General features: G+C 44.7%; 2 protein-coding genes across 2 annotated transcripts; both read left to right on the top strand.

Moving 5' to 3' along the window:
* The first annotated feature begins 3,912 nt into the window (after window positions 1-3,912).
* On the top strand, window positions 3,913-30,670 carry LOC311140427 (inhibitor of Bruton tyrosine kinase-like). Its single transcript, XM_084175482.1, has 25 exons — window positions 3,913-4,328; window positions 4,566-4,662; window positions 4,846-4,970; window positions 8,891-9,001; window positions 9,354-9,524; window positions 10,002-10,119; window positions 10,262-10,442; window positions 12,943-13,066; window positions 13,320-13,497; window positions 13,752-13,905; window positions 14,110-14,751; window positions 17,190-17,276; window positions 17,469-17,551; window positions 17,815-17,852; window positions 18,105-18,201; window positions 18,527-18,628; window positions 19,260-19,377; window positions 19,590-19,650; window positions 19,936-20,063; window positions 20,276-20,388; window positions 20,524-20,806; window positions 20,884-21,138; window positions 21,397-21,591; window positions 29,008-29,140; window positions 29,376-30,670. Exons 1-25 carry the CDS (start codon window positions 3,999-4,001, stop codon window positions 29,499-29,501), a joined length of 4,050 nt encoding a protein of 1,349 aa, XP_084031608.1. The 5' UTR covers window positions 3,913-3,998; the 3' UTR covers window positions 29,502-30,670.
* Window positions 30,671-46,190: 15,520 nt separating this feature from the next.
* Window positions 46,191-49,908, top strand: LOC311140802 (terminal nucleotidyltransferase 5A-like). The gene is made up of 2 exons (XM_084176036.1): window positions 46,191-47,013; window positions 47,589-49,908. The coding sequence occupies exons 1-2, from the start codon at window positions 46,585-46,587 to the stop codon at window positions 48,366-48,368; spliced, it is 1,209 nt and encodes a 402-aa protein (XP_084032162.1). The 5' UTR covers window positions 46,191-46,584; the 3' UTR covers window positions 48,369-49,908.
* The last annotated feature ends 11,040 nt before the right edge of the window (window positions 49,909-60,948 follow it).

The following is a 60,948-nucleotide window of genomic DNA, read 5'->3' as shown; positions in this document are numbered from 1 at the left end:
CGATCTCGACAAACGATTTCTATATGGACCTCGCTTTGTGCATGGGGGTATTGTCATGCTGAAACAGGAAAGGGCCTTTCCCAAACTGTTGCCACAAAGATGGAAGCACAGAATCATCTAGAATGTAATTGTATGCTGTAGTGTTTAGATTTCCCTTCACTGGAACTAAGGGGCCTAACCATGAAAAACAGCCCCAGACCATTATTCCTCCTCCACCAAGCTTTACAGTTGGCACTATGCATTCGGGCAGGTAGTGTTCTCTTGGCATCCGCCAAACCCAGATTCGTCGGTCGGACTGACAGATGGTGAAGCGTGATTCATCACTCCAGAGTCCAATGCTCCAGAGTCCAATGACGGCAAGCTTTAAACCACTCCAGCTGACGCTTGGCATTGCACATGGTGATCTTAGGCTTGTGTGCGGCTGCTTGGCGATGGAAACCCATTTCATGAATCTCTTGACGAACAGTTATTGTGCTGACGTTGCTTCCAGAGGCAGTTTGGAAGTCGGTAGTTAGTATTGCAACCGAGGACAGATTATTTTTACGCACTACGTGCTTCAGCACTTGGCAGTCCCATTCTGTGAGCTTGTGTGTCCTACCACTTTGAGGCTGAGCCGTTGTTGCTACTAGACGTTTCCCCTTCACAATGACAGCACCTACAGTTGACCGGGGCAGCTCTAGCAGGGCAGAAATGTGATGAACTGACTTGTTGGAAAGCTGGCATCCTATGACGGTGCCACGTTCAAAGTCACTGAGCTCTTCAATAAGGCCATTCTACTGCCAATGTTTGTCTATGGAGATTGCATGGCTGTGTGCTCGATTTTATACACCTGTCAGCAACGGGTATGGCTGAAATAGCCAAATCCACTAATTTTAAGGGGTGTCCACATGTATTGTATCTAATTTTGCTCCAAAATGTGATTGTTTGTCTCTACGAAATTAAACCATCTAGTGATAGGTTTCAAACAAATACATGTCTGTCATTTAACAACCCCATGCCATGATTAGATGTTGAAAAACCACACCAATCTCCTTTCTACGTTCTTTAAGCAAAAAAATTCGTATTTACCAACATTTCTGAAAATGGATATATAGCATTTTGAATTGAAATTCTTCATAACTACACAGGCATAGGTATTGAAGAATAACCTAATGTAAAGTGTTACCAAAGTATTGTATCAAAGTCTTTCTGGTCTTTCCTCATTAGTCGTGGTTTCTAATGACTGGCCTCCTGATTTTAGCAGCATAATTGTTCTCCTAGGATAATGCAGGATAATGCAGCTATTGTAGCAAAAAAAAGTAAATGTGTGACTAGAGAAGGAAAGATTCATCAATATGTAATTATGTGTCAAGCCCTGGTGTGAACCCAACGTGTAACCCTATCTCCACCCTTGACCCCTTACCTATTCTTAACTGGAGCCCAGGTGACCATCATTTGAAACTAAGGGATGTGGAGGATAAATATTTTTTCCTTTTCAAGAACCTTCATGCATTTATTAATTGAAGTCATGATGTATTATTTACAAGCTGTAGGCAAACCTGGACCTACTCTGCCCCCCCCCCAACACATTGTGTTGATTAAACAATCAATACATTAATTTAATGAGTCTACTCCCAGCTCATAACTCAGAATAGGTATCACTTTTCGTTTCTTAAAATACAGCCTATTTCTCCAAGCAGTGACGTCAATCATCGAGAGGACTCATTTGACAGTGTGCCAATCATCTGTGACAGGCGGCGCTATCAGGGACCTACATATGTGGCTAGGAGATATATGTTCTCCTGTGCCTGCTGCACATATCGGTGTTCATATTTTTTATGCAGTCATTCAGTACCTGTGGCAAGTTTTCGATTTAAAGTGCTTAGTCGACTCCACATTGACAAATGCAACCAGACCACTGAGGTTTTGACCAGACTTTTCGTATGGTAATTTAAAGCGATTACACTAACACCGTCCAATTGAAAATGGTATTGCAAGAGCTCTCAACCAATCAGAAGTCTCCGTGTTGCCTAGCCTCCCTCCTTTTTGGTTACTTAGCTAACTGCGGAATAGCATCGGTTCTGCCAAAATATCCAGGTTTAATAAGAGCATTTAGCGATATATTTTTGAAACTATGACACAGTGTATGTGTACCGTTAGAGCAAGCTTCATGACCACTTTCGTCTTCATCTAGCGGCAGGTGAGAAAGTGAAATGTGATAGTGGCAATGTCTTTTCACTGCAACTCGCTAGCCTAGCTAATTTAACTAAGCTAGCGATGATGTGTCAGTAACATCATTCAGTCCTCGATGGCCACATCAGGTTAACAAGCCAACAATACACTGTCACCCGTGCCGTATGTAACACGTTTTATTTAGATTAAAGTATTTGAGATTGTCCGATATGTTAATGGTTTGTAGCTAATTTACAGCTAGCCAAGTTCAAATGCTAGCTAGCTAGCAATGTAGGTAACTAGCCAGGATTGAGAGAATGAACGCTTCATTCACTTGAAGGAAACTGTTAAATCATGGTGAAAAACGTTGGTGTACATGCATATAGCTAGTTGCAATACCACTGGATTGTATTGTAACTAGCAGCCCAGTGAGTGAAGAAATGTAGGCCTAATGTCTGGTCTCCTAAGAGACTTAACGTTAGGACAACTAACGTTAGCTTGCTAAGTATCAAGTAGGCTAGATGGAAGCAGACTGTATCGGCTCCTAAGTGTTGGCTACGTAGCTAATCAACATATGTCAGCTATATTCACTGCACTGTGGACATTTAATGCACACCATGCATTGGTCTGCAAAAGACCTGTCAGATGTATCATTATTTAAATACCTTTTAAATTATACTCTCTAACATGTTTTTCACTTTCACAACTCCAAGCTGTGCATGTTGTGAAAACAGTCAGTGGCAAACTGTTGCAGTTGCATGTTCCTGTTTTGATACCCTTATTTGTTTATTTTCGTTTTAATTTGACTTTTGTGCAGTATTTTTGGCCTGGAGTCAATAGACATAGCCTAGCTGGACTACTATTATAGGCATAGTAGGGTCAAGTCAATTGATCCTTGCTGGCTGTCCCTGCCTATCTGGGGTGCTGAACTGCACTTTGACCTCTCTGTTGACCTTTTAACATAGATTAAACGGTTAAAACCCAGCAAGCCATGTAGCCTAGTACAGTTAAAGAGCAAGATGGGTATGTTGGATTTTCCAGAGCATGCATTTTAATGGCACTTTGAATAGGCCTGTTCTGTCGAGTTGTGGACAGAAATGTAGTACATGCCAGGTTTATGTTGTGTAGCTATGAATCCAGTTGTTTTCTCTGCCTTGCATGTGCTTCCAGTGTTTTACAACTAATGACTGTCCACCCTTTCTTCCCCAGGTTCCCAATACAATTATGGAGTTTTGAGAAGGGTTTTGTGTGTTTTGGGGGGGAAAGGGGGCCTTTCCCCTCAATTTGGATGGACTATTTGAAGGGACTTTCTGGAGGGTTAAAGACCTTGTTGCCTTTTGTAAAATATTGTATTAACAAAAGTTGTAAAAGGAGAAAATATTTTTTGAAATATTTATAGTATATTTGTATTTTCTTTGGTATAAAAGTATATAATTTTTTATTTTATATACATTTATTTATTGAATTCCTGATGCCATTGTATGTTTCAAACACATTTGGTTGTGTTGAGCTTTGGGTCGACATGGTGGACTGAGATGACCTAAAACAAGGCCCTGGGGTTGCTAGGGTGCGGTGGAACCTCAACACAAGCACAATTCTAGCACCCCAAAACAATCTCCCACCTGTTCTTTTTCTATTTTCTTCCGAGAGCAGCTACTTACAAAATAATATAATTTCAAAGTCACACTGACTTGACCTAAAGCATTATTTTAGCGTTTGTTGTTGTACTGAAGGGCTGGTTTAACCAGTGTTTTTGTTTTAGAGTTGGGGGAGCTGGGTCTCCGTGACCGGGTAAGATTGCTGAATTAGAGCGGGGGGTTTACTGCAAGGTTTAGTGGTCACTCAGGATGAGTGGGAAGATGGCATCCCCAGACTGCACGCCAAAATGCCGCTCCATGCGGCATGCAGATGAGGTGGTGGCGGCGCTGACGCGGGGTTCAGAGGGGCGCCTGCGGGCCTTCCTCACCACCCACTGCCACAATGCAGCCACACTGAGGGACGCCTTCGGTCGCACGGCTCTGCACCTGGCCGCTTCGCTGGGTAAGAGGTCTCTGCTGGAATGGCTGCTGGAGAGCAAGAGAGCTGACCTCATGGTGAAGGACAAGGAGTCTGGCTGGACCGCCCTGCACCGCAGCGTCTTCTACGGACACATCCACTGCCTCATGTCACTGGTTAAGGTGAGTCTCCCTCTGTGTTTCAGGGATTCAGAACGAATGTTTAGATGACGGAGCCTCCTTTGGCCTCTACATAAATGATTGGTATGTGGAGGAAGACATTTATATGGCTTCCATTGGAAGTACTATTGTACTGTAGCTACTCTATTCTTGCCCGATACATCACTTGCCTACAGCTAGATGTAGGTATAGGGAAATAATATTGTCGCTCTAGACTAGAATGGTGCTTCTGTGTTGCAGCATGGCGGCATTCTCTCCACCCAGGATAAGGAGGGCCTCTCTGTCTTGGACATAACCATGAAGGACAGACCAGCACACGTGGTGTTTACAAAGACGGGTGAGGATCACTTACCATTTCATAGCCATCTCTCATTTAGACTATGCATGATAAAAAGTGGATGTTTCTTTAAAGCACATAGTCACGACAGTTGACAATTGTTGTTGCCTACATGGAGAAAATAGTGTTGAATTCTTGGCTGTGGCAAGCATTGTTTTGTAACTTTTGTTTTCTCTCTCCCAGACCCCACTGAGGTTTATACTTGGGGGAACAACACCAATTTCAGTCTGGGGCACGGGAACCAGGAGAGCAGGCATCACCCGGAGATTGTGGATCTGTTCGCCCGGACCGGGGTTTATGTCAAACAGGTAAACAAACCGACTACTGTAGAGATCCAATACATTTTCGGTCTTCGCTCTATTCTTTTCCTCTTAAGGGAAAGAGATGTTCTGCCTCTGTTTGCCAACAGCTGTTATATAGTCACATGAGTCATGATAGGGCTTCCCTACCTTAAACACCCTAGTCTCCTGGGGCCTCCTCCCTCCACACAGACTTGGCCTCAATATATGGCTCACCAGGGGGATCCATCACAACAATGCTTATGTAAAAACACGGTTGTCTCACCTGTGTCTCCTGGATAACAGGCATGTCACCTGGGTCCCCCCTCCCTGCAAAACAGACCCCCTCCTGGGATATTCCCCTCACAACAGGCTGCTCTCCCAGGAACAATGGGCATGAGTAGAAACTAGGAAACAAATGTGTTTGTATAAATTGCCATTGTTCTTATTGGGTGGTTGTGTACAGTATAAGGGGTAAAATGACAGCAATGGTAACTGGCTATTATGTAGCTCTCACATAACAATGCTAAAACCACATCAGGAGACCACTTTTGAGGTCTGGGAAACATCCAATGTAGTTACCTTTTAATTCAAGTGCACATGCACCTAGCACTGTTTGGTTAGTGTTTCTGTAGCACGTGATGGAGTTAGCACAACAAATGCCCACTGGATTGATGCAAATAATCATGAAATGATTCTACCAGGTAGGCATAGGTTACTTTTTAGTTAGTTAACATTTCATTGAGAAGGTATTTGGGAAAGCCTTTCCATCTACCAGAAGACAGTTATCATTTGCATCGCTATATTTTTTCCTGTTCCATATTTTTTTTGGTGTGGTGGCAACAATTTAGAGACAGTCCGCCGCTGCTAAAAGAATAAAGGGGAAACACTGACATCATTGTCCTCCTTTCACTATGGATTTGGGCGTTTTAGAAATGGAAATATCAGTCGTAGTCTTCTTTGAGTGAGCTGCTGAGTGAGAGAGTGAATGAATGAGAGGATTAGGAGAGGTGCACTAGGGTTGGGTTCTGTGTCTGGCTTTGTCTAGCCCAGCTCTGCATGGTTAAACCCACGTTGGCTTTATGTGCGGGCCACTCTACAGTTTCACTGATGGCCATGTGGAGGCTCTTAGTGTTATTACAGCTATTGTCCGTGTTTGGCCTGCGGGTTCTTTTATTTGGCCCCTAATTTTCGGAGCAACATTTTTTATTTTATTTATTTTCATTGTTGGACATAAGACACCAGGAAATCAGCTCCAAGTGATTTTAATTTAAGAAATCTGTTCCCAAGTATTCCCAAGCATAATAGAGAGACACATGCTCGTATACAAATGTAAGCACGGTTTGAAATGATTATGCTTTAGTCAAACATTATCTGTTTGGGCTTTTTGCGTACAATTTGCAGTCTACAAATTATTTGGAATTATGTTCCGGCCGCCCGAACATCTGCTCAACAAAGAAAATCGGCCGCGGCTGAATCTAGTTGATGATCCCTGGTATAGAGGGTGCTGAGAGGTCTGAGGAAGAAACCTTGTAAGATAACTTGGTCTTTTTTAGGTAATGTTGTAGAGATGTACAGTGCATTCGGAAAGTATTCAGACCCCTTGACTTTTTCCACATTTTGTCTAGTTACAGCCTTATTCTAAAATGGATTAAATAGTTGTTTCCCCCCTCATCAATCTACACACTACCCCATAATGACAAAGCAAAAACAGGTTTTTAGAAATTTTTGCCAATTTATTAAAAATTAAAAACTGAAGTCACATTAAGTATTCAGACCCTTTACTGCGATTACAGCTTCGAGTCTTCTTGGGTATGACGCTACAAGCTTGGCACACCTGTATTTGGGGAGTTTCTCCCATTCTTCTCTGCAGATCCTCTCAAGCTCTGTCAGGCTGGATGGGGAGTGTTTCTGCACAGCTATTTTCAGGTCTCTCTAGAGATGTTAGATCGGGTTCAAGTCGGGGCTCTGGCTGGGTCACTCAAGGACATTCAGAGACTTGTCCTGAAGCCACTCCTGCGTTGTCTTGGCTGTGTGCTTAGGGTCGTTGTCCTGTTGGAAGGCGAACCTTCGCCCCAATCTGAGGTCCTGAGCACTCTGGAGCAGGTTTTCATCAAGGATCTCTCTGTACCTTGCTCCGTTCATCTTTCCCTTGATCCTGACTAGCCTCCCAGTCCCTGCCGCTGAAAAACATCCCCACAGCATGATGCTACCACCACCATGCTTCACAGTAGGGATGGTGCCATGTTTCCTCCAGATGGTTTCATCAGACCAGATAATCTTGTTTCTCATGGTCTGAGTCTTTAGGTGCCTTTTGGCAAACTTCAAGCGGGCTGTCATGTGCCTTTTACTGAGGAGTGGCTTCCATCTGGCCACTCTACCGTAAAGGCCTGATTGGTGGAGTGCTGCAGAGATGGTTGTCCTTCTGGAAGGTTCTCCCATCTCCACAGACGAACTCTGGAGCTCTGTCAGTGACTATCGGGTTCTTGGTCACCTCCCTGACCAAGGCCCTTCTCCCCCGATTGCTCAGTTTGGCCAGGAGGCCAGCTCTAGGAAGAGTCTTGGTGGTTCCAAACTTCTTCCATTTAAGAATGATGGAGGCTACTGTTTCCTTGGGGTCCTTAAATGCTGCAATCATTTTTTGGTACCCTTCTCCAGATCTGTGCCTCGACACAATCCTGTCTCAGAGCTCTACGGACAATTCCTTCGACCTCATGGCTCGGTTTTTGCTCTGACATGCACTGTCAACTGTGGGACCTTATATAGACAGGTGTGTGCCTTTCCAAATCATGTCCAATCAATTGAATTTACCACAGGTGGACTCCAATCAACTTGTAGAAACATCTCAAAGATGATCAATGGAGACAGGATGCATCTGAGCTCAATTTAGAGTTTTATAGCAAAGGGTCTGAATACTTATGTAAATAAGGTATATCTGTTTTTTAATAAATTGGCAAACATTTCTAAACCTGTTTTCGCTTTGTCATTATGGGGTATTGTGTGTGGATTGAGTATTTTATTTTATTTGACCAATTTTAGAATAAGGCCGTAACGTAACAATGTGGAAAAAGTCAAGGGGTCTGAATACTTTCCGAATGCACTGTATGAGATAATGTTGTAAAGATGTAGACCCTAACTAGGGTTAGAATCAGTTAGAACTGTTTTCCAGCGGTTATTTAGACGCTGACAGGAAGGACCTTTTCACAGGGAGCTATGCTAGTGAATGCAATCCTATGACATCGTCAGCTCTAGTGCTCTGCTACAGCTCATAATGTCATAGGGTGGCATGCATTCCTAGTTTACTACAGATTTTGACAAGTATTTGGGTTAGATACATTATTGACACATCAGATGTAATATTGAAAGGTAATGACCAAACTTTAGAGTTTCATAATTGTCTTATGGCAGGTTGCTGTTTAGCTTCTATATTTTACACACATTTTCATGACCTGCACATTTTCATGACCTTTGCTCAGTGGGGAGCAGATCCCATTTCAAGACCTCTCAGCGACCTACTGGTACCCCTCACGTTGAGGCAAAGAGCCTTTGTCCTCAGTGCAACCTGCCCGCAGTCCAACAGGTGCTGGGTGTAAAATATTTATCCCAGAATGACATGCTTTAATTAAATGAGCCACGGCTGTGTGTATGTGTGTAGGGTTGTCTCGTTATCAATGTGATACTCGGGGAAACATCCCTTTCGCCCTTTTGAGTGCCGGAGGGGAGCGATGCATTAGTAATGATGTTTACTTTTCCACTTGTGCCCCGGCCTATAGTACCACCACTATTTGACTATTACTACGAGAGGGCTTTGGCCACGGAAATGGAAAGACACGCACAATCAACAATGTCATACATGCTGCTGTCTTTTTCTTTGAGAACTTGTAAAGAGAATTTGACAATGGAACAAAATTATCTCACTGAATAGACCTATGTGTTTCCTTTCCTCTCAGGTGGTGCTGTGTAAGTTCCACTCAGTGTTCCTGTCTCAGAAGGGACAGGTGTATACTTGTGGACATGGGCAGGGAGGTCGACTGGGACACGGGGACGAACAGACATATCTGGTGAGAATAATATACTGTATTGTATCTGACCTATGACCTACTCTGACTGTTTGTGGCCTGAGTGTACCTGGGGTTTATTTATCTCCTTCTCCCTCTATAACAATATCTTTTTTTTTACCTGTGTTAACCTGAGTTCAAATCATTTTTGAAATGTGTTTGAGCTTGTCTGGTACAATGGAACCAATGGAATAGTCCCAAAAGTGTGAACTTTAATATTGCTCCATTTGAAGGCACTCCAGGGCAGGCTCAAGCAAACGCTCAAACTATTTGATATATTAAAAAAACGATTTGAAGTGAAATAGGGCAGTGGATTTTGGGCTCATGTGCCTATTTGTCCCCTATCATCTGTCAGGTTCCTCGGATGGTGGAGGGGCTCCTGTCCCATCACTGCTCCCAGGTGGCTGCAGCCAAGGACCACACGGTGGTGCTGACCGAGGAGGGCTACGTCTATACCTTTGGCCTCAACACCTTCCACCAGCTGGGCCTGGCTCCCCCGCCCGCCTACAGCCACCTGCCCAAACAGGTAAGAGAGCACCTGGTCAGGCTTGGTGACCATATAGAGACATAGCTAGGCAGCTAGATAGGGAGTTTTCCCTAACAATGTGACTGGAGTAGGACAAGCTAAGGGAAAAACTCCTGGGGCCTCATTTAGCTGTATGTATGTATGTATGTATGTATGTATGTATGTATGTGTGTGTGTGTGTAAAATTTGTCTATTTGTTATTATGACAAATGCATAAACAAAACCAATGCAATATTACTTACCTCAGAAATTGTTTGTTTGCCTGTTCAATCAACTTAAACCTATGTAAATGCTGAAATCACAGTGACTAAGTGTTATATTAATGATTTATGCACATGCCACTCATGATTGATAAATGATTCCCCTGGCCCCCATCATAAGACAAACATGTACACAGAGCAGACACTTGAAAGTGTGGTATGCTGAATTAGTGTGGATTGGTTGTTGACTGAGTTGGTCTTGTCTAATGGGATGCAGGTATTCTCCAAGACCCTTAAAGGCAGGACTGTGATTGGTGTAGCAGCGGGGAGATTCCACACAGTGCTGTGGACCAGGGAGGCTGTCTACACAGTTGGACTGAACGGAGGGCAGCTGGGTAAGTCATGATGACTGGCACACCATAGCAAAACAGTGGTTTCCAATTACCTTGAAGCTAAGCCAAGGCAACTATAATGATATGCTCTACTATTCCCCTACCATGACTGTATATATGGTGATGGTTGACTTTTGACCTCTAGGCTACCTGTTGGACCCCAACGGGGAGAGGTGTGTGACTGCGCCTCGCCAGGTGTCCGCCCTCTACCACAAGGATGTCACCATCACCATGGCAGTGGCCAGTAATGGGGCAACGTTGGTGGTGACAGAGAAGGGAGATATCTACCTGCTGGCTGACTATCAGTGCAAGAAGTTGGCATCCAGGTGACTACACCGATAGTGGAGAAGTGACTACCTTGGTTGGGGTCAATTCCATTTCAATTCAGTCAACTCAGGAAGTAAACTGCAATTCCAATTTCTCATTGAGGAGAATTGTAATACAAATTTCAGTTTACTTCCTGAATTGACCGAATTCCAAATAACATTTTCTTTATGAGAGAGAGATGACATTAAGTCGATCTAATTAGCATAATACAATACAGTTTACATTTACATTACATTTTAAGCTAGAGATATCTGTTTTGCATTGGATGCATCTCAATCCACCGGATCCGCCTATGTAACACTTCCGCATTTGCTGTGAAAGGTGACAGAGCTAGAATAGTGTTTGTCAGACCATGAGACATCGTGAAAATTGGTCTTCTCAATAATCGTCTGTAGCGTCCGACCGGTTTGGCCTACAAACTATTATGACCCCTCTATGGAAAGATGACTCTCACGAACACGATGGTGTTTGCTCCACGACCCCTACAAGCGTCTTGGGACTCGTCTGAAGTCGGTACAGCCAATCTGCCAACTTCTCACGAACACGTACATGTCGGTTGTTTTGCTCTAATTTATGTAACTACTTGACCAAAGTTATGTGGAGACCTACTCGTCGAACATCTCATTCCAAAATCATGGGCATTAATATGGAGTTGGTCCCCCCCTTTGCTGCTGTAACAGCCTCCACTCTTCTGGGAAGGCTTTCCACTAGATGTTGGAACATTGCTTTGTGGACTTTCTTCCATTCAGCCTCGAGCTTTAGTGAGGTCGTGCACTGATGTTGGGTGATTAGGCCTGGCTCGCAGTCTGCATTCCAATTCATCCCAAAGGTGTTCGATGGGGTTGAGATCAGGGCTCTGTGCAGGCCAGTCAAGTGCTTTTACACACCGATCTTGATAAACCATTTCTGTATGGACCTCGCTTTGTGCATGGGGGCATTGTCATGCTGAAAGAGGAAAGGGCCTTCCACAAAGTTGGAAGCACAGAATCGTCTAGAATGTCATTGTATGCTGTAGCCTTCAGATTTCTCTTCACTGGAACTAAGGGGCCTAGCCCGAACCATGAAAAACAGTCCCAGACCATTATTCCTCCTACACCAAACTTTACAGTTGGCACTATGCATTCGGTCAGGTAGCGTTCTCCTGGCATCCACCAAACCCAGATCTGTCTGTCGGACTGCCACATGGTGAAGCGTGATTCATCACTCCAGAGAACACGTTTCCACTGCTTCAGAGTCCAATGGCGGCAAGCTTTACACCACTCCAGCCGACGCTTGGCATTGCGTCAGCTCTAGTGCTCTGCTACAGCTCATAATGTCATAGGGTGGCATGCATTCCTAGTTTACTACAGATTTTGACAAGTATTTGGGTTAGATACATTATTGACACATCAGATGTAATATTGAAAGGTAATGACCAAACTTTAGAGTTTCATAATTGTCTTATGGCAGGTTGCTGTTTAGCTTCTATATTTTACACACATTTTCATGACCTGCACATTTTCATGACCTTTGCTCAGTGGGGAGCAGATCCCATTTCAAGACCTCTCAGCGACCTACTGGTACCAAGGTGATCTTAGGCTTGTGTGCGGCTGATCGGCCATAGAAACCCATTTCATGAAGCTCCCAACGAACAGTTCTTGTGTTGACGTTGCTTCGAGGCAGTTTGGAACTCGGTAGTGAGGGTTGCAACCGAGGACAGACGATTTTTACGCACTACGCGCTTCAGCACTCGGCGGTCCCATTCTGTGAGCTTGTGTGTCCTACCACTTTGAGGCTGAGCCGTTGTTGCTACTAGACGTTTCCACTTCACAATAACAGCACTTACAGTTGACTGGGGCAGCACTAGCAGGGCAGAAATGTGACGAACTGACTTGTTGGAAAGGTGGCATCCTACGACGGTGCCACGTTGAAAGTCACTGAGTTCTTCAGTAAGGCCATTCTGCTGCCAATGTTTGTCAATGGAGATTTAAACACGTCAGCAACAGGTGTGTCTGAAATGGCCGAATCCACTAATTTGAAGGGGTGTCCACATACTTTTGTATATATAGTGTATATATGGAGACTGTTTAGTGACAAGAATAAGGGGTTAAATACATGTATCTCTCAGATATAGGATAGGCACTTCAGAACAAACTTTTTGGGGGGACTATCTGTTGTTTCATGTAGTGAATCTGTTATTCAATGTGTTTTGTATGGGCTAATAGCAGTAAGGCCCAAAATAATTGTTCATCATATATTTTTTTAATAAAACAAATATATACTTCAAGGGGTCTTAAAATTCCAAATCAAATAGCAAAATGATCCTTGGTATGACCTTCTTAAAACAATTCCATAAAGCTTAGTAGTTACCCCCTCCCCCAGCTTAGAAAGGGCTTAGACTCTTATGGGTTAACAGGAGAGAGAGCGAGAGATATGTGATGATCATGATCATTCTGCTCAGTCACTCGCTCTCCATCAACTCATAGTTTTTCTTTCCCATGCCCGATGCCTCTCTTTCAGGCAACTGAACATCAGGAAGGTCCTTGTGAGCGGAGGCAGCCTGGACCATCGTGTGGACCCCCAGGTCCTGAACGAGGGAGGGGGAGAGAAGGTGGCCATCCTGGCCCTGGATGAAGCTGGGAGGGTAAGGACCAGCTGGGTCGGATACATTGAAAAATACCAAATACTTAGTGTTGACTAGCTACAGTCCATTTGTTGGTGGATTCTTAATGTGCAAACGATTCACTCCATATGAAGTTTGGTTGATGATGAGATGTGTGTTGATCTGTATGATCTTTTGTGTTTATTCAATGTATTTGTTGTCGCCACACACTGACAATGTCTTTCTAATTGTCCCTCTGGATTATTAAAGTTGTATTGATTTCTCTCTCTATCAGGTGTTCTGCTGGCGTTCAGTAGGCGGTTCAGTGAGACAATGCAGGTGGGCGTACGGGCGCCAGGTGTTCATGTCGGACATCGCCCTGAGCAGGAACAACATGATGTTTGTCACACAGGAAGGGGAGGGCTTCAGCGGACAGTGGCACGGAGAGTACAGGAAGAGCGTGGAGAAGAAAGGTGAGATGAGAAAATTGTTTAATAATGATACCTCTGAGTACTACAAGTACTCTTTCACACTTTCCTCTTTTATATGTATGGTGGATGATTAACTTCATGAAGTATGGAAAAATAGTATACAAGACTTAGATTCAAAAGTACTCTTTTGCACTCTTGAACGTAAGTAATGTTGTTTACTATTTTAATCATTGGGAAGTAAGTTAGAATCACTGCATTGTCATTTGACTAAACCATTTCTCCCTTGTGTGCTTTAGATGGTAGTGTGGAGGTGTGTGGTCTCCCTGAGGGTGGAACTGTGTACGAGCGAATCCGCTTGGAGAAGCTCCCCTACGTCCACCGTGCGGTCAGCATCACCATGGACTCCAAGGGACGCAACTTTGGAGTGCTGCAGTCGGACCCCAAAACCAGGTACTGTTCCTCTCTGTGTGTTGTCGCACCTTTATAACATTTGAACTATGTCTTCATTAGGCCACACCGTAACAAGAAGTTTTGAAATGGACAAGAAGTGTTTGTTATTGGGTAAATTCAGATAGTACATCCCTGTTTAACAAATTGTTTTAGCATTTCGTACCTAGTGAACGTGACCCTGATCTCTCTCCTTCCCCCACCCAGCCTGTATGAGATTCCCAGCGTATCTCGCTCCTCCTTCTCCCAACACTTCCGGAACCTGCTGGAGGAAGCGGACGAGACGGATAGCATTCATGACGTGACCCTGCAGGCCGGAGACCGCACCTTCCCCGCCCACAAGTACCTCCTGTCCATGAGGTCCGAGTTCTTCAGGAAGCAGCTGGTGCCAGACTGGGAGGAGGGAGACGGGGAGGTGAGGAGGAGCGAGGACGCGGTGGGTTGTGACCTGCTGGTGCTGGAGAAGGTGAGCCCTGAGATGCTGGAGCACGCCCTGAAGTTCATCTACACCGATTTCTGTGAGCTGCTGGTGCAGGACCACCGGCCACGAGTCTTCGGCCAGAAACAGAATCAACATGGCCCAGACCCGGAGCAGGACCAGCTGATCAGCAGCCTGCAGGACCTGGGCTTCCATGAGGGCAACCTGAGGGGCTGCTCGGCCCTGGAGGTATACTGCTCGCTGACCCCCTCTGCCCGAGGGGACGGAGACAAGCCCAAAAGCAAGGGCACCAAGCCTGGGAAAAAAGGCAAGGGAGGCAAGGCCGGAGCTGGAGAGGGAGGAAGAGTCAACCCGGTCAAGACCTTACAGGGTGTGGCCAAGAAGCTGGGCATGGGCAGTCTGTCGGCACGGTGAGGACTGAGTTGGTTATTATTGTTGTCCCCCGCGATTAAATCGTGGAGGGGACTGTGGGTCTGTCTCCGTCCGTTAGTACGTACGTCACGTACGATTTTGACGAAACTTGGGTGAATGATGCTTCTTGCCATAGAGATCTGGCATTCACAAAATTACCCTGATTGGCCCAAGGGGTCGCTATAGTAATCAACTGTACGTACGTTTGTCACACGCAAAATCTCAGACACCATTGGCCTGATTTTGGGGGGTGTGGGGGTCTACTAAGCTAAGATATGGAATTGTTTTAAGATGGTTATACCATGGATCATTTAGCTATTTGATTTGGAATTTTAGGACCCCATTAGGTATAAAAAAAGATATACAGTACCAGTCAAAAGTTTGAACACACCTACTCATACAACGGTTTTTCTTTATTTTTACTATTTTCTACATTGTAGAATAATTGTGAAGACATCAAAACTATGAAGTAACTCATGGAATCATGTAGTAACCAAAAAAGTGTTAAACAAATCAAAATAGATTTTAGATTATTCAAAGTAGCCACCCTTTGCCTTGATGACAGCTCTGCACACACTTGGCATTCTCTCAACCAACTTCACCTGGAATGCTTTTCCAACAGTCTTGTAGGAGTTCCCACATATGCTGAGCACTTGTTGGCTGCTTTTCCTTCACTCTGCGGTCCAACTCATCCCAAACCATCTCAATTGGGTTGAAGTCGGGTGATTGTGGAGGCCAGGTCATCTGATGCAGCACTCCATCTCTCTCCTCCTTAATCAAATAGCCCTTACACAGCCTGGAGGTGTATTGGGTCATTGTCCTGTTGAAAAACAAATGATAGTCCCACAAAGGCAAACCAGATGGGATGGCGTATCGCTGGAGAATGCTATGGTAGCCATGCTGGTTAAGTGTGCCTTGAATTCTAAATAAATCACTGACAGTGTCTCCAGAAAACACCCCCACACCATCACACCTCCTTCTCCATGCTTCACGGTGGGAACTACACATGCAGAGATCATCCGTTCACCTACTCTGCGTCTCACAAAGACACGGCGGTTGGAACCAAAAATCTAAAATATGGACTCATCAGGCCAAAGGACACATTTCCACCGGTCAAATGTCCATTGCTCTTGTTTCTTTGCCCAAGCAAGTATCTTCTTCCTATTGGTGTCCTTTAGTAATGGTTTCTTCGCAGTAATTCGACCATGAAGGCCTGATTCACGCAGTCTCCTCTGAACAGTTGATGTTGAGATGTCTGTTACTTGAACTCTGTGAAGCATTTATTTGGCCTGCAATCTGAGGCTGGTAACTCTAATGAACTTATCCTCTGCAGCAGAGGTAACTCTGGGTCTTCCTTACCTGTGGCGGTCCTCATGAGAGCCAGTTTCATCATAGCGCTTGATGGTTTTTGGGACTGCACTTTCAAAGTTCTTGAAATGTTCCAGATTGACTGACCTTCATGTCGTAAAGTAACGATGGACTGTCATTTCTCTTTGCTTATTTTAGCTGTTCTTGCCATAATATGGACTTTTACCAAATAGGGCTATCTTCTGTATACCCCCCTACCTTGTCACAACACAACTGATTGGCTCAAATGCATTACAAAGGAAAGAAATTCCACAAATAAACTTTTAACAAGGCACACCTGTTAATTGAAATGCATTCCAGGTGACTACCTCATGAAACTGGTTGAGAGAATGCCAAGAGTGTGCAAATCAAGGCATTGAATTTGGCCTTTTGCTATTAGCCTTAGAAACGCATTGAATAACATATTCATAATGGCAAAACAGATAGTCAAAACATTTATCAAAAGGAAGTATGGTTTGAGAGGTCTCAAATGCATCTGAAATACAGTATATAGGAAAGCATAAAAAAAAAGGTTACGTGTGTTACCCTGGTCCCAAAAAATCCTATTCATATTCAGTCATTTTTTACGGGGTTACCTTGAGACGAGTCTCGTGAAACTTGGGGGCATCGTAGAGCAAAACATAGAACACGGTCGTGAGGGTCTCAGCTTTCGACGGTGGGGTCATATTAGTTTGTAGTTCAAACCATTTGGACTTTACAAAAGTTTTTTTGGATACCTGTTCGCAGTTGGGATGCTGGTGTTAGCGACTTGAGATGAGTCCTGTGAAGCTTGTGGATGTCGTAGAGCAAGACGGAGAACCCGTTCGTGTTCAAATAGTTTCTAGCCCAAATCGTTCGGACACTGCAGACGTTTCGTGAGATAAACACCGCTGTAGCTCTGCCACCTTCCACCGCAGATGCGGAAGGCCGACATCGGCGGATGCGTTGGATTGAGACACAGCCCATGCAAAAAACGTATTCACTTCGTCAGATTTTGATGGCAATGTTGTATTATGCTAATTAGATTTCAGCACGGGCATCGACCTTATGGGGGTTTGTTAAATACAGATTTACTATACATTTATTACAGTTTGGATGGAGTGAAGTATGAAAACGGGAAGATCAATGTAGTGCATAAGAAGATGGGCAACAAGCCACGATTCAACCAGAAAAAGTGGTGAGTAATTGCCATGTGGCAGATTACCTGAGACAATGTTGTGTTCATAGAAAGATAATTACTAGAACGGACATTCCCATTCAAGTCAATGTTCTGTGATTCTATTCAATTGTTGTGTCCTTGTCAGATGACATTCAGATATTCAGAGAGGAGATATTGTTCAGTCTAAGTTGTATTTGTGTCTCTCCCAAGCTCCTACCTCTGTGATGTCACTCTGAGGTCTGAGGATGGCAAGGAGTTCCCCTGTCACAAGTGTGTACTGTGTGCCAGACTCGGTGAGCTACAATGTGTCAACATATTGTTGCGTTTCTTGGAGTGTGAGGGGTGAACTGTGGGTTCAGGTTATTCAAGGTTGTAGACATCTGACACTACATTTGCCAGTCATTTGTTAAAGCTATGGGGCCAGTTTTCCATACACAGATTAAGCCTCGTGCTGGACTAAAAAGCATGCTCAATGGAGAATCTCAATTGTGTCTGGGAGATGATTTGAAAAGGATTCTTGAAAATTGATTGTAAACATGTCATGTATGTGTTTCAGAGTACTTCCACAGTATGCTGGGGAACCCCTGGATAGAGGTATGTCATGTTATGTTTTGCCATGTCTTTGATGGTATTTCATATTTGTCAATCCGTATTAGTTTATACAATTATAAAATGGCTGTTTTAGTTGCTGGCAATTGGAGGTCTTGCTCATTGTACACTAATATTGCCAGAAGTAACCATTGACTCTTTGGCTCTGAAAACGTTGTCTGGCATTGTTCTTGAGTAATACCTGTGCTGCTACTTGTGATCAGTGTTGGTAATGTAGTTGTTGTGTGCCACCCACAGGCCACTTCTTGTAGTGCACTGGAGATGCCCACCAGCTCAGAGATACTGCAGGTCATCCTAGAATATGTCTACACTGACGAGTGTCCCACTATCAAAGGTACACAGAACACACCAGATCATGCATATACAACCTGTACACACACACATACTCAGTGAAAAATGCTTAGGGACTATGGATGGGAATTAGCTCTTTTGCTAACTTGGGTACATATACAGTGATGTGAACACTGAAATGTTGATAAATGTGCGCTGTCCCTGTCAAATAAGTGCATTAAATAAATATTGAGTTAAAAATAATTATCATGTGGCTAACCATAATGATATTTATGAACCTCATCATGTTGACTCCGATCTTGATGCACAAGGTAGTTAGTTGAATGCTACATAGTGGAAGCTAAAAGTCTGTCTCTATCCTCTTCCAGAGACTCTGAATGTAGAGTTTGTCTGCAACGTGTTGGTGGTGGCCGATCAGCTTCTCATCACCCGACTGAAGGAGATGTGTGAAGTGGCCATTACTGAGAACCGTACGTCCTCTCATCTTCCTTCTGTCCTCTTAGCCCTCTCTTCCCTCATTTCCTCTCTTATTCCTCTGTCCTCTCCTCTCTCATGCCTGTGTGGTGGAAATTCAACACCAGGCACACCTGAAGTCAATATTAAATGAATCACTCTTTATTATCACGGCCGGAGAGGTTCACAAACTCAATCCAAGCTTGATGAAAACTCTGAAAAGGACGTTCCCTTTCAGTCTTTATATACTGCTACACAAACAAGTCATATATGCATGATTTACATTATTCATTATTAACATTGGTTCCTGCATGTGACTGACTGATACCTCACGAGGCTTCTTCTCTCAAAGCTGGGACCTTGAAACTGAGATACTCCTTTTAGTTCCCAGAGCAATGTTCTGGGCGTACTGCCAAATTGCTTATCAGTGATATTATGGTTTACTCCTGTGTGTGGTCAATCCGTCACTCGCATGAACCCAACCAAGACATGTAATTACAAAGCAGCATTATTTTAAACGTATGATCTGATACACACAGAGAGAGAATTTCCATCACACCTGTCAACATGATATGAAACTGCTTTGTTGTCTCACTTGTGTGAGAGCACTGTCCTGGTTTTTAAAAACAGCTTCCTCTGTCTCCTCAGTGACTCTGAAGAACGCTGCAGAGCTGCTGCAGTTTTCTGCCATGTACAACGCTGAGCAGCTCAAACTGTCCTGCATCCAGTTCATCGTGCTCAACATGGCTGCCCTGCTCGAGTCCAAGTGAGTGTGTATACCGTATCTGTGTTTTAGTGTGTTCCATTTGTATGTATGGCTTATGTTGTTATGTGAACATGCTTACAGAGGCTGTATAGTTCTTAGGAAACCGATGATGATTCACCCTCTCGCTCTTTCTTTCCTTCCCCCTCCCCTCTCTCTAACCCTCCCTCCCTCTCTAACTTTATATATCTGTATCTCTCGCTGTATCTCTTCAGAGCGCTGGATATCCTGAGTGATGACGTGCTGGTGGAGCTCTCTGCCTCCTACAGGAGGATGGTGAGTCATTTCCCCTCAGTGCCATGACCATACCTGCATCAACTGTATAGTGAGTTACCTGGCATATGTTCATTAGGGGAACTCAACAGAGAACTTTTCCAAACAAAAAATAGGGTTTCTTATTGGAGGGTTTCTCAGATAGTCCCACCCTGTTTCACTCTCTTCATCCATTTGATGCCTACTGAAAACGACCCTGGGTTCTGAACTGAAAACGACCCTGGGTTCTGAACTGAACACGACCGTCGGTTCTGACGAACTGACCTGTTACCATCCTGTTCCTGTCAGATTCCGGCCATGCAGAAGCGACTGATCACGCCTTACCCAGACGGCCCGGACCTCAGTGTGTACGAGGACGAGGACTGGGACTCTTCATTCAGCTCTAAAGCTGACACTGAACTGGACTACTCCTGCAGGTACTATCTATCAAACTACTGTACAACACTGTGGCTGCATCTCATTCCACAAAGTTGCTCCCTCGTTCACTCCCCGTCATGAATGAGATGGGACTGAATTGGTGCTGAAACTAGGTTCCAATGTTTTGGAATGAAATGCATCCACCCAATAACCTCCCTAACATTTGAACCGTGGTCGAACTTGTTCCTCTTCATCATTCTCCTCCTCTCAGGGAGACTCTGTTGAAGAAGGCTAAGTTGAAGGCCAAGAGAAAGCCTAGGCGACGCTCCGACAGCTCAGGGGGTTACACCCTTTCTGACATCATCCAGAGCCCACCCGCTGCAGGTAGAACACACACACCCTCACCCATCCTCACTCACACACACACACACACACACACACACACTGTGTCACGGCACGCAATAATTATTTCCTTTCATTGGAGTTGGGCTGATATGGATTATGATATGTCTCTTCTAGTCTCAGTCCTCTCTCCCAGCCTGGTGAAGTCAGGAAAGACCAACTCCATGGAGTCTCTGCAGGAGCTGATGACATCTGACTCTGAGGGCAGTTACATGGGTGTGGGCAGCCCCCGAGACCTCCAGTCCCCCGTGTTCCACGACAGGCCCGAGGAGGAGAGGGCTGGAGGAGGTCCCAGGCTGAAGACTCCCCCCAGCACCCCCACCACCACCATGAGGAACAGCCTCCCCGCCGGACCCCCAAAGAGTTCTGCTCCAGAGCCCATCCCCAAAGTCACAGCCAGGTGAGCCAGGTCACTGTGGACCAGGTCAGGGGTCAGGGGTGGAACTTTATGTGACCTTGTGTCGTTTCTCTCTCCAGTCCTGCTCTGCCACTTCCTGTCTTGGCCCTCAGGGCCATCATGGATATGGAGGCCAGCTCGAAGACACAAAGTCTCGGAGCCACTCCCAAAAGTCCTGGCAGTGTTGGCAGCAGCAGCAAGCAGTCCCCTCTCCCAGCCAAGCTCTCCCAGAAGCAGAGGAAGATGATCGCCATGGCAACCAAGGAGGGCAGTGCAGAGTGTGCCCTGTCCAAATCGGCACCAGTCATTACTCCCCTGAAGAGCGCGAAAGCATGGTAAGCTCCCCTCCATAAGGAACGCTCCTGAAATCAGAGCCAGCACAGAAGGTGGTGGGTTGTTGCGACAGTCCCTATGTAATAGAGTAGGTCCTCTCCCGGTCTCTCATTTGTGTTGAAGATGTTGTTTCATGTACAAATACAAAATCTGCCTATTCCCTCAGCTGTTAGTAAAAGTAGTACTTTTTAATGCTCAGAAGTAGCACTTTTGATGATCAAATGTTGTTGAATGTGGTTCCGCCTCTCTCCTCTCCTAAGGGCCACTCCAGTCCAGACACCCCCTTCGTCTCAGGCGTTCCGGGACCTCTTGGTGGAGGAGGAGAGGCGGGTCAGGAATGTGGGGCCAGGGGCCCCGGGAAGGCTAGTAGCTCAAGGGCCTCCAGTCTCTGCTGTCAGGAGGGTCACCTTCAAATGTACTGCTGAGCCCCCCAGCGAGCCAGAGAGACCCGCCGGGTAAGACTATGCACAGACAGACGGACGGACGGACGGACGGACGGTCATATTTTATGTTCATCATCACCAACACGCATACAGAGGTGTACATCATATAAACACACAATATAGAGGAGTACACTAGCATTTGTGTATGGTCAAGGGATGAATGCCCTTATTCTCCCGAGTGGCGCAGTGGTCTAAGGCACTGCATCGCAGTGCTAGCTGTGCCACTAGAGACCTGGTTCGAATCCAGGCTCTGTCGTAGCCAGCCGTGACCGGGAGACCCATGGGGCGGCGCACAATTGGCCCAGCGTCGTCCAGGGTAGGGGAGGGAATGGCCAGCAGGGATGTAGCTCAGTTGGTAGAGCATGGCGTTTGTAACGCCAGGGTTGTGGGTTCGATTCCCACGGGGGGACAGTATAAAAAAAAAATATTAAAAAGAATGTATGCACTCACTAACTGTAAGTCGCTCTGGATAAGAGCGTCTGCTAAATGACTAAAATGTAAATGTAAATGGCCGATGAATCAATGAACTAGTCCTCTACCCAAAAGTACCAGTGTTGTCCACTAGATGTCTCTGTGTTGCCATGCTCATGCAGCTTCCTGTTTCTTTCAAAGACAGGAATCTGACACAATAACAGCTCTAATAGCATCAATGTCATTTGGTTACCTTGGTGAGGCACAAATTCGTTGAAGCAAGAAGATAGTAAAGCTTGTATCTACGGTGATTGTGCCATAATTAGGCCTATGTTTTAGCTGATGGTTAACCATACAGGAATTCAGTTAAATCTGTGTGTGAGGGATCTCTTTAGAATAAACTTGGTCACTAAGAAAGCGGCAACAATAGAAGAATGCGGTAGTGACTTGCAGAGAGTTTATCTTTATGATGATTCTCAGTTATTCCAAAGGGAAGCAAAGGAAAGAAGGAATAATGATTTGGAGGACTTTTTATACAGAGAATTTAGAGTTGATTATGTTAAGCTTTACTGTCCAAATGAAACGCTCTGGAGGGTGGTTTCCCAGGCACGGATTAAGCCAAGAGATTCTCCATTGACCATGAGTTTTAGTCCAGGACTAGGCTAGTCCGGGAAAACAGCCCTGAAAGTCTCTGGTTTGCTTGAGCAGGTGCATCTGAAATGTTCAAATGTCATTGGAAGGTAAGAAGCTCCTGCACACTGGGCTTTTTTATTTTATTTTATTTTTTATTTAACCTTTATTTAACCAGGTAAACCAGTTGAGAACAAGTTCTCATTTACAACTGCGACCTGGCCAAGATAAAGCAAAGCAGTGCGATAAACAACAACACAGAGTTACATATGGGGTAAACAAAACATAAAGTCAAAAATACAACAGAAAATATATATACAGTGTGTGCAAATGTAGCATGTTATGGAGGTAAGGCAATAAATAGGCCATAGTGCAAAATAATTACAATTTAGTATTAACACTGGAATGATAGATGTGCAAGAGATGATGTGCAAATAGAGATACTGGGGTGCAAATGAGCAAAATAAATAACAATATGGGGATGAGGTAGTTGGGTGGGCTAATTTCAGATGGGCTGTGTACAGGTGCAGTGATCGGTAAGGTGCTCTGACAACTGATGCTTAATGTTATTGAGGGAGATAAGAGTCTCCAGCTTCAGAGATTTTTGCAGTTTGTTCCAGTCATTGGCAGCAGAGAACTGGAAGGAATGGCGGCCAAAGGAGGTGTTGGCTTTGGGGATGACTAGTGAGATATACCTGCTGGAGCGCAGACTACGGGTGGGTGCTGCTATGGTGACCAATGAGCTAAGATAAGGCGGGTATTTGCCAAGCAGTGATTTATAGATGACCTGGAGCCAGTGGGTTTGGCGACGAATATGTAGTGAGGACCAGCCAACAAGAGCGTACAGGTCACAGTGGTGGGTAGTATATGGGGCTTTGGTGACAAAACGGATGGCACTGTGATAGACTACATCCAATTTGCTGAGTAGAGTGTTGGAGGCTATTTTGTAAGGATCGGTAGGATAGTCAGTTTAACGAGGGCATGTTTGGCAGCATGAGTGAAGGAGGCTTTGTTGCGAAATAGGAAGCCGATTCTAGATTTAATTTTGGATTGGAGATGCTTAATGTGAGTCTGGAAGGATGGTTTACAGTCTAACCAGACACCTAGGTATTTGTAGTTGTCCACATACTCTAGGTCAGACGCGCCGAGAGTAGTGATTCTAGTCGGGTGGGTGGGTGCCAGCAGCGTTCGATTGAAGAGCATGCATTTAGTTTCACTAGTGTTTAAGAGCAGTTGGAGGCTACGGAAGGAGTGTTGTATGGGCGTTGAAGCTCGTTTGGAGGTTTGTTAAGTGTCCAATGAAGGGCCAGATGTATACAAAATGGTGTCGTCCGCATAGAGGTGGATCCGAGCGTCACCAGCAGCAAGAGCGACATCATTGATATACACAGAGAAAAGAGTCGGCCCGAGAATTGAACCCTGTGGCACCCCCATAGAGACTGCCAGAGGTCCAGACAACAGGCCCTCCGATTTGCCACATTGAACTCTATCTGAGAAGTAGTTGGTGAACCAGGCGAGGCAGTCATTTGAGAAACCAAGGCTATTTAGTCTGCCAATAAGAATGCGGTGGTTGACAGAGTCGAAAGCCTTGGCCAGATCGATGAAGACGGCTGCACAGTACTGTCTATTATCGATCGCGGTTATAATATCGTTTAGGACCTTGAGCGTGGCTGAGGTGCACCCATGACCAGCTCGGAAACCGGATTGCATAGCGGAGAAGGTATGGTGGGATACTTGCAAAGTATCACCTTTATTGATGGCTAAAAGCTCTGACGTGGTTGTAACATTATCCATCAATAAAAGCCTAAAAGGCTCATAATAATTAGACTAAAAGAAAGGCTAGTAAGGCTAATAAGCATAGCCTTCTCCTCTACTACACACACTCTCGTGAAACTCCTGCCTACATAGGTGCAAAGTGATCTATGCAGACGCACAGATGGCGATAAAAATGCTGCACTCATCATTGTTTTAGCGAGAGGAAAATATCGCCCTAACTCCCTTCGATAAGCCTGCCCTGAAATTTTAGGCAACCAATCACAGCACTCCAAGGGATAGCAACTGTCGTCGAGTCCAACACCTCCGACAAGCTCATGAACGCATGAAAGGCAGTGGGAAAAACTGAGTTCAAATATATATATATATGTTTTTTACTTCCTTTTTCACTGTGATTACTGAAATGCAGAGCCTCTTGGAGTATTTTTCTAATACGAAATTATACTTTGCTAGCTCAACTGGTTAGCTAGCTCTGTTTCATTGAGCACCAAACGTTGCTAGCTAGCGAACTACTTAATATAACTTGTTTCCTTTAAGTTTATGTTGGCAATATTAGGAAAATTACTTATCTGCTGTCGACATCAGCAAACGTTTTGAGAGCACTTATTAGCCCCAAAAGTGGTTAGTAGCTTTGACAGCATGCACAGTGCATTCAGAGCCATTCAGTGGGTAGCCACTGTTAGAAATTGCGTAATTCAAATCTGGTATTGGAATAAGAGAAAACATAATCAAGAGATATTCAATCCAAGCTAAATTTATTATATGCAAAATGTATGTATGATAAGTATGATGGTTCGTATACAGGTTCACTGAAATACCACGCAGGGCACTCAGAGAACTGACTTCCTCATTCTAAATCCTTCCGTAAATACCCTGACAGTTTTAGTTCCCGCTCTCTGCTGGGCCTATCAGGGTAGAGGTTGAGCGTGGTTTAGACTTACTCAGCCAATCCGTTGGCGCACAGGCTGGTCCCAGCCTCTTGGCGCTCCACCGTTGCACACTGTTGCCAGGCATACGTTTTTATCATAACAACCTGTGGAGTTAGCACCCAAAAGACACCATTCCACTGTACTGTGAGTACCTACATTCAAGGACGGTTCACAGACAACGGTTCACAGACAACAAAGAGGCAGTGTTCGTATCTGTAAGAAATACAAGTCTTATCTGTCCTACCCCCTAACGTTCCTCACATGAATCACAGCTGGTTATGTGAAACAATTTATATCAGTATAGTACAAACCTTCTATGCTTATCATTAATGCATTCCTTCTAAGCTATTCATCACATACGGATCCAATTATGAGAAAATAGATCCCCACACCACACTATAAACATAATTTTACCAGGTTCCCATAGGGCTGGGCGATATGGCCAAAATATCATATCACTGTATTTAAAAGAAATTGGACGGTATATGACGGTATTTTATGTTTTTGAATAATAAAAGTTCTACATTTTGCTTTATGGTGCGTGACCCTAGGGTGGCAACACATACATTCTAAGTGATTTTAAATGGGTCTTTCTCCTTTCTGATTGTTTTATACTGTTCAATTCAACCAAAAATAATTAGCAGCACTTTCATAATTTCTGCATTTCCTGCACTAATTTGAGATAATTTCCACAATTCATAGGCCTTATTTTTAACCACATTTTCTAATTGCGATTTGACTTGTGATTTAGAGCAAAACACTTGGGTGAACTGTTGGCATCATGAAAATATAATTATTCTAATTCTATAGTTAGAATATAATAGTGGGCACTTTGAATACAGTGTTGTTTGACATGACAACAAATGAAAATGCCAGGGAGGCGTTATTGTGACAGGGTAGGAACCAAAATTGTTGATAAGTGTTTCCTAGGGGATCCAATAATCTTTGGCTACATTGAATGTTTTCTCTTAGCTACTTCATGTAGTTAACATATTCATGCTTCGAATATTCCTCTTTGGTTTAGAAGATACTGTTGCACAAACAACATGCTGATTTAGGTCTACACCATCTGACTACATTTATTAACTAGCAAGCGATTAGCATTAGCAGCTAACAAGATTTAGGCCCAACTTGCTAAGAAAATACAAACTAGCTGTTTTCAGATATAAGAAACACAAACTAATAGTGTAGTTATAGAACGCTAGTGGATTTATATTAAGAAGCAAAGTGTAAACAGCATCCTTGTCATCAACATTGTTGCATGTGCTGCATGCAGACTGAATGCAAGTGTCTCGTGGTTGAGGAACAACGCATGCGCTCCTTGAGTGACGGGGCGAGGCTAGGTCTGTGTGGAAAGCAGCATGGAGAGAGAGCGGAGACAGATGACTCAAGTAGCGAAGTAAACTATAAAAATGTACGTTACACACGGCGTATCACATTTAACAAGCCAAACACTCAAATACCGTTAGAGAAGGTAAAGTAAAAACCCAAACCGGTCCGTGCATCAATTCCGGTATATCGTAAAATACGGTATACCACCCAATCCTAGGTTCCTGTGAAGCAATTGTAATGACAGCCCACCACAATATACCCAAGAGTTTCCTGATGAGCCAGGGTAGTCTGTGTTTAATTTCATGGTGTATTAAAAACACATATTGAGATCATTGTGAAGGGATTTCGCTTGTGGTTCGAAGGGGGAATTTGGCTTCCTGGGATAATGTTAGAGGTTGCAATAGTGGGGCGGCAGGTAGCTTAGTGGTTAAGAGCGTTGTGCCAGTAGCCGAAAGGTCACTGGTTCTAATCCCCGAGCCGACTAGGTGAAAAGTCTGTGCCCTTGAGCAAGGCACTTAACCCTAATTGCTCCTGTAAGTCGCTCTGGATAAGAGCGTCTGCTAAATGACTAAAATGTAATAATGTAACCAAGTGGGGGGGGGGCTTAGCGAAGGGTCAATGTACTGAAAGGGAAGCAGCTGCCAGAGGCAGGGTGTGACTCACTGCTCGGGCTGTGGTGCCAACCGGCTGACGGTCACTATGACCTTTTCACTTCCCATTCAACAAGACTGCCACGTCAGTTAGAAGAACCCATAGTCTAGTCAACTACGCCCCTGGTGAAATTTCTCAGAGGAACGGATCCTAGCTTCAGCTTCCCCTCCCCCAATCCTGACCTTAACTATTAATGGGGGAAATGCAAAACTGACCCAAGATCATCGTCTAGAGGCAACTTCACCCTGCACCGTGAACCACACCACCACTCAGACACCAGATGGATTGGTAGCGCTTTAGATGCCAAAAGAGCTGAATACTTGCCTGGTCCCAGATCTGTTTGTGCTACGATGAAAATAACCATAGGCGTTGGCAAGAGCGCACAAACAGATCTGGGACCAGGCTAACTGAATACTGTGTACTCCTGATTTGAAACGACAGTAAACGATACAACTTCAGCATTATAGATTTTTGGGTGTTTTGACATAACAAAAGTTTGGAAGAGAAGATTGGTGTGTACAGTATGAGTAGATTGTTCATGTACTGGTGCTGTATCCTATAACGTTGACTTCTAGATTAACACATAATATGGGCAGAGGTGTTTGAGGAATGCTTGTGAAACCAATGTGTGAATGTTTCTACTCAAACTTTGATAGCAATTTTTTGAATTGTGACATGATCGGCGAGATATCGCTCACATCATATCAAGCCAAAGAATTACAGGAAGTGTGTGTGCACTTGTGTGACCCCGATGGTATCAATCTCTCTGTTTTTGCAGAAGCTCTTGACTTTCGCTTACTTCCTCATAGTCTCCAGAGTTTAGTTTGGGCCTCTGTCTTCCAGACGTATATCTTTTATCACTGCCCAGAGCCAAGATAGATGAAAGCCCACAGATCGGAAATGCTCCCAGTGACGTCCGTTCCCACTCTGTGCAGTCTCTAAGGATGCGTCCCAAATGGCACCCTACTCCCTATGTAGTGCACTACTTTTGACCAGGACCCATAGGGCTCTGGTCAAAAGTAATGCACTATGTAGGGAATATGGTGCCATTTGGTACGTTGCCTAGTAGTTGGCCCTGAATATGAATCAGACAGTGAGTCTGTGACGGTGTAGTGTTGGCTTCTGATCCTAATCAGCATTGATAAGGGAAGATTTCCATGTCACAAGTGATCACTCAGAACAGGGAGTAGGTTCCAGGTTCTAGTCTACTCCTCATGCTTATGGATGAGCACAGACAGAGGGAGGGATGGAAGGAGGGAGAGTTCGGGGCTGGGGGAAGTGTAATATCCATATTTGTAGTGTTTTATAAGTAGAATATACGTCAGCGTTATTAATCAATGTTTTCTCTATTGCCTTACGGGGACCATCAGCGTTTCATTAGCGTTTTCTTTCTCACACACACACTCTCTGCGTGTCAGTTGCAATTCACCCAACCCTTGTCCTCTTGGGTAGCCTGTGGTCATCCTTGGTTACCACTGTCACATAGCATATATCCAGTGCAGACCTCTCTCTGTCTGTCTCTGTCTGTCTCTCTCACTCTGTGTCAGATCAGCGTCAGAATTATTACAGGATGTACCTAACACATGTCACCTTGTCCCAGCCTTGAACAAACCCTGAACAACCACAGGGGGAAAAAAGGAACAATTGAGGGGGAGAATGTTCAGCCTGTCACAAACTCATGGTCATTTTCTTTACCGATCAGCCCCTGGGTGCTGGGAGCAGCGGGCAGCCCCCCTATGGCCTCCATGGTAACCTTTGCTTCCATCGTGGAGGAGGAGAAACAGCAGGAGGCTGCACTGATCCGCAGCCGAGAGAAACCGCTGGCACTCATTCAGGTAAAGTGTGTGTGTGTGCATGCAGAAATGGGTAGCTGATGTTGACTATGCACACTGTGCTTTTCCTTTCATTTTCTTTCACTGTGAGATTGTCTACCGAACTCACGTACTCAGCCAAATTATTCAGTACCTTGATAAATGCCTCCCTACTCACAGGAAATCTGAAGGACTTGTAGATCAGCTGTTGATATTCAACCCTAATGTTTGTGTGTCCCCCTCTCTCTCCTCCTCGCAGATTGAGGAGGCAGCGATCCAAGAGCTTTTGCATCACTACGGTGCCCTTAACAACCCTGACGAGATGATTGTGGTGGAGCGGTCTGTCCAGGGGCCCATCGCCACCCCCTTCTGGAACAAACACTGAGACAACATACCCACAATGTTATCAGACGTCACACCCGCAACGTCGTGAGACGTCACACCCGCAACGTCGTGAGACGACATATCCACAGGTTATCAGCCAACATACCCACAACGTTGGGACGACATGCCCACAATGTTATCAAACAACACACCCACAATGTTGTGAGAGCACATACTCATATCCTTATCCACCCCATGACCATATGTATCTCCTGTCAGTCAGTGTTAAGATATACCTCAGGCCCAGTTGTGCCAGTGGGCTGGGTCTGACGCAGGTATTTTATGCTTAACTCCAGTGTTTCTTAGTTTTTGTCACTGCTCCTCTTTTCTCGTATTAACCTTTTGAGTGTGTCCCTGAGGAAGGAAAAGTGGGTGAGAAAAGATTGAGGTTTATAAGTAATGACTCCCATGTTATGCACAATTTTTGCACCTTGCCATCAAAACATGAGTAATGATATTCTTCCAAAAAGTTTCAGCTGTTTAAAATATGTTCACAGTTAAGTAGTTGCCAAAGACAAAGTATATAAGGAAATGGAGCAGTCCAAACTACAAATTGGGTCCAAAACTACATTACCCAGCAGGATTGGTCTGTTTCACACTTTTTCGGTGCATAATCTTAGTTGCAATTAGGAAAGGTAGTGTAGTATGAGTTCCTCTGAGAAGAACTAGGCCGAAAAGAAAGCCTGGGCCTGGAGTTCAGAGGCTAGCCTGATATGGTTGCTCCCTAGTTCTACTTTGAGTTGTGAATTTAGTTGTGTTCTGGATATATTGTATGATGCAGGGTAGTTGAGTCATGAAAGGAGGTGGGTAGGGAGTGACGGTGTCATGCATCCTGCCGTTTTCTAATATGAGCTAATTGTATAAGAGTATTCGCTGGTTTCCCTTTTATCACAGTTTATAGGGCAAGCTGTCGAGAGGGTTTGTGCCTTGCTTCCACCCTGATGATCCTCTGATGTACAGACAAACACACACACACACTAATAATTTCACTACCTTCTGGCTGGCTGTATTTGAGTTGTTTTACTTTATTTTGTGTTCTGGAGCTGATGTGGTGGCTTGGTACCCCAGACCTGGACCATGTAAACCCAGTCTTCCTCCATGCAGCACCCTTCGTTTGAGACTTTGGATGTGAGAAAATGGCATGCAATAAAGAACTCACCTGTGCAACGACCATGTCTCCTGGTTCTATCACTCTTATTGTAGAATTGGTCTCATAATTATTTGTGCAATATTTCAATAGGCCTATCTTGTGTTATGTGAAACATGTCAGTAGTGTTGCCACAAGAATGGAGGCAATCGCCCTCAAACTCCCTGACAAATGCAGCTCTCACTGAATCTATCTAAATGGAAACAACAGTGCCTCTCTCCGCTCTAACATCTGTGATCTGCATAAGTAAACAACCATTAAACACCTACCCGTGATGAACCTGCCATAAAAAGAGAGAGAGCGTGGTGATTAAGGGGTCCTAATGGTCCTAATTTGATATAGTATCACATCAGGAGTCAGCCAGAGACCTGAGTTCCTAGTGATTACTACATTAAGCTCAATTAGTCAGGACGGCGATGATGCGTTACACAGAAAGGCTCTCGGAAAACGACTTGGCTCCATGTCAGGTAGGGATGATCCAGCTAGGTCACTGACAGGCACACAACGTATGCCTCCTGCCAATAACGTTTACTTCATTAGATGTGAGGTAAGTGTTTACCTCATTAGACGTTTACCTCCTGCTAATGAGCGTGACATACTCCAGAGATGCTCACCACTGCAACATTCAACTTTATGAATGTGGATATCTCCTGAAATTCTCCTTGTTCATAGAATGTAACAGAGAGCTGAATTTTTGTTGTTGTTGATAACTTTGAAAAATGAATAAATTTACTTGAGTTCAGAATTTTAGCATGTACAGTAGTGTCATCCCTGAGCGTTTCATATCTGTGAAGCTTGAGTAAAATGCCTCTCAAACCACTAAGCTAATCTCTCTCTTGCTCCCTCCCTCTCCTCTCTCTTCACTGGCTAGAGCTAAGATGGTGACGTCCGCTCTGTGTTCAGTCTTTAAGGGTGTGTCCCAGATGGCACCCTATTCCCTATGTAGTGCACTACTTTTGACTAGGGCCTATAGGGCTCTGGTCAAATGTAGTATATTATGTAGGGAATAGGGTGTGATTTGGGACATAACCTAGTAGTGGGCCCTGAATATGAATCAGCCAGTGACTGTGTAGTGTTGATCTTAATCGGCATTGATAAGAGAAGACTTCCATGTCACAAGTGATCACTCAGAACAAGGAGTAGGTTCTAGGTCCTAGTCTACTTATGCTTATGGATGAGCACAGAGGGAAGGAGGGAGAGTTCAGAGCTGGGGGAAGAGTGTAGTATCCATATTTGTAGTGTTTTATAAATAGAATATACGTCAGCATTATTTATCAATGTTTTCTCTATTGCCTTACAGGGACCATCAGCATTTCATCTTGAAGTTCGAGGCTTGCGTGTTTCCACAGATCTCTTCCCCCAATCTCCCTCCTTATTTCTTTCACAGACAACACACAACACACACACACTGCGTGTCAGTTGTAATTCACCCACCTTGTCCTCTTGGGTAGCCTGTGGTCTCCCGAGTGGCGCAGCGGTCTAAGGCACTGCATCACAGTGCTAGCTGTGCCACTAGAGATCCTGGTTCGAATCCAGGCTCTGTCGTAGCCGGCCGTGACCGGGAGACCAATGGGGCGGCGCACAATTGCCCCAGCGTCGTCTAGGGTAGGGGAGGGAATGGCCGGCAGGGATGTAGCTCAGTTGTTAGAGCATGGCGTTTGCAACGCCAGGGTTGTGGGTTCGTTTCCCACGGGGTATGAAAAATTAAAAAAATTAAATAATGTAAGTCGCTCTGGATAAGAGCGTCTGCTAAATGACGTAAATGTAAATGTCATCCTTGGTTACCACTGTCACATAGCCTATATCCAGCTCAGACCTCTCTCTCTCTGTCTCTCTCACGGTCCTCTGTTCCGTACAGTTTCCCCTTACCCAGAACAGCCACTAACTAAACCAAATCCATCTAGTCATTTCCTGACAATCAGAGGGTAGGTGGTCAACAGTAGGTGGTTTGAGTAAAATAAATCTCTCTGTCTCCCCTCTCTCTGGGAGTCACTTCCTTTTAGGTGGTTGTAGAATTTAACTGCTCTTTTCTGGATTTTGATAAATAGCGGGTATCGTCCTAATTCTGCTCTGTATGCATTATTTTGGGTTGTATGTTGTACACGGAGGGTGTTTTTGCAGAATTCTGCATGGTGTTTGTCCCGTTTTGTGAATTCTTGGTTGGTGAGTGGACCCCAGACCTCACAACCATAGAGGGCAATGGGTTCTATAATTGATTTAAGTATTTTTAGCCAGATCCTTATTGGGATGTTGAATTTTATGTTCCTTTTAATGGCGTAAAAGGGGCCTTCTTGCCTTGTCTCTCAGATTGTTCACAGCTTTGTGGAAGTTACCTGTGATTCTGATGTTTCGGTCGAAGTAGATATAGTTCTTTGTGTGCTCTAAGGCAACAGTGTCTAGATGGAATTTGTAGTTCTGGCAACTGGACCTTTTTTGGAACACCATTATTTTTCTTACTGAGATTCACTGTCAAGGCCCAGGTCTAACAGAATCTGTGCAGAAGATCTAGGTGCTGATCATCCGCAAACAGACATTTGACTAGTATGGTGAGGCTGGGTGCTGCAGACTGTTCTAGTGCCCTCGCCAGTTCATTGATATAAAGCTCTGGAAAAAAATTGGTTTCTCTGGTTTTACTATTTGTAGGTATGTGTTTGGGTGAAATTAACATTTTTGTTTTATTCTATAAACTACTGACAACATTTCTCCCAAATTCCAAATAAAAATATTGTCATTTAGAGCATTTATTTGCAGAAAATGACAACTGGTCAAAATAACAAAAAAGATGCAGTGTTGTCAGACCTCGAATAATGCAAAGAAATAAGTTCATGTTCATTTTTAAACAACACAATACTAATGTTTTAAGTAAGGAAGAGTTCAGAAATCAATATTTGGTGTAATAACCCTGATTTTCAATCACAGCTTTCATGCGTCTTGGCATGCTCTCCACCAGTCTTTCACATTGATGTTGGGTGACTTTATGCCACTCCTGGCGCAAAAATTCAAGCAGCTCGGCTTTGTTTGATGGCTTGTGACCATCCATCTTCCTCTTGATCACATTCCAGAAGTTTCAAAGGGGTTCAGGTCTGGAGATTGGGCTGGCCATAACAGGGTCTTGATCTGGTGGTCCTCCATCCACACCTTGATTGACCTGGCTGTGTGGCATGGCACATTGTCCTGCTGGAAAAACCAATCCTTAGAGTTGGGGAACAATGTCAGAGCAAAAGGAAGCAAGTTTTCTTCCAGGACAACCTTGTACGTGGCTTGATTCATGCGTCCTTCACAAAGACAAATCTGCCCGATTCCAGCATTGCTGAAGCACCCCCAGATCATCACCGATCCTCCACCAAATTTCACAGTGGGTGCGAGACACTGTGGGTTGTAGGCCTCTCCAGGTCTCTGTCTAACCATTAGACGACCAGGTGTTGGGCAAAGCTGAAAATTGGACTCATCAGAGAAGATGACCTTACTCCAGTCCTCTACGGCCCAATCCTAATGGTATTTTGCAAACCTCAGCCTGGCTCTTCTTTGCTTCTCATTGATGAAGGGCTTTTTTCTAGCTTTGCATGACTTCAGCCCTGCCCCTCGGAGCCTGTTTCGAACCGTCCTCGCCGTGCACTTCACCCCAGCTGCCGTTTGCCATTCTTTTTGTAGGTCACTTGATGTCATCCTACGGTTGTTGAGTGACATTCGAATGAGTTGGCAGTCATCCTGGTCAGTAGAGAGTCGTTTTCGCCCTCTGCCGGTCTGAACCCCCTGTAGTTTTGTTGTCCCCAATGTCTGCTGCTTGACCTTGTTCTTATGAACCGCCGTCTTTTTTTAAGGATAGAAGCAACCTGACGCTCACTGTATCCCTCTGCCAGTAAAGCCAGAATTGAACCCTTCTTTTCCTCACTTAAAACTTTCATTTTCAACTCTTTTGGCATGGTCAATAGTTATTTTTTGATTAATATTACTTTTGAGGTACTATTAGCACTGTTTTTGCCATCCAGCTGTTGCTATTGCAAGAGGATAGTGATGACCACAGCAGTGGTTTTTATACTTTTCCTCGTTAAATAAGATTTGGTTCATGAGATCACCTAATCAGTACCTAATTCAGTAGAATGAGGTGTGCCTGTGTTGGAATTCAACAGACACTGGAATGGAATGGCTGTCATACATGTAGAGATGCTGATTTAAGAAAAATGTGCAGTGGTCTCTTATTTTTTTCCAGAGCTGTATATGTTGAAGAGGGTGGGGCTCAAGCAGCATCCCTGTCCCACCCCACGGCCATGAAGAAATAAATTGTTTTTTTTCTCTCCAATTTTAACTGCACGTCTTGTTGTTTGTGTACATACATTTTATAATGTAATATGTTTTTCCCCCAACACCACTTTCCATCAATTTATATAGCAGACCCTCATGCCAAATTGAGTCAAAAGCTTTTTTGAAATCAACAAAGCATGAGGCTTTGCTTTTGTTTTGTTTTATTTGTTTGACAATTAGGGTGTGTAGGGTGAATACGTGGTCTGTCGTATGGTATTTTGTCAAAAAGCCAATTTGACATTTGCTCCGGACATTGTTTTTCCTGAGGAAATGTAGGCGTCTGCTGTTAATGATAATGCAGAGAATTTTTCCCGAGGTTGCTGTTGATGCATATTCCATGGTAGTTATTGGGGGAGAATTTGTCTCCATTTTTGTAGATTGGGGTGATCAGTCCTTGTTTCCAAATATTGGGGAAGATGCCAGAGCTGTGGATGGAATTTGTGGTCTGTATATTTTATTATTTCATTTAGGATACCATCAACACTACAGGCCTTATTGGGTTGGGTTTGTATTTTGTCCTGTAGTTCATTCAATGTAATTGGATAATCTAGTGGGTTCTGGTAGTCTTTAATAGCTGATTCTAAAATGTGTAATTGATCATGTATATGTTTTTGCTGTTTGTTCTTTGTTTTAGGACGATAAAGATTGGATATGTGGTTTATCCATACATTTTCATTTTGGATTGATGGCTCTTCGTGTTGTTTGTTTAGTGTATTCCAATTTTCACAGAAGTGGTTAGATTATATGGAATCTTCAATTAAATTGAGCTGATTTCCGACATTCTGTTCCTTCTTTTTTCTTAGTGTATTTCACTACTGTTTTAGTGTTTCACCATAGTGAAGGAGTAGGTTAAGTTTTTCTGGGTCTCTGTGTTTTTGGTTGGATAGGTTTCTCAATTTCTTTCTGCTTTTGCATTCTTCATCAACCCATTTGTCATAAATTTTCTTAGGTTGTCTGCTTGAAATTTTAAGATTTGATAGGGAAGCTGAAAGGTCAAATATGCTTTTTTGGCTTTCTACTGCTAGGTTTACACCTTCACTATTGCAGTGAAACATTTTGTCCAGGAAGTTGTCTGAAAGGGGTTGAATTTGTTTTTGGTCAATTGTTTTTTGGCAGGTTTCTACACTACTTTCCTTCCATCTATAGCATTTTTTTATAGTATTCAGTTTGTTTGGCTTTGATGCCTCATGACTGAATATTGTTCTGTTCAAGTAGACTGATTTTGTTGTGATCTGATAGGGGTGTCAGTGGGCTGACTGTGAATGCTCTGAGAGACTCTGGGTTGAGGTCGGTGATAAAATAGTCTACAGTACTGCTGTCAAGGGATGAGCTGTAGGTGTACCTATCGTAGGAGTCCCCTCAAAGCCTACCATTGACCTAGCGACAGACAGAACTGCAGGAGTTGTGACACGTTTTTGTTGTTTTGTTGTAGTTGTGTATAGGGGGAGGAAGCCCCCCCGCACCTATCTGATTCAGAGGGGTTGGATTAAATGCGGAAGACACATTTCGGTTGAATGCATTCAGTTGTGCGACTGACTAGGTATCCCCTTTCCCATATGGGAGAGGGAATGCTGTCACCTCCAGGTAGGTGTTTGCTCCCCTGTGTGCTGAGAGTGTCAGGTTCTTGTCCAGTTCTGACGTTTAGGTCACCACAGACTAGTATATGTCCCTGTGTCTGGAAATGGTTGATCTCCCTCTCTAGGATGGAGAAGCTGTCATCATTAAAGTATGGGGAGTCTATTGGGGGGATATAGGTAGCACACAGGTGGACTTTTTCTCTGTTGAGATTATGTCCTTGTTTATTTCTAACCAGATGTAAAATGCTTCTGTTTTGATTAACTTAATGGAGTGGGTTAGGTCTGATCTATACCAAATTAGCATACCCCCTGACTCTTCCCTGTTTCACTCCTGGTAGTTTGGTGGATGGGACTACCAGCTCTCTGTAACCTAGAGGGCAACCAGTGTGTCCATCTCCTCTATACCATGTTTCTCGATCTACCATCTAGTCATTTCCTAACAACCAGTGGGTAGGTGGTCAACAGTTTGAGTAAAATAAATGTATCTTCCTCTCTCCCTGTTGTATTCACTAGGCACAAAAACAGAAGAAAACAGGCAGAAACGGGAAGATACTATCTACAGTTGTTCAATAAGAAACACTAGTTTTTGTTTTCTGTTGCACAACGTTCTGCTACGTTGTGCTCTCATGAATACGAACCTGATGAGCGTGACAGAGCAGCCAGCCAGACGTTCTGGGAGCACAGTCCTCCCGTGGAGGGACAGACAGAGACAGCGTTTCTGTCAAGAGTTTCTGCTCCATCCTGCAGATGGGAAACTCATAGTACAGTCGGTCGCCCTCCAGGCCAGCCAGAGAGCAGATACTGTACCTCAGGATTAATATGTTTATGGAGAAAAGGGAACATGCTATACGCTCCGCGGAATACCATCTCCTTCCATCCCACATTCCCAGTCTGTGATATGGCACTCCGATCCAACCTGGGGCTGGGTTATACCAGGCCAAGGCCTAGCTACACCTGGATCGTATTCATTAGAGCCCACCGCAGCAAAATGTTTTTTATTCAACGAAAAGTGAAAACAAGCCCTACTTATTGGACAAGTTCAGGTAGTCCCTACCTGTTTCTGTCAGTTTTCTTTTGTTTGGTGCCTAGTGAATACGACTTTTGTCTTCCACCAGGATGGAAACTTTCACACACCCCACCTTACATCCACTTACTCAGTTGAATGAGACCTTAATCATCGTCCCTCCGTTTTAGAGCAGAATTTGAGGCTTGATAATAACGTTGAGTCAGTCTTTGGCTTCACCTTATTATTCATTTCAGCCCCCCCTCATTGTGTGATACTGGGATCCTCATTTGGAAATGAAAGGGGGATAAGAATGGGCATGAGAGTAAGGTGATGAGTAGAACAGGAGGAGGTATACAACCTTGTCTCACATCACAATGAATCAACTATATTTCACAAGTGTTCACACCTACAGCAAGCAACTACAGCAAGCCAGGCTTCTAGGTTCAGAGTGAGAGAATATCATTTCTGGCCACACCAGACTCAAAAGCAGCAGGTCAATAAAGATGATGTTCTAATAGAACTCAACACAGAACATCCTATAATGCACTAATGATAAAAGTAAGTCACCTAAGTGGGCTATGCGATTGTGGACTGAGTTACGGTCTGTACTTTTGGCTCTGTCCCTAATCAGGGTGGCCTTTGACTCTGTTGGCCCTCTATAGGCTGTACTCTTACATCACTGTTGAGACTGACTGAGTGTCTAACAAGAATACAATTCTGTTCTACCTCTTTGACTCTGTGACATGTCACTTTCACTCTCTAGAGAGTGGCTGACAGTCCGAGACTGACCGAGAGCATCATAAGTTGTGTTAAATAGTTATTCATACCCTGCAGTCCTCACCCGTCCATTGGCTAAAGTCCCTTCCAGCAGCTTGTAGTCTCTCTTCATAGCCATAGAGAGTGTTTAGAGCCCCGGCTAGCCCTCCCAATCCGACTTAGCGGTCATGGAACTAGTTAAGCATGGATTACTTGACTGCTCCACAATTGTCAGCTCAGCTGGCTGCTTTAGACCGTTACGGTCCGTCCCCAAGACAAGCTTGCACTGAGCGTGCCCACAACCTGCCGTCCTGCCATCTTGGTTGCTGTCTGGTGTCGTCTTTGACGCTCAATGAGGTTGGTGATTATGATGGGCTAAAGCCACGTGCTACCTGGACCGCACCAAACATCCCGCCCTACTGGCCTCTTGGCTGGACAACCATGCTGCAGAAAATATACCTTTTTGTTTCTGTTGCTAGGCGGCGGTCAAACCAAGGGTTGGTCAGTTGTGTGTTTGTTGTATCCAGTCTTCGCCCACTACCTTTTGTGAGGAGCAAAACTCATATCACTTCCTATCCACAACATTATTGAATTAACAGCTCAATTAGAATTAGTTAAGAGAGTAGAAAACCCCTGAAATACACCGTGGTAGGCGTACACATGTGCCAAAGTTTGGAGGCTTTGCTATATTGGCCTAGCTAGGCCAGAGGACCAGGTGTTAGGGCAGATGTCTAGTGATGGTTGATGGTGTACGGCTGGACTGGAGAATGTAAGCCAGCCAAACCAACACAACACAGGGAGGGTGGAGGGTGAACCCCCACAGCACAGCACACAGGTCAGATCATAGAGGGTCTGCTACGCCCATCACTTCCTAAAACGCTTTAGCTAGCGGCGTGCTTCCCTTCTCCGGTGTCACTGGACTCCCTAGCTGTCAGATAGATCACAAACAGCCCATAATGAGGCATATGAGACCTCCACTAGGACAGAGATGAGCCTTTCTATGTCCCCCTGAAACCCGACCCCTACTGTTACCCTCAGCATGGCCCTGCCAAAAGAAACCCAGATCAGTCTCACCATCCACCTACACACACATGAACGTGCACACACATACATAATATGCACACACACACACAGTCACACGCACGCCGGAGAAGAGTGAAGTAGGAAACATCCATATTAAAGCAGCTGCTGCTTTTTTCATTGCCACGACCCTATCTCACTAGGAGTCAAAACACATTGACTGAGAAGAGCTGGAAATCCCATTCCGTCCGGTAGCTTCTGATCCACACACAAAACTAACTGTGCCGTCAGCGCCGTGAATATTGCTCTGACAGGACAAACTAATGCAACCCGCCTGGAAATCCAGTTATCTTAGGCAGGAGGAAGGGGGAGATTGAGACGAGGGTGAAAGAGGTCATGTAGATGGAGGAGTTGGAGAAGATTTAAACACTATTTGAGAGGAATGAGAGGGGAGGACAAGATGTGTTATTATATATATTTTTTTATATCATCACTTAAGTGCCTATTACCTTTTGAATGTGATGTTTGCTCTCCAAATAACACTTCAGTTAAACCCTGCAGAAGTGCAGGTATAATGCTTTATGAATTGTTTTAAGCGTATGAGCTTTCATAATGGCTCATTATAAGACTTATAATAAATGTTTTCGTCAGGATCATTATGAGATGATAATAAGACGTTATTAAGGGGTCATGCATGCATATGACATGTCTTACACTGCATTATAACCACCTCATAATGCTGCCGCGTCATTATACCTGCAGGCTTTAAGTAAAGTGTTACCAATCAAACCTTAAGCTCTTTATCCCCACAAAATGCATCACCATCAGTGGTACATGCAGATAACATGCAGGAGTCCTGGTGTCATTACTATAGCTCTACACAAAAATATATAATCTAAGGTAGTTCATGTTATTCACTTCTCAAGCTTCAGCTGCCAAGAGGAAACAGATTAGCCTGGTGGTTTGTCAGTTGTTTCCACACAACTTCACAGCCAAAGAGATAAAAACACATTTAAAACACATGCTGCTGAAAGGAGTGGTCAACATTATGAAATTACTTTTTTGCTCATTTGCCCACACTAATCAATTGCTTGGAAATGTAGAATGATTGAATAACGTGGAATGATAGAATGGAGGTAAAGACCACAGATATAGTGAAGGAAAGGGTAAAAGGTTTGAAAAAAGACAGAGCAAAGGAGATGGACAGACAGAGCACTTCAAATCCTCTGCATAAATCCTCTGTAATTCATACACCACATGAAATAAAACTTTTCCATCTTTACGATCTATTCCAACTATCTTAGTTTGGCATCTGTAGAACGTTTCAGAGCGATTGTGGCAACGTATGTGTATGAACAGATATTTTTGTGTTTGCTATAGGCCTAAGTCCCCACTCCCATCTAATCAGTGCCTCGGTACTCATTCACTCGTGTTAGAGCATAATAACCAGTGGTTCCATCCCCTCCTGTTAAAGTGAGGTCAGATGAGAGAGGTCAGACCGGCTCAATTGCTCTTAATGAGATAGAAATTCTCATCATGCCGCTAGAGGACCCTGGACCTCTATGGCCCTTTGGGTAATCCACATACTGACAACACAACCCATGCATCTCATCCAGCATATTGAAATAGGTCTAACTAGAAAACACACGAGTGCACTCTCCCCGGAACTGCATCGCCAAAATGTATTTGAGAGCCCTGCTCTCTATCCAACTCATTAGCGTAATGTGTTAATGTGTCGTTCCTCTCCATATGATCTGAGGAATTAGCTAGCTAGCCGTCCTGCTCGACTAAAGCAAATGTTGTTGGAAGGGAATAGGTGCGACTCTCGCTCACAATTAAAAACATGTTTAATTAGCTTTTGTATTTTGTTTTCAAAACATTATGTTTCAGACGTCAATGACCTTCATTAGTTGTTGTTGGATGTGGAAGATGCAGACGAGTGACATTAGATAACTCCCCGATCATCACTAACTCTAAAGATGAGCTCAAGGGGAGATGATGTGGGGGTCCGAGGGGATGCGACTCTTCACGGTGCATCAATCCAATGGTTCCTGTAAGCTGGTTGGCATAGTGAAAACCCTGGCTTTTCTTCTTAGTTTATTGGGCCGAACCGTCCTGATAATATTTTATGGACCCTGGAGGCAGGCTCTCTGTGACTGTAAAAGATCGGTTTAACGAGGGAGAGGGCCAACAGTCACAGTTGAGAAATAAAGCTTCCCCCAACATAAAAAGAAACATCAATAATGTATCTTTCATCTCTCTGTGTTCCATAATTTTCCTTCAATTCGCAAGAGACTGAATTTACTGTATCTCACCGGAGAAAGCATCCTAGCGAGCGAAACAGCGCCCCCTTTTCTCTGTATGTGTAGCGTATCTATCTGATGCTGTCTGGTAAGAAATAATATGATATTGTTGCTGTCCGTAGCATTGAATGCAAGGGAAGCCAGTGAGCATTTGGCCTCCCTTGATAAAAACATTATTAAATAATAGCCAATCAGCGTTGAGCTAAACTGAGCGAGCACAACTGTGAATGGTCCTGATGCACCCAAAAAAAGTGTCAATGGAAGCCAGTTTGGATTTGGCTTCACACCAATCACATCACGACAAAAGCCAAACGACATTGACAGAAAAATACGTTATTTGTTGCATCTCGTTGTGTTGTTCACCTTCGGTGTCAAGCTAGCTAGCTAAAATTGGCCCTTTCCTAAATTAGCCATGGATGGAGATAGGGATTTGGTTTTACTTAATTCTCCGTACTGGCCAATGATTATAAAGGCGATTATGATCCAACCATAAATTCATACATTGTGTGTGCCCCTGGCCTGAAAGGATGGAAGTTCAATATGTAGCTAGATGTAGTAGGCTAATGTTAACTAGCTGGCTCATCATTGCCCCTGAAAGGAAGTTAGGCTAGCGAGCAAGCATTTTAGCCAGGACAACAAAAACTAAACGTGTGTAGCCTACCGGATAACAGTCATAGACCGTTTCGGCGACATGAAAGAGAGGAGGATGGCATTGGCGTTTCTCTACAAGTAGGGTGAGTCAACATGTTTTTTCTACTTGTACACACACACACAGAAATCAGTACCATGGACAGCCACATCCTATTTAGTTTACGTTGATTGGACTAAATCGTTTTTGGTATCTTTTAATTGTCACTGTATTATACTAAGCATAGGTGATTTGATGATGTGGAAGTTGGAAATGGTGCTGGAATAGTGGAGGCATCTCCTGTTTTCTTTGCGATAGTTGCTTAGTAGTCCAAAAATGTCTGAAACATTAACTTGATTGTCCATGCTGTAGGTCTTGTAACTGTTTCTTACTTGCAATATGCTTTGTGGACAGATGTTGCTCTCCGGTTTTGTGATGAAACAAAGGTGTTGTTAAATTTACTCTGCCCCTTTGTCTTCTTATTGTCTCGGCCTTTAGGCCTATATATCACGGTGGCAAGGCATATGAACTATCCGGTTATAGAGCTCACAACACATAAGTTGTAATATGGCATTTTTTTCTTGGCTTGGCTTCCCCAGTGATTTTACCCACGCACCGCTACTGCTTTTCAAAGCACTCACTGATTATGGTATTTCTGGAGATAAAGTTGTCTGTAATGATAGAAAACTTTGGATTGTCCATGCAATGAGGATGTTCCAGTCACCGAAGCATAATGTGACAATTTTTGCATATCCCTTTTTTTCTATGCAGCCCCTGTCAACCATTGTAGAGGAATATACACCTACTGTCTCTATGGCAACCACTCTGATTTGGCTGGAGAGGAGATGGCTGGTGCACAGAGCTCTTGAACGAAGGCCAACCCATACCTCCACACCTGGGAAATACATTGACTCCTATCATACATTTCCAGATGTGAGTTACTATTTGAGAGACTTGTGATCTCTCATTGGACCGTCCACCAATCAAAAGCTGGCTATCCCAGTATAAACCAATTGCGTGAGTGAGATGCATGATTCGAATAATGTGCATATGGAAGTATGGCTGTGAATGTATCTGATCTAAGTATATAATGCATGTGGGTGTGATTGTGAATGATCAGTGATCTATGTGAACGGAATTGCCTCGACCCCCTGTTGTGATGAGTGTGACTGTGCAGGTAGGTTCTGGGATCTCTGCTCTGCTGTGGGCTAAGACTGTGTTATAGGGTAAATGGGATAATCTGGGTTTACAGGGCTGGGTGGCTGCAGTGACGCAGGGCTTTGCACTGCCTGATAGATGCCCTGAGAGCTGCCCCGAGAGCTGCCCCACCCCGACCGGCCATGACATGGCACAGCATGTTAGTCCTAATGTGAAATGTTTGGCTTTGGCAGGTTTCTCTCTGATGAGTGAGATGGAGATGAGTGTCTGTTCTCTGTTTCTCTGATGCTAGCTGTCATGCTGTGCTGCACTGTGCCATGGAAGTTCAGTCTGACACTGACATTAGAGTCTGACTAACACTGTGTTGTTGTGTCAGCTGTTTCACTCACACTTCAGCAGAGAGCATTAAGCCCAGGGGGGTATGATGATGGGGGGGAAAAGGGATTGAAGAAAACAGAGACTGCTAATGTCCACAACACACATTCACAACACTAGTTAGCCCAGGCCAGGGGGTATATTGGCCAAGAAGAGAGAAATACATGGTTTCATACAGGGACTAAAGTCACATTGTCAGAACTTCCAGGGCTGGTCACGTCCCCATCACATTCATAAGACCACTGAGCTAATCAGGCCATCCAGAGCCGCTAGGCTAAAGTCCCCTCCACATTGGTAAGACCCCTCCCACAGGAAAAAAGACTACAGTTTACTATAGAATACTAAAGTATTTACTATAGAATTCTATAGTAAACTGTAGTATACTGTAGAATACTATACTACACACTGTAGTATCCCTCAATTATGTGTAGTACTTACAATAGAATGTTGTAGTATACAGTAGAATCCTATAGTAAATACTACAGTATTATCAGTAAAAAAAAAGCACTGTAGTAAATACTACAGTAATGTCTGCAAAAACACTACACTTTTTAACTATAGTAAATACTACAGTATTTCATTTGTGTATACCCTGCCCATTCCCCACCCCCACATCGCAATTTGTGCCACACATTAGTGAGAAACCTACATGCCAAGTATAGACCATATGTTGTGTTCCCTACAGGTTATAGAAAAGAGCAGAAGCTCTGAACTATCTGTTCAGACCCCAGACCTACCTACCTACCTACCTACCTACCTACAGGTTATGGAAAATGTGCTCTTTCAGTATTTCTCCAGTAGGTTTCCTGAAGGAGAAAGCCTCCACTTCTATGTCAAAGATAATAAAACTAAAACACTATAGTAAAATACTACAGTGACGTCTGCAAAAAACACTACAGTATACTACAGTCCGCAAAAACTCTTCATTAATTACTATAGTATACACTACAGTTTTATTTTACCACAGTATTTATACTATACTTAACTGTAAATACTACAGTATACTACAGTAAATACTACAGCATTCACTGTAGTGTTTTTGCGGACGCAAAACATTACAGTGAATACTACAGTAATGTCTGCAAAACACTACAGTGAATACTATAGTATTTTTTCATGTGGGCTGGGATCAGATATGGCTTAACCAGGCACGAAATCAGGCCACAATTTATACTGTTTGATAGAAACAACCATAGGGTCGGAGGTTAGGGACAATAGTTAGGAAAGAGAGAGTTCTTTAGAGGTGAGAGTTTGGGGGCCTGGTTTAGGAAATAGCATTAGGGAAACCATAATTGTGTTGGTCCTGTGTGGTTCTAGGAACACCAAGGTCATGGGTTCAATTCATGCAGGGATCACATACTAAAAATGTATGCACTCATTGTACTGCAAGTCGCCTTGGAGAAAACATTTGCTATAAGTGGCATATGTATATGATGTTTCCTCAACACAGCAAGTAAATATCAGTATAGGAAAACTGGAACTCCCTAAAATAGACAAACTGTAGGAAGTGTCATATTCTACATTATGACTCACAATATGTTGTTGCTGGATATTCTTCAAATGGCTCATAGATTTGGTTAGGAATGTGCTCTTTGTCCTCTTTCCCATAGAGGGCGGTATGGCAACGTAAACTCAAAGTAGGCTTTTGCTTCACAATTTCTGTGTGGTCAATGAAATACTGCAGGTCAAAATAACAACTCTTTATAGTGAAAGCCTTACATCTCTTAGAAATTACGACTTAAAATAATGCGATTTCAACTCAAAGGAGGACACATTAGGTTATTACATTTTCCTAATATTTTTCAATGAACTGTGCCTGCATTTCATAAGAGAATATACAAAACTGTACTTTTATTTGTGTATATAAATTATGACTATCAAAATGGTCACGGCTGTAGTAACATAACATAGCAAGCGCTGGGCCAATTGTGCGCCGTCCTATGGGGCTCCCGTTCACCGCCAGTTGGGATCAAACCCCAGGCTGTAGATGTCTCTCTAATTTATCTTCGTTCAAATGATAAGAAAGAGGCGTTGTACATATCATGTGACATTCGTAAAACTGTACCTGCCTTTCAGCGAGAAGCGACGCCCACAAACCAAGCACAATGGATAGATAACGGTTAACTTTGATGGAAAACTAAAGTTGCCAAACTAAAGCAAGTTAAACAAACTACATCCTTTTCACGTGACAAGTTACATGGAAGGCTTGAGAATGTATTGGAGACGAAAAGGGAACCAAATATTTAGGAGTTGCGCGTCACAATCCACAGGATTCCACAGAGGGCTGATCACCGTAGAACTTGCAAGGTGTGTATTTATGCAAATTCTAAAAATCATAGGCGTGCTTTTAGGCGATGGAGTCACAGCCCGAACTCAGAACTCCTGGTATACCAACGAGCTGCAAAGACGGTGATGCGCACAGCTCGGACGTACTGAGGAACAACGGATGAGGAAACGTTTCACGCTCTATAAAGAAAGGACACAGAAAGGAAAAGGCAGAAGTGACGACTATCCATGAGAGAAGATCTTATTTACTGTCCTCCCTCATCTCACGACAAAAGACGCTCGAGTCAACCAGAGTTAGCAGTTGTGTAATTTATTTACTGCGCACTGAGTAGCCTAGCCTATTTGCCTTGATTTTATTTATGTTACAATATAGAGGAGGTACTGCACTCTGACTGAAGATACCGATGTGGATGAAGTTGACATTGCCCCTCTATAGCCTACTGTCACAGCGCGTAAAATCCACATTTGGATACGGTCCTGTCTCTAAAGAAACTTTGTAGTCAATTGACGTTACATTTTCTCCACAATGTCTGAAGAAGATAATAGTTGCACTGGTGCTGGTCCTATAACTGAGGTTGAAAACAGCAATATCAGCGTTCTCGGCTGGGAACAAGTGCAGCGCCTTGATGCCATCCTGACGGAGACCATCCCCATCCACGGCCGGGGAAACTTCCCCACTTTGGAGATGAAACCCCGACAAATAGTGAAAGTGGTGCGTAGTCGCATGGAGGAGAGGAATATCCACGTCCGGGACGTGCGGTTAAACGGGTCTGCTGCAAGCCACGTTCTTCATGAGGATAGCGGACTGGGCTACAAGGACCTTGACCTAATCTTTTGCGCGGATATGAAAGGTGAAAGTGATTTTCAGATTGTAAAGGATATCGTTTTGGACTGTCTCCTGGATTTCTTACCTGACGGGGTGAATAAGCAGAAAATATCGCCATTGACTTTAAAGGTAGGCTATATTTTCCATGCAACAGTTATTTAAATATATCAAATAGCTATTTAGAAATGGATTTCATTTATGAATATGGCTAATTGCACTTTTGCGAATCTTTGAGATTTCAAAATACAATAAGACAAGTTTACTGATAGTATAATGTTGATTTTATCCAGTTAAGAGGATTGCAGCAAACCCATTTAAAGCAGATCCAGTCTCTTAGGCCACCTACGTTCCATAGATAGGGCACCCCTTATTGTAGTCTACAGAAAGATGCAAAGAAAATATGTGCCAATGTAATTACATTAAAACGTCTTTATATGGAGCTATGCAAGATTACCCGTTCCTGATTTAGTGCATGTATCGGTTTAATTGGATTTAGATTAGGAGTAGGCTACAGTATTTATATCCATGGCAGTTATTCCTTTAAGACCATAGTGGCGCAAAAGCCTTTATACAGTACCTAGACAGTATATTTTTTATCCATTGACAGTTATTCCTTTTAACTGAGCAAATGGCCTTTACAGTATTTTTATCCATTGACAACTGGAGCTAAAGGTTTATTTTCCCTGTGTGTATCTGTCTGACAGGAAGCCTATGTGCAGAAGATGGTGAAGGTGTGCAATGATTCAGACCGCTGGAGCCTCATCTCCCTCTCCAATAACAGAGGCAAGAACGTGGAGCTCAAGTTTGTAGACTCTCTGAGGCGGCAGTTTGAGTTCAGCGTGGACTCCTTCCAGATCAAGCTGGACTCTCTGCTGCTGTTCTATGAATGCTCCGAGAACCCCATGGCCGAGTCCTTCCACCCCACCATCATGGGCGAGAGTGTGTTTGGGGACTTTGGTGCTGCCCTCGACCACCTATGCCAGAAGGTGATCTGCACGCGCAACCCGGAGGAGATCCGGGGCGGCGGCCTGCTCAAGTACTGTCACCTGCTGGTAAGGGGCTTCCATGCCGACTCCGAGACGGAGATGAAGTCCCTGCAGCGTTACATGTGCTCGCGCTTCTTCATCGACTTCTCGGATATCAGCGAACAGCAGCGCAAGCTGGAGTCATACCTGCAAAACCACTTTGTGGGCCTGGAGGACCGCAAGTATGACTACTTGATGACCCTGCATGGGGTGGTCAACGAGAGTACGGTGTGCCTGATGGGACATGAGAGGCGGCAGACCCTGGGGCTGATCGCCATGCTGGCGGTGCGCGTGCTGGCCGAGCAGAACGTCATCCCAAATGTGGCTAACGTTACCTGCTACTACCAACCAGCCGCCTACGTGGCAGACGGTAACTTCAGTAACTACTACATAGCCCAGGTACAGCCCATGTTCCACTGCCAGCAGCATGCCTACTCCACCTGGCTACACTGCAACTGAGACAGCACAGGGAAAGGAAGGCGTGAGAGAGAGAGAGGGAGGAAGAGTCTGATTAATTCATACGGGCTGAATCACTGGGCTGACTCACTGTCAAGTGTTTTTCAGATGAATGAATGAACGAGAAAAAAGGTATCCCCACGACCCACCGTCCTGTATTGAATTAAAGCCCCAATGTTTTGTTATGCTCTGTTAGAGCGTGATGGGGGGGAAGAAAATGACAGTTGGGTCTCAGCTCCTGTGAGGTTGGTCTTAAACCAATGGCAGGACAGTTTACTGTGAAAACCTCACCAATGTTCTCCTGCTAGGGAGCGCAATGCCACCCTGTCTGACACCTAACCCAAGCTTGGGAAGTATGGGATGGGTTTGCCCAATACAATGCAAACAACGACGGACAAGAATGAAAGCAGCAATACTTTCATTAACACTGACCCGGATTGACTGACTCTGTTGCGAACTGAAAAGGCTGTTGAATTGAGCGACAGACAGACCATAATGTGTGGCTGCATCAGTATCCTGTGGTGTCCAGCTGTGAGGAGGACGCAGGCCCCTTTACTCTCTGAGGGGGGTGTGGCTTGCACCCTGACGCACGCTGGGCAACGTCCCAGCAACACAGGGGTTGCTAGAGCACCATAAAACTCTCGCTTTATTTCTTGTGTGGTGAGATGTCATCACAAGCTTTGAATGACAAAAACTACACCTTAACTAGTAATGATTGATATGAACATGAGGTGTTTACAAACCAAAGATTTTTGATTTATTGTTTTTAATACCCAAGTTTGGTGGGGAAGAAAACAAATGTATAATGCTATCTGTATATGTGAACATGTGTTTTAAGTGCCTAACGCCTATCAGTAGTATAGGCAGAGGAATAATGAGCAGCAGGCCATATCGTTTTGTGAATAAACCCAGTCTGATTTTCGTCATGCACACAAGACAATAGCACCCCAGAGGCTTGTGAATGTAACCGTGAAATCCTGATTCAAATCCTGATACACTCAGTGTTGATGTCATATTTTTTGGAAGAAAGCAACATATCCCCTTGCAGTCATAGAGTATAAGTTAATGGGGGAGAGATGGGGTTTTGCTGTACTTTATACAAAGGAGTTTGACAGGTTGATACAAGACCTTGAGTTAACATTTGCTGATATTTTAAACATTCCATCTCCACATAATAATAACAGTACCTCCTCATAGGTGCATTGAAGCCACAGAGGCTAGAGCATTGTTTGCTGTTGCTCTCCCATAGTCATTTTCAGACAAACAAACTCCACAGGAATATTAGTTTGTGCCGTAGTGCATGTACCGAGATGGTTTAATATTGTTTTGTCGTTGTTCATGTTGACAGGGTTGGTGAGCGTTTCAGATATCAGCAATAAGAAAGGCAACATCCTGGAGTTTCAGTTTAATTTGGATTACTGTATATTCAGCTTCACATGATTTAAACTTGACTGTATTTTGTATAGTGGTGCTTCTCTTTTAACCTTTTGTAGCAAGTTCACAGCAGGCTGAGGGAATGAAAAACCTGTCAGAAGAAATAGATAGAAAAAAGAAATACAGAAGAAAAGAGAGACAGAACGGATCGAAAGGCAAACAGAGAGTTGGTGTGTGTTCATGTGCTGCCTTGTAGGATGATATTTGCTGAGACACCTGTGATGATGGGACATTATTTGCTGTAACACCCTAGCAGGGAATTCCGCAGCTGCCGAAGAGGTTGAACTTAGCTGGGCTGTGTCTGTAATGTATGCACTCGCTTTGGGTCGGCTCGAACCTACCAGCAAATGTCGTGCCAAATGTTTATCTGCCGCTTGCCCAATGTTGAATGAGTGTTCGGCCATTTGTCGATGGAGAGAGAAGTTGAGGATGTGTTGTTTTTATATTGAAGTACAGATATTGAGCTGTAGGGGAAAAAAACAAAAACAAACGTGTAGAGCAGTGCAAGTGAGGGACAGAGGAAAACATCAGAGGCAGGGAGCTGGGCTGGGGAGATGGGTGCAGCTGGTGAAGGGGTTTGTCTTGCTTTCACCACAGACAGACACACAGTGGTAATACCTCTCTCTCCCATCTTAAGATGGCCTGAGCAGCGAGAATAGGCAGGAGAGAAAGGGGTCCTGGTACACACAACACAACTTTAGGGAGGTATCCTATTAAGCCTAGCACTATTTATTATCATTACCTGTATGTCAGGCCCTCTTCTCTGGGGGACTAAACAGATATCCATGCATGCATTATGAGCTCTGATAGCATTTCCTGGGTTGGTGCACTACCATGGTATTACTGTAAATGAACAGTTAATTGAGGCTAGGTTAGGCAGTGGTTACATGATCTAACTGCTATGCTGTAAGGTCCAAGTCCATGGGGAAATACTGTCTCATGCTAATTCAGTTTCTCTAATGTCATTTCTCAACATAACATCTGAAATATGTTGCTCAGCTAATAGAAATTGATTGTTGACATAAAGATGAAAATTAATGATAATTCATCACCAGTATTGTGGGTCTTGGGGTGAGAGACAGTGTTATTAAAAACAGCAACATTGGTGTGCGCTATACAAATCTAAAGTGTGTGTCTTTAGAGAAGAATAAACAGTGTTTTCACAATGGGTGGGGTTCCTGGCTCCCCACTTCTGTACAAATGTGTCATGTCACAACTCTTTAGGACATCTTGAGGAAACAACTGTCTTTGTCTCCACTGATGAGATCCTACTCTTGTCCTCTCTCCTCTCCCCTCACTCCCATAATGTGCAAGCTGTAATGCAGGTCCCTTAGGGAGAGAGTGAATGGACATCTAATGGGGTTCTACAGGGCGGAGGCACTCCAAAGGGAATGTGAATCGGCTTAGGTGACCACTGTGTGACTGTAACCTGGGTGGTCAAGAGAACTGAGAGAAATGCCCTCTCTACTCAAATCATTCTGTACACCTTTTTCTCTATTTTGCTATTTCACACGTTCTGGCCTAACATATTTTTTTTTTACTGTACATTTTGATGATATTGTCTGGATTGTACAGGCGGTGTGTATCCTCACCTCTTCTCACTCTGTGAAGTCGGCTCAGAACAGCTCAGCCAGCACCAGTCTACCATGTAGTTAGCAAGCAACACAGGTTACTATGGGTTACTGCATTGTCTTGTATGCAATGTTTCAACTGTTTCACCTATTCATGCAGACTTTTTCAATCAAACCAACAAAAAAAAGAAAAAGAGCCTGTCTCATATGTATTTTTTATGATTGTTATTTTTATAAATGTATCAGACACTGCCATGTTGCAGCGCTTTGGAATCTGTGATCAGGATGCAAAATATCATTTCTCAGCTTACATTTTTTTGCAGATCTTGTAAATGTGTCTGTTTCGAAAATAAAGGATGTTTTCATCATTAAAAAACCTGAAAACAAATGTTCATATCAATTTATTGTAAATGTAAATGTAAATTGTTTGTAACGATGTTTCTAGATTCTGTGACTGAATTGTGTTGACGACAACACTCAACTGTCTGCTCTATCTAGATTCTGATTGTTCCTGTCTAGCGTTAGGCTATTTCCCTAAACAACCCCCAACGATCAATGTCCAGGCTTGGCCTCAATGGTCTGCCCATCAAGGCAACTGACTTCAGGCTTCATTTTCATGAGAGGGCATCTCTTTTAACTGACGCTAGCCATTCAGCAGCTTTTAGACGGCTGGGTTCCCTGCTTACAGAGGACAATCCTGGCCAGATCCTGCCAGATCAGACCCAATGGGCATCGGCCAGCGAGAACTGCTCCACTGCTGCCAGAAATAGCTGGTGGTGAAAGTGAGGGATTTGCGTGCACCCAAAAAGAGACTTTAACGCTTTTGTGTTGTGAATATCTTTGCCTGCTCATCAAATTCTCTTTCGGAATGACCCCGTGCCTCCCATCCACACGACCGTAAACTTGGACTGACTGATCAGGCAAGGGCAGGGTAGCAGTGAATGGACCAGTTCCATGGATTGAAATGGAGCTCTAAAGCAACTTAGCTCTAGTATGGGTCACATGTCTCATTGTCCCACATATAGAGAAAGCGGCAGAGAGACAGAGTAATAAAGTAAGCTATATTTAGGAGCCATGATATTGAGGCCCTAGCACTTAAAATGAAATGGGTGACTCTGCTCTATGCTTGCAGACACACACTTCACTTTTCCAAACCCATCAGAAGACGAGATACGAGAACGTCTGGACAATCTGATCCTATGTACCTTCAGCTTCACCAAGATCTCCAATATCTCCTTAGTGCAGCCAGCTTCAAACACCAGAAAACATATATTAGAGATGCCTACACAGCAAATTCTCCAGTGTTGAATCAACACTGAGCATCTTAAATGTAACACTGTTTTAGTGTCTATATGGTTCCACACTTTCCACTGTTAAATTAACACTTTCCTTAGTGTAAAGCCTTATTTGCGTATTGCCTTGCGAGTGAATTTTACATTTTAGTCATTTAGCAGACGCTCTTATCCAGAGCAACTTACAGTTAGTGAGTGCATACATTTTCATACTGGCCCCCCGTGGGAATCAAACCCACAACCCTGGCGTTGCAAACGCCATGCTCCACCAACTCAGCTACACGGGATTGTGTGGAGTTAGCACCCATGACTGTATTTGTTAGTGACAGAGACATGGTTGTTGCATTCATTCATTTTCTGTTCTGTGGCCTTCACCAAGTGAGATCTTAAGTGAATAGGTTGTCATTAAAATTACATTCTTCATAAGGCCTTATTTTGAGGGCCTAGTTTTACCCTTATACACTGGCCTGAAACGTATGGTTTACAGGTCACATCAGGCCTGCAAGTCACATTATCCTGGCTTGCAAAGTGATGTGTAATTCCTATTGGAATCCAGCAGGAGTGGGGATATTCAACATTTGTTATTTGTATTTAACCTCAAACTGCATTTAGAATGACTGCCATGGTTGTGAAGACTGAGATATGAGACTACCTAAAGCATCTAAACTAGAACAACCATTACAGTAACGGGTGCAATAAGACCAAGTAACAGATTGGATTAGTTTAGAAAAATGTATGTTATTTATATTTGAGTCGCATAATAATAATGAATCAATCAATGCTACATGCAAAAACATAGAAACAAACAATTCTAAAAAACAACCTGCAATAGAGCGTGCTGGGAAATATTACAATGATGGGCGTGTTTTTTTGTTTGTTAATCTCTGGTTATTACACCTACACTGGGGTTCTTTTACACCACTGAGTGTTAATTTAACTATTTATAGAGGTAATGTAATTTCTGAATCAACACTAGAAATGTTACACTGAAAAATCAACACTACTTAACAGTGGCCAATTTGCTGTGTACTTAATGGCTTTCTTTGCTTGAAAGGGATAAGACTAGACGAGACAAAATATGATATATACAGTGAGGGAAAAAAGTATTTGATCCCCTGCTGATTTTGTACATTTGCCCACTGACAAAGAAATGATCAGTCTATTATTTTAATGGTATATTTATTTGAATAGTGAGAGACAGAATAACAACAACAAAATCCAGAAAAACGCATGTCAAAAATGTTATAAATTGATTTGCATTTTAATGAGGGAAATAAGTATTTGACCCCCACTCAATCAGAAAGATTTCTGGCTCCCAGGTGTCTTTTACACAGGTAACGAGCTGAGATTAGGAGCACACTCTTAAAGGGCAATCAATCAATCAGATTCCAAACTCTCCACCATGGCCAAGACCAAAGAGCTCTCCAAGGATGTCAGGGACAAGATTGTAGACCTACACAAGGCTGGAATGGGCTACAAGACCATCGCCAAGCAGCTTGGTGAGAAGGTGACAACAGTTGGTGCGATTATTCGCAAATGGAAGAAACACAAAATAACTGTCAATCTCCCTCGGCCTGGGGCTTCATGCAAGATCTCACCTCGTGGAGTTGCAATGATCATGAGAACGGTGAGGAATCAGCCCAGAACTACACGGGAGGATCTTGTCAATGATCTCAAGGCAGCTGGGACCATAGTCACCAAGAAAACAATTGGTAACACACTACGCCGCGAAGGACTGAAATCCTGCAGCGCCTGCAAGGTCCCCCTGCTCAAGAAAGCACATATACATGCCCGTCTGAAGTTTGCCAATGAACATCTGAATGATTCAGTGGAGAACTGGGTGAAAGTGTTGTGGTCAGATGAGACCAAAATGGAGCTCTTTGGCATCAACTCAACTCGCCATGTTTGGAGGAGGAGGAATATTGCCTATGACCCCAAGAACACCACCCCCACCGTCAAACATGGAGGTGGAAACATTATGCTTTGGGGGTGTTTTTCTGCTAAGGGGACAGGACAACTTCACCACATCAAAGGGACGATGGACGGGGCCATGTACCGTCAAATCTTGGGTGAGAACCTTCCTCCCTCAGCCAGGGTATTGAAAATGGGTCGTGGATGGGTATTACAGCATGACAATGACCCAAAACACACGGCCAAGGCAACAAAGGACTGGCTCAAGAAGAGGCACATTAAAGTCCTGGAGTGGCCTAGCCAGTCTCCAGACCTTAATCCCATAGAAAATCTGTGGAGGGAGCTGAAGGTTCGAGTTGCCAAACGTCAGCCTCAAAACCTTAATGACTTGGAGAAGATCTGCAAAGAGGAGTGGGACAAAATACCTCCTGAGATGTGTGCAAACCTGGTGGCCAACTACAAGAAACGTCTGACCTCTGTGATTGCCAACAAGGGTTTTGCCACCAAGTACTAAGTCATGTTTTGCAGAGGGGTCAAATACTTATTTCCCTCATTAAAATGCAAATCAATTTATAACATTTCTGACATGCATTTTTCTGGATTTTTTGAGGTTATTCTGTCTCTCACTGTTCAAATAAACCTACCATTAAAATTATAGACTGATCATGTCTTTGTCAGTGGGCAAACGTTCAAAATCAGCAGGGGATCAAATACTTTTTTTCCCTCACTGTAGTGTGCATGGGGGAGATCCAAGGTCCACCGCAGTGTGACTCTCCAAAAGACAGCAGTAGTGAAAACATTGGCAATAGTTAAGAGGCTCATATCATTTTTCAGTTAATTGATTACATGTTGTGGGAGGGAATGGGGGAGGTTGTTGGATGACTGAAAAACTGATTTATCTTCTTTCCTTAAATTCCCTGATGCAGTGCTACTCCGAATTCGTTAATGGCTTTTCCACCCGTGGATTGGAGAGTGGCCGGCTACTTCATGGGATTCTCTCTCTCTCTCGCTCTTTCCCTCTCTCTCTCTCTCTCTTTCCCTCTCTCTCTCTTTCCCTCTCTCTCGCACTCTCTCTCGTGCTCTCTCTCTTTCACTCTCGCTCTCTCTCTTTTCAAGATTAAGGCTTTTATGAAATAAGCCAAAGACTGTTGGAGCAAGACTCGGCGTGGCCGACCCACCATGCAGGGACAGGAGCCAATGTTGCTCCTCCAAATTCGTTAATGGCTTTTCCACCCGAGGATTGGAGAGTGGCCGGCTACTTCATGGGATTTTCTCTCTCGCTCGCTCTCTCTCGCTCTGTCTCTCAATTTTCCAGATTAAGGTTTTTATGGAATAAGCCAGGGACTGTTGGATCAAGACTCGACGTGGCCGGGCCACCATGCAGGGACGGGAGCCAATGTTGTGATTTACGACTAGGCCTAGTCATTTGAATAAGGCAGCAATTTTCTCACTTTAGAGTGGAACGACACTAAACAGACTGGATACGACCACGATTCCTCACTTTGAGAGGCGCTTGTAAACAAATTCCAGGGGGGTGAGTTGTATAACATTTAGGGAGCATTATCAGCTATGGTGAATACAGCCATGTAGAGAGTGAGATGTCAGTGTCACCAAAGGGTCACAGACAGCCAGTCCTAGACTACTACTGTTTTTGTAGTCTATGGGGACAGATCTGGGGCCAAATGTATCAGGCGTTTCAGAATAGGAGTAATGTTCTAGTTATCTAATTCACTGTCATCTTAAAGGCAAAACTGATCCTAAATCAGCACTCCTACTCTTAGACGCTTGATATATAGACCCTGATCTACTCCTGTTTTTATGGCAATTGATCTGATGTGGGATATACACGACCTCATTCTCCAACATATTCATGTAGGCTACCGATACTCACAAGTCATCTCATCATGTTAGAGTGGTATGTGACGTTTTTTTTTTTATTAACACCAAGTACAGTAACAATTCCCCCAGAGCCAGACCACCACAAAATGTATATTCTATTCTGTTCTGTTCTATTCTGTTTAACCATTGGCCTTCTACAGTTGAATCAGGTGGTTTAGGTACTTAACATCGCTCTGTATTTCAACAGTGTCATGCCACTATAAACACTATGGTTTATAAGGCACTATGGTGGTGAAACATGTTGGTTATAACAGTAAACCTCCTCCTTAACAGTGCCATGCCTGTCATTGACATAACCAATATGCCATATCATCTCCGTCATCCCATTGAGAACAGACCATGACAATGCAGTCTGAGTGACAAATAGTTTTTCCAAAATAACACACAGGACGAGGACAGAGTGAATCCTCCCAGCTGAACGATATTAATTGATGAAAAGTAGGAGAGTCAGGCAGGCTTTTGTTGAGGGAGGTGTGTCTACAATCAATGACAAAAGGTAACAGGAGAGCACACAGCCTTAATTGTGTCACAGGATGACTGCATGTAAATGGCGGACTGAAGATGGCAGTGCAGAATGCCTCATGAGAAATCCCAAAATTCATTATCTCTAAAAAGGACTAAGTAGTAGCATTACACTGATCCATTTACTCGCGGGCAATAACATTCAAGCTGGATAATAACCCCCCCCAAAATTATAAGGCTAGCAAAGTTTATTAAGTTTATATTTGGCAGGGGGGTGGAGCACCGCTAGTTTAAGACTTAACAAGAGGTGGTCACGGTTGTTTTATACGGGTATCCTGGATTTATTTGGCGTGGGCTATGGCCAAACAGTAGCCTGTGTTGAGTTTGGTTAATAAACCGGGAATTCGTAAACTCAAACCTCTGTCTGGACAATTGCTCATTTATGATCTAGCCAGGTCATTACATTGGTGTCAGAAGTAAAAATGTGGATAAAAGTTAGCCAGCTACTAGCTAGCTGACTACTGTGGAGAAGAAGAACGGGGGTTGAAAATGCTTAGAGGGAGTCCGAAAGTGAAGGTGGAGGTAGGGGACGATTATGGCCAAGGAGGTGCGTGTGCATGGAAGTCGGAGGATCTGGCCGAGGAGATCGCCAGGGCATTGGAGCACATTGGCCGCTTGAGGGAGACCGCTAGAATGATGGCGTCTGAAGCAGGCATGAGTGCTTCATCGACTGTGCTTTGCGCGGATTCTGGGGAGCGGACTGAAGGGGTGATGTCGACGCTGCGTGACGAGGAGGCTGGGGCTCAGGATATAAACAAACACGTGGCGCCCAGTCCCCGATTGCGTCCACATCTGTTAAGACCCCAAAGTACTCTGGTAAGGCGGATTGGGAAGCTTTTATGCTCAGTTTGAACTGTTAGCTCATTTTGGGGGGTGGTTGAATGAAGATAGGGCACTGCAGTTGGCTTTGTGCCTCACGTTTGATGCTCTGTCCTGTTTGATATTGATTAGCCCCGAGGACAGACATGATTATGGGGCTTTAGTTGGAGCACTGAGGAGGCGCTTTGGACAGTGTGTACAACCCGGGCTGCTGCACTCCGAACTGAGTAATAGACGCAAGCAGTCTGGAGAGCCAGTACGGGTGCTAGCTAATGACATTGAGAGCCTCTCTCGGCGGGCATATGCTCACATGCCCCCCTCCGTGCAGAGCGAGCTAGCACAGGATCAGTTCAGACAGGCGCTCTCTCCTAAGGAGCTGTGCATACAGACCCAGCTGGCTCATCCTGAGTCATTGCAGATAGCCTTGTAGATGGCTTTGGAGAGGGAGCTTGTGTGGGCTGGGGCTTCTGCTGGGGCTCTGGTGGAGGTGCAGGGAGACACACCCACTGTGCGGGCAGTGGGGCAGAGCAGCCCAGAGCCGGAAAAGCCTGCATGGGTGGCTGAAATGACTGAACTCATTCGTGCTGTGTCGCTACAGGTGGCATGCAACACACGACCTGGTCACATGGTCTGCTGGGGTTGTGGCCAGCCAGGCCATCTGCGCCGGGATTGCCCCATGTCCATCAGAGCTCAGGGAAACGGCTCGGGGTCCACATAGACGGGGCGGACCCCTGGCTCTCTTTCCCAACCTCCACCATCGCGAGGAGGAGCCCACCCCCCCAGAAGCAGACGAGTGCAAGCGGATGGAGCCTGTTGTTGCAGTGGGTCGGACCTGTGTTGGGGACTTTTGTCATGTCCCTGTCACTGTGGAGGGGGTGCCCTGCTCTGCCCTGGTGGACACTGGGTCCACAGTAACCCTGGTGAGGCCGGATATTGTGCCAGGTTGGACACATCCCTCCGTGAGCCCGGGCCACGCCCCCCCCATCCCAGTAACCCCAGATGGGAGAGGAGAGGACGCTGTCTGGAGTGAGGGAGATATGGGAGTGGAACTGTGTTGGTCTTGACCCCGAGCAGCAGGAACGGTTGTGGCAGTTGCTGTTTGAATTCAGAGACAGAGTGAGAAAGAGGTGGGTCAGACTCATCTGGTGCAGCATGAGATCGACACAGGTGATGCTCGGCCCATCAAGATGCGTCCCCGCCGTATCCCGCTGGCACGCCAGGAGGCTGCAGACAAGGCTACATTGGAGATGCAGCGGGCAGACTTCATCAAGCCCTCAAACAGCTCCTGGGCGGCACCAGTCGTCATGGTTCCTAAGAAGAGGGGCAAGCTGAGGTTGTTTGCGGACTACAGGCGGCTGAATGAGGTAACTAGGAACGACTCATACCCCATACCATGCATCGATGAGTTGCTGTACCTGGTTAGGGGGTCCTCCTGGGTCTCCTCACTAGACCTCCGAAGTGGCTACTGGCAAGTGCCCCTCTCCCCAGAGGCCAGAGCCAAAACTGCGTTCTCCACTAACAGATAACACTGGCAGTTAAAGGTCCTGTGCTTCGGCCTGTGCAACGCTCCAGCTACTTTTGAGCGTTTGATGGACAGGGTGCTGGATGGCATCCCCCAACAGGAGTGTCTGGTATACCTCGATGACATCCTGGCCCATGGCAGCTCCTTCCAGTCAGCCCTGGGGGTGCTACGCGTGTGCTGGAGAGGGTGGCTGCCGCAGGCCTGAAGCTCCACCCTGAGAAGTGCCACTTAATAAAAAGAGAGGTGTCCTTCCAAGTGGGGGAGGAGGGTATCAGCACCATGGAGGACAAAGTGGGGGCTGTCCGAGACTGGCCCACCCCCACCGACCAGCATCAGCTGAAGAGCTTCCTGGGCCTGGCCTCGTACCACAGGAGGTTTGTACGTGGTTTCTCAAGCGTCTCTGCTCCCCTGAACCGCCTGCTGCCGAAGGACAAGGTCTTCACTTGGAGAGTGGATGGCGAGGAGTCCTTCAACACCCTCAAACATGCACTGATCGAGGCCCCCGTGCTCGCCCCCCTGACCTCACCTTGCCCTTTATCCTGGACACAGACGCAAGCAATGTGGGCATGGGTAGGGTGCTGGCCCAGGTGGGGCCAGAAGGGGAGGGAGTAGTGGCGTACTTCAGCAAAACATTTAACAAACATGAGCGCCGCTACTGTGTCACCCGGCAGGAGGTCCTCGCTGTTGTGGCTTCCATCAAACACTTCAAGTACTACCTGGGTGGCCTGCCCTTTACTGTAAGGACTGACCACTCTGCTCTCCAGTGGCTCATGTCATTCAAAGAGCCAGAGGGGCAGGTTGCAAGCTGGTTGGAGGAGCTTCAGCCGTACGACTTCACAGTGGTGCACAAGGCAGGGGCACGCCACTCCAATGCCGTCGCCATGTCCCGTCGGCCCTGTACTGCAGACGGGTGCCGCCACTGTGAGCGGAGAGAGGGCCATGAGAGAGAGCTGTGTGCGGAGGAGGGGTCTGTGCCACAGTGTGTCGGGCGGGCGGGCCTGTCTGCTGTGAGCTGCAGACTGTCGACGTGGCTGAATGGGGGCAGCAGCAGGGACGAGACACAGACCTACAGCCAGTGCAACAGTGGGTAGAGGCGCAGCTGAGGCCACCGTGGGAAGAGGTGGCAGCGCTCTCACTCGCGACCAAAGGGTTGTGGTCAAAGTTTGAGAGACTGCGGCTGGCTGATGGCATGCTACAGTGGGCATGGAAGGAGCCGGCCACGGGAGAGGATAGGTGGCAGGTGGTGGTCCCAAAAGCACTGCGGGAGGCTGTGCTCCAGAGCACTCATTGGGGGGTGGGGACTGGACACTTTGTGGTCACAAAAACTCTTCTGCCGCCTCCATCAGGGCTTTTACTGGGGGTAGCACAAGAGGGATGTGGAGGACTTTTGCCGCTGCTGTGACAACTGCACAGCGAGAAAGGGCCCTCCAGGCCGTTCTCATGCTCAGCTCCAACAGTTCCCAGTTGGGGCTCCCATTGAGAGGGTGGGAGTGGATGTAGTTGGGCCGTTCCCCACCACAGACAGTGGAAACTGCTGGGTGCTCACGGCCATGGCCTGCCTGGCAGGGTTGGTCCAACAAAGCCAAAGCCCCCGGATGGGTGAGCATAATATA

Source organism: Coregonus lavaretus (assembly GCF_964263955.1).
Source record: "Coregonus lavaretus genome assembly, chromosome: 13".
NCBI classification, from domain to species: domain Eukaryota; kingdom Metazoa; phylum Chordata; class Actinopteri; order Salmoniformes; family Salmonidae; genus Coregonus; species Coregonus lavaretus.
Note: the sequence above shows the minus strand (reverse complement) of the source record. Positions and strands in the feature narration are given on the sequence as shown.

What these genes read in the sequence shown, in the direction of transcription:
- LOC311140427 (XM_084175482.1), top strand. Translation starts at nt 3,999, where the DNA reads ATGAGTGGGAAGATGGCATCCCCAGACTGCACGCCAAAATGCCGCTCC. An exon ending in CAGTCGGACCCCAAAACCAG is followed by an intron (nt 13,906 to 14,109) that starts GTACTGTTCCTC and finishes TCCCCCACCCAG; the next exon opens with CCTGTATGAGATTCCCAGCG. An exon ending in GAACTGGACTACTCCTGCAG is followed by an intron (nt 20,064 to 20,275) that starts GTACTATCTATC and finishes TCCTCCTCTCAG; the next exon opens with GGAGACTCTGTTGAAGAAGG.
- LOC311140802 (XM_084176036.1), top strand. Translation starts at nt 46,585, where the DNA reads ATGTCTGAAGAAGATAATAGTTGCACTGGTGCTGGTCCTATAACTGAG. An exon ending in TATCGCCATTGACTTTAAAG is followed by an intron (nt 47,014 to 47,588) that starts GTAGGCTATATT and finishes TCTGTCTGACAG; the next exon opens with GAAGCCTATGTGCAGAAGAT.